Source organism: Mytilus edulis, chromosome 7 (genome assembly GCF_963676685.1).
Source record: "Mytilus edulis chromosome 7, xbMytEdul2.2, whole genome shotgun sequence".
Taxonomy (NCBI): domain Eukaryota; kingdom Metazoa; phylum Mollusca; class Bivalvia; order Mytilida; family Mytilidae; genus Mytilus; species Mytilus edulis.
The window spans coordinates 8,423,211-8,488,118 of NC_092350.1; the positions used below are offsets into that span (position 1 = coordinate 8,423,211).

At 32.4% G+C, this 64,908-nt stretch overlaps 3 protein-coding genes and 1 long non-coding RNA gene across 4 annotated transcripts; all 4 read left to right on the plus strand.

Moving 5' to 3' along the window:
• Nucleotides 1–18,933: 18,933 nt before the first annotated feature.
• On the plus strand, nucleotides 18,934–22,833 carry LOC139482928 (uncharacterized). Its single transcript, XM_071266955.1, has 6 exons — nucleotides 18,934–18,957; nucleotides 19,275–19,549; nucleotides 20,344–20,467; nucleotides 20,957–21,175; nucleotides 21,845–22,001; nucleotides 22,544–22,833. Exons 1-6 carry the CDS (start codon nucleotides 18,934–18,936, stop codon nucleotides 22,831–22,833), a joined length of 1,089 nt encoding a protein of 362 aa, XP_071123056.1.
• Nucleotides 22,834–24,578: 1,745 nt separating this feature from the next.
• LOC139529856 (uncharacterized) lies at nucleotides 24,579–25,716 on the plus strand. Its single transcript, XR_011665908.1, has 3 exons — nucleotides 24,579–24,771; nucleotides 25,077–25,206; nucleotides 25,633–25,716. It is a non-coding gene; the product is annotated as an uncharacterized lncRNA (long non-coding RNA).
• A 750-nt stretch (nucleotides 25,717–26,466) lies between these two features.
• Nucleotides 26,467–37,743, plus strand: LOC139482929 (uncharacterized). The gene is made up of 15 exons (XM_071266956.1): nucleotides 26,467–26,589; nucleotides 27,078–27,307; nucleotides 27,875–28,033; nucleotides 28,973–29,159; nucleotides 30,280–30,534; nucleotides 32,081–32,301; nucleotides 33,055–33,160; nucleotides 33,942–34,058; nucleotides 34,223–34,358; nucleotides 34,770–34,950; nucleotides 35,355–35,631; nucleotides 35,940–36,126; nucleotides 36,413–36,627; nucleotides 37,038–37,270; nucleotides 37,519–37,743. Exons 1-15 carry the CDS (start codon nucleotides 26,520–26,522, stop codon nucleotides 37,741–37,743), a joined length of 2,799 nt encoding a protein of 932 aa, XP_071123057.1. The 5' UTR covers nucleotides 26,467–26,519.
• Nucleotides 37,744–38,714: 971 nt separating this feature from the next.
• On the plus strand, nucleotides 38,715–59,476 carry LOC139529857 (uncharacterized). Its single transcript, XM_071325796.1, has 15 exons — nucleotides 38,715–38,888; nucleotides 39,204–39,350; nucleotides 39,721–39,889; nucleotides 40,381–40,525; nucleotides 41,066–41,187; nucleotides 41,654–41,796; nucleotides 43,666–43,813; nucleotides 46,280–46,483; nucleotides 53,338–53,544; nucleotides 54,203–54,979; nucleotides 55,627–55,839; nucleotides 57,073–57,168; nucleotides 57,448–57,779; nucleotides 58,283–58,490; nucleotides 59,034–59,476. The coding sequence occupies exons 1-15, from the start codon at nucleotides 38,769–38,771 to the stop codon at nucleotides 59,309–59,311; spliced, it is 3,309 nt and encodes a 1,102-aa protein (XP_071181897.1). The 5' UTR covers nucleotides 38,715–38,768; the 3' UTR covers nucleotides 59,312–59,476.
• The last annotated feature ends 5,432 nt before the right edge of the window (nucleotides 59,477–64,908 follow it).

The following is a 64,908-nucleotide window of genomic DNA, read 5'->3' on the forward strand; positions in this document are numbered from 1 at the left end:
ATATAAGTTGAGTAATACCACATTTTAATGAATATTAGGGGAATACAGTCTGTTAATGGGTTGGACAATTTAAATCGTGTCAGTTAAGAGTTATTTAGCCACGACAATAGTCTTACTACCTTTAGTTTATATTTTCACATTGAAAAAAATGAGATGTACTTGTGACGAAAAAAATACAATACGGTGCAACAGTATCCTTATAGAAAGAGAACTTTTATTTTAATTTTATTTCTTTGCATTTCATTGAAGGGTGTGTCACTTCAATATAGCGTTATATGGACTGATTGGCCGCTCGAATTCGCACGAATTTATTATTTACGCCAAGTTATCAATCAGCCTTATTTTTTTTTGTCTGTTCAAAGTCTGTTACATCTATGAATCTGTCATGTGTTGCAATGCAGCTGGTTAAATTCCATGCGTTTTCTTTGAAATATTAAGGCTTTTCTACCTCCGGAATAGATTACCTTATGCCGGCGTCACACATTGGCGTATAGACCGGCGTGCACCAAACGTACAGAGAAAATTGACAAAGTCGGTATACGTTAGTTGCATGCCATAGGAACGCTTAGCAATAGTTCAAAGCGCGTTGCATAAGTTTTAGTACGTCGAAATACAAAGATAAAATTGAGAAAGGAAATGGGGAATGTTTCAAAGCGACAACAACCCGACCATAGAGCAGGCCAAGGCCACCAATGGGTCTTCAATGTAGAGAGAAACTCCCGCACCCGTAGGCGTCCTTCAGCTGGCCCCTTAAAAGATATGTATACTAGATCACACAAGACTAACAAAGGCCAGAGGCTCCTGACTTGGGACAGGCGCAAAATTGCGGCGGGGATAAACATGTTTATGAGATATCAACCCTCCCCCTATTCCTCTAGCCAATGAAGGAAAGTAAATACGCTTGATGAACGCTACAATCACAGGAATTTTGTATGCAGCATAAAAAAACATACAACATACGCCAACATACGTTTCTAGTACGCCCAATACACGCTTAAAGCTTAAAGCACACGTTACAAATATGATTGACAGGTTAAATGCATCCAAAATTACTAGCGTATTGGCAGCGTAAATGATGTTGAACACGCCAGTGCTATACGCTGATGTGTGACGCCGGTATTAGTTGTGTTTCCTCAATGCTTTTCAACTTCGTATTTTATTTGGCCTTTTAAACATTTTTTTCGTCACTGATGAGTTTTTCGTAGACGAAACGCGTGTCTGGCGTAAATATAAGGCGTAAATATAAAATTTCAATCCTGGTATCTATGAGGAGTTTATTTCCGGTATGTATTGTCTTTTGAAATTAATATTACTTTGATATTACACTTTTTGAAACCATTTCTATCAATTTTCAGATTCCATTGTCTAAACTTATGTTTCATTTTTCATGTGTTGTTTCCATATATTCTAGCCACTAATCTTGAGTCTATCCCTTTATTCAGATAACACCCCATATAGCAATTAAATTATGCTTGTAATGTCATTCATAACTCTTAACAGACCAATTAACAGACCGAGTTTTATACATCCGACCCATTAACAGACCACATTTTTATTAAAAATTGATTTATGTCACCAAAATACAGTTTTTCGTGTAGATTTTTTACATATTGATGTTAATATGGTAAACAAACATAATGCCTGTCTTTTTTCGATGTTCAAAATATTGCATGCAAGTAAACTCAACCAACTTGTCATTTTTGTGTACATTTTGTGTGTGTAAAATGTGTATAAATTTACTGATGAGTAACTCGCCTTTTCATTTTATAGATCGTTTATTGAAGCTAGAAAAAAAATAATTACACCACTGGATTCAGTACTCCAAATTGTTTTGTCAGACATGAATAGTTTTTATGATGTAAATATAATTAAAATGTTATACAATGAAACATACTGACCTTGCAATGATTTTCTCGATAACACCTGATTAACAGACTTTAGCCAACCCGATTAACAGACCAACCGCCGATATAGCCGCATACTCAATATAGATTAACCGACCAAACTCTCGGTTAGCCGAGTGTCGGCCGTGTAAAAGATGTCCCGAAAACTGTAAATATAACCTTTTCGCACCTGGCCTATTCACTCTTTCTATATCAAAATCAGTTAAAATAAAACATCCAAAACTTTATTTCAGCTTTCTTCTTTCATTTTCACCACATAAAAACTCAGAAATGTATGAGTAAAGGAAAGAAAAAAAAACTTTAATTAAAGGGAACTATATTCGTTAAAATATAAAACAACACGTTTAATAATTTATTGCGTCCGAAGCGCTTTTCTGGATTTACCTTCATCAGGAACGCTCAAAGCCAAACATTTGAAATCCGAAGATGTATAAGTACCGAAAATCGTTGAAGAGCTATATGTTAAAAATATCTAAAATAAATAGCAAAATTCATCTAAAGCCAACTTTGCCTGAGGGAGTTGAAACCTTAGTTTCATAATAATTTCAAAATTTATAAACGGACAATTTTAGTAAAGTTTGTTTAATCATGTCAGTACTTAATTGTGGCATGGAGCCAGTAAATGTTAAGTTAAGAGAAAATGCTAGCAGTGTGTCATTCATCTTAAGTAGTAAATGTATAAAGTCTGTCTAATACGATTTCGGCAGAAGGAGTGTATGAGGTTTCTTTTTTTTGTATACTTACATAAAAGTTTATGAAAAATATTTATGAATATCAGTCAGTATAGTAAATAAAAAGTATCCTGGTAAGGTCAGTTCTTTGAACGAGGTATTCGTTTGTAGTTTTTTTTATATAGAGAAACAAATAATTATGACTATCCGTCTTATACGTGACATATTTCAAACTCTTGCACTAGATACAGGAAAAGGGGCTTATAATGAATCTCCCCAGATCATTGGAATTCTAGTGTAATGATCAAAATGGTCTGTGTAAAAATATCTTATATGCGGAATTACGTGAAGGAAAGAACATTGATTTAAATTCCGTAATTTTTTTTTCGATTATTTTTATTGTTATAAATTTGCAAATAAAACTTTATACATGTAACTGCAATGATGTCTCAATGTTGCGGGATAATAATAACATCAGAATACGTTTGTGTTTCCTCTTTTTATACAGTGGTGGAATATGTGGTCGGAACGTATATGCAAAGCGGAAAACATCTGTAAGATGTTATTTATGGGGATGGTTTACCTGTACAGAATACAAGTAAGCACGTATTACACCATCATTAGTTGGACCATACGAGTTTCTGGCTTAACTTTCATGCGGTACGCTGAAGAATGCATATTCATTAAAAAGGAAACAACTTCATGTTGCAGAAAAAAGTAAAATCACAAAAATACTGAACTTAGAGGAAAATCAATTCGGAAAGTCCATAATCACATGGCAAAATCAAATAACAAAACGCATCAAAAACGAATGGACAATAACTGTCATATTCCTGACTTGGTACAGGCATTTTCAAATGTTGAAAATGGTGGATTAAACCTGGTTTTATAGCGCTAACCCTCTCACTTTGATGACAGTCTCATCAAATTCCGTTATATTTACATTGATGCGTTAACTAAACAGACACAATAAATAAAATATTCAGAATATGGGTATATCAGTCATCATCGTATAACAATTTTAAAAGGAACAATTTAACAGAACAAAAAAACATCTCTCTACAAACACATTCATTGATTTGTGTGTCAGACGTCATCAAATTTTATACGTCACATAGATTTGTCGTTCAATGTGCATATACACAGTTTTAAAATTTACCTAGGCAATGTTAGCATACAGGGTTAAAAAATCAAAAGTATGTAAGAATAAATTTCAGAAAAAGACCGAGATTTAAACTAGTCCAAAAGTTATATATATAATTTATAAGAATCTACAAATAGTTAATTCCACTACGCGATTGAATGATTTTGACATAAAATACCACAATATCATACTGACGGGATCTTTTAAAGTACAGAGTCACGTTATAAGAACCAAAGAAACACAAAAAGTCGCATATACAAAACACACCACCAAAAATGAAAGACAATACAAACACAATGACGAGATGTATAAGTACCGAGCCACGTCAAACGAAGATTACATAAAACTATTCAACAGTAAAAGTAATATTAATAATAGAACAAAGACAAATGAAAGAACTATAAAACACGTTGTTAAGATGATAAACAACATCAATACGCAGAATCTATACATCAAGACCATCGTGTATTATTTGTGAAGTTGATACGGAATATTTATCAACAAGGTCTTGGTACCTTCCGATGAACTTTTTTAGAAAAAGGATGAGACGTTCTTTGACATACCCCTGGTTCATCAACTTTCTACTCAGACACTGAAGACGTTTTACAAAGTCTGAGTAGGAGCTGCAAGCTCTTGAATATCGAATTTAGTGCGTCCGTGCTTCATACAAAACGTACTTCGGTCAACACCTTTTAAACCTCAATAAATTTCTAGATTTCTAGATGATGTTATTATCACTTTCAGGACTGTACAGGTATCCAGAAGACACTGTTGTAAAGGGTGGACACATTTCCATTTGGGCTGTAGATACGGTAATACAATTACCAAATACAACCACCTTTTCCACTTTAAAGTAGATACAATAATACAATTATCTTCACGATATAGTGCACGTGTAGATAGATTAATACAAACACCACTACAATCACCTCAATCCAATATACTTTAGTAGGTTGTATGAATAAAAATACGTCTATGCTTATTGTCAATGATACAATAACTAGTCAGTTATGTTGCTACGATGTAATTATTTTCATTTTTAACATTTGAGCGTATTACCCATTGGAGTCAAACTCTGTCCGTTGACTCAAGTCCAATAGGTACATGTATGCATAATTTTCATCTAAACGCCTATTAAGTTTTTTGTTACCTTCGTCACTATAGGCAAAAGTAGGGCTAATAACCGCTTAACTTCGCCCGTCAGTCCGTCTGTCCGTCCAAAATACTTTTCCGTAAACTGTAGTCATGTTTGTTTTTGCTTCAAAAAATTGAATGATTTTACTACTGTTTTTTTTCCCGCTTCATAACGTTGAGTTTTAGTGGGTAACCAAGTTTTACATCTATCTAGAGGTCATTTCCTGTTTTCCGATAAATTGAAATTTTACAAAACACTTGCAAAAGGAAAACGTTTGTCGAACTTTTCTTGTCATTTATGAAAAGGAAGATTTCATATTTGGACTGAAGCTTCATAGTTGGTTAATGCACAAGTAACATGTTTCGTCAAGGAAATGGATTATCCCTCAATTAACTGCAAGAACAACTTCCACAGTTTGTAATGACTTGTTTGTTTTTAATTTTGATGCAGCTTTACATTTTTCAACTAACTTGAATAGCTGTTTGCTGAAATGTGAGATATGATTTATAAAATGGTACCTTATACTATTTTCGATTTCAGCAATTTGTGGCGGAAAGACAAACCTGAACAAAGCTTGTAAACTAACATATACTGATGATAAGATAATATATCGTGGAGGCCAAGTGGAAACTTTTAGTAACGGGATATGTATAGCACCAAACAGCTGTGCCAACTGTAATGATGGATTCTACAATGATACGATTGGTCATTGCTCAAGTTAGTTACGTTTATTAGTTTTGAGTGGGTATTTCTCATTAAGTTGGTTAACTTGAAGGGTTTTAGCTAACTTGAGAAGATTCAAATAGTCATTGCTCTAGTTTGTTAAATCAATTAGATTTGAAAAATTAATTGCTCAAATTCGTTTTCTTAAATTTGAATGAAAAGTGCCCACATTGGCTTAGTTTATTGCAATTAATTACAGATTAGTAATAAATCAAAATATTAAACAATCGCTATTTATCTTTTTTTATCATAGTTCATGCCTTTCTCTGCCTTTTTAATGTCCTCAAATCGTAATCGTGGATTAGGTTTTTCGAAAGGTGTGGACATGGCGCGGCAAAACTATTAGCCAAACCTAAGTAGCTGTAATCTAATGAACAGGTCTGCATTTTACTTTGCAACAGAATATCGTTATTATTACCTACATATGAAAAAGAAGATGTGGTATGATTGCCAATGAGACAACTGTCCACAAGAGACCAAAATGACGCAGACATTAACAACTATAGGTCACCGTACGGCCTTCAACAATGATAAAAGCCCATACCACATAGTGTCAGCTATAAAAGGTCCCGATAAGACAATGTAAAACAATTCAAACGAGATAACTAACGGCCTTATTTATATAAAAAAAATGAACGAAAAACAAATATGTAACACATAAACAAACGACAACCACTGAATTACAGGCTTCTGATTTTGGACAGGCACATACATAAATAATGTGGCGGGGTTACATGTACCTAGTGGTTACTAACAAGCTTTATGTACACAAATATAAAATAAATCAAACCAGAGTACTTAGATAGATGTGTATAATAGCAGTGTTGCAACTACCAGCACGAGAACAAAGGACTAAGATGTACACATCCATGATAGATTACTGTCCTGCGTTTAAAAAGTAAAAAGAAAATTGAAACGGTATCGTAAGCTTTAAAATATTCTGGAATGTTGAAATACCAAATATTTCAAAAGAAAAACAAATACTTTCATTTATAATGCGTAGCCTTAAAGATGCACTGAGAAATAAAAACATCAGACGGACTATTACTTCCATGGACGGACGTACAATTTAAACCACGGAATATCAGGCACCTGCTACAATTTAGCAGGTAACCTGGGATTTTGTTTGAATAATAATCACATTCAATTTGTACATTAAACATGTAATCATTATAGTATAGTATTTGATTCGATGTGATTTTAGTTTGCCCTAAAATAGACCATTGTAAACATAGAAGGTGCACCGCAGTGTCTGATAATCACTGTGAGTATTGTGACGGAGAAATAAAGAAGAAGCTTTATTGGAGAGCGTATACAAGACACAAGGATTCACTTGGGAACGAAGACAATTTTATGAAAAACTGCATACGTAAGATAAACTGGAAATACACGCAATTTACCAGCAATTTGTTATACTTTATATTTTGTTTTTGTACTAACACTAACTGTTCATTATCGGTAGTTTTAAATTGTTATTCGTATTGTACTTTCTTGTGTGACATCATGACATTGGGGTTTTAAATCTATCTGTTCGTGTATATTTTCTTGAAAGAACTAATTTGGTTTACTTTTTTACCGGGTGAAAAAAACAAGGTTATTTTTCAAAAAATCTTGTCGCTAAAGATACAAACATAAATATATATTGAAATACAAGAATGGTTTCTTCGAACATTGCACGTTATTCTTCGATAAGAATAAAAAAAAAGTGCAATGTCACTTTAATGATAGCTGGCAAAAAAACCAGACACAAAACGAATGTGATACACTAGAGCAAACGATAAACCCCGAATTGTATAAGTCATAGGACTATTTACTACAAAAGACTACAAAGTTAGGCGGATTTATGGCGGCTTGTCAATTTCAATTAAAGCAATTAGTGAGTGATAAAATTGAGAATGGAAATGGGGAATGTGTCAAAGAGAGAACAACCCGCCCAAATAAAAAACAACAGCAGAGGGTCACCAACAGGTCTTCAATGTAGCGAGAAATACCCGCACCCGGAGGCGTCCTTCAGCTGGCCCCTAAACAAATATATACTAGTCCAGTGATAATGAACACCATACTAATTTCCAAATTGTACACAAGAAACTAAAATTAAAATAATACAAGACTAACAAAGGCCAGAGGCTCCTGACTTGGGACAGGCGCAAAAATGCGGCGGGGTTAAACATGTTTGTGAGATCTCAACCCTCCCCCTATACCTCTAACCAATGTAGTAAAGTAAACGCATAACAATACGCACATTAAAATTCAGTTCAAGAGAAATCCGAGTCTGATGTCAGAAGATGTAACCAAAGAAAATAAACAAAATGACAATAATACATAAATAACAACAGACTACTAGCAGTTAACTGACATGCCAGCTCCAGACTTCAACTAAACTGACTGAAAGATTATGATTTCATCATATGAACATCAGGCACAATCCTTCCCGTTAGGGGTTTAGTATCATACCATCATAACATATATGAGAAGAACATAACCTGTGTCATGCCAACAACTGTTTTTAGAATAAATGTGTTTAGTTCCGATGCAAAGACCTTATCAGTGACTCAATATTAACGCCAAAATATGCAATCTTTAATGACTTGACAACAGTATCGTAATTATATCCCTTCTTAATAAGTCTATTCAAAGGTTTTGTAAGTTTCTGAGGTGAATACTGACACCTTTGTGCTTTATAAAGAATATTACCATAAAAAATTGGATGTGAAATACCTGAACGTATTAGAAGTCTGCATGTTGAGCTATATTTACGAATGATGTCTTTATACCGATGATAAAATTTAGTAAATGTTTTGACTAGTTTGTGATATCGAAAACCCTGGTGTAATAATTTTTCAGTAATACATAAATTTCTCTCGTTAAAATCTAAAACATTGTTGAGTCTAGTGGAGATGGTTCGCGTTTAATGAATAACTAATTCTGCTCCCAAAACAAAATATCTCAGATTTTGTATAACACTACAGAAATAATGGAGTGCAAAAGTGCAATGTCACTTTAATAATAGCTGGCAAAAAAAACCCAGACACAAAACGAATGAGATAAACTTGAGCAAAACAATAAACCCCGAATTGAGTAAGTTTAAGTTATAGGACTGTTTACTATAAAAAGCAGGGCGGATTCATGGTGATTTGTCAATTTTTATTTAAACAATTAGTGAGTGAATATAAAAAAGAAGATGTGGTATGATTGCTAATGAGACAACTGTCCACAAGAGACCAAAATGACACAGAAATTAACAACTATAGGTCACCGTACGGCCTTCAACAATGAGCAAAGCCCATACCGCATAGTCAGCTATAAAAGGCCCCGATATGACAATGTAAAACAATTCAAACAAGAAAACTAACGGCCTTATTTATATAAAAAAAAATGAACGAAAAACAAATATGTAACACATAAATAAACGACAACCACTGAAAAGCAGACTCCTGAGTCTAGTGGAAATAATTCGTGTTAAATGAATAACTAGTTCTGATCCCAAAACAAAGTATCTCAAATTACAAGAAACTTCTGTATGATCAAAACACACGGTAAAACATTTTTTTTAGTTTAACGAAATAAGCACAAGCAGTTGTTTTTGAATAACAAAATGATGTTATTATTATTACTGCTATATATATTTATATTAAAGAGGCTTGCTCATGGCGAAAGGACAGTACACGATGTTATCCTGGAAGGTGTGACAACGAAATTGCTGCTTCGTGTGAATGTAATGACGGTTTTGGGGGCAAACACTGTCAAACCAGTAAGTATAGGTTTACACAACAGTTCAGTTTAAGCGATATATACACTCAACTCAGTTTTTTTAAAGTCTCCTAGGATTTTAAAAAGTGAAGTTGCCAGTTCTTAGCGGATACAAAATATTAAAACGTTTAAAGAAATTTCGATCCCAAACTGCTTTCACAAGAAACGTTCTAACTCAAACATTCGATTTCCAGGAATATATCCATACGTTTAAAGAAAAAGAGTTAAGCGACGGAAAGGGACACAAACAAGAACAACAGGCAAATTCAACGCCGGTAAAATTTGCCATAGTGTTGAAAATGTCTTCATTTTGATCTGCATTTGAAGTCACTGTTTAATTTTATTTCAGTTTTAAGAGATACAACTATTGCATTTGCGTCAGCGAAGTTCAAAAGTGCAAATCCTACAGATGATCCGATAGAAACACCAGAAGACCCAAATGACCCAATACCACGGGACACAAAATGGACGAATAAAGTTTTGATTAACCAAGCTATTTTACAAGTGACATCAAATTTTAAAGTAAATATGACTGCATATCCACCAAGCAAAACTGGAGATGAACACTTCATTACAGAGTTTAAATATGGCATTACAAAAGGACTAATGAAGTTAACACTGATAAGAGGTAGTTTTTATCAATAGTTCACATTATATCTTAAATGTTCATTCGGAACATGCATGGAAAATAAATGAACCTTTAAATAAGCAAACAATATTCAATAAAAATATCAAGAGGTTTATATTTGAAGGCAAGTTACATGGTCTTCTGTATTAAAAAATCACAATGTACAACATTACTTCTCTGTAATTTGGAACCATTGAAGACAGTTCTTTGATCACGACGCTCATTTTCTTTAGTTTTCATAATGGAGCGATTCAAAACATATACTAGTAGGTTGGAACAGCAGTTCACCAGAAAACAAAAATACCAAAGAAAGACAAATTAGTTCACAAAACATCACATTAAAAACTACGTAGTATTGAAATACACAACATAGTTCAACCAGGATATAAAGGCCAGTATTTGACCTAAAACACAAGATTTGTTTAACTATCGATAGTTAAGTTTTAGATTTGAAAATATAACTGTCTCAAGTGGATATATAGCGTATCAAATTCGATGCAGTGGTAGATTATCTCTCTTTCTCTCTCTATATATGCATTGTTAGATGTCATATGTGCTTTACACATGGCAAATAATTCACATTGTAGAAGGCAATACAACAATTGATCCCATTATCTTACCATGTCGTGTAGACAAAGAGCTGCCAACCAATGATATATATCCTTGTATAGAACCAAATGTACAGTTTACGGATTGGAACGAGCATTTACCATTCCAACATGAAGACATGTACGTAGAATCTAGCTTAATATTCTTACATCTTTAAAAAAAATCACCATTGAAATATGTGTCATATTATAATACAAAATAAGACCAAAGACAGGATAATAATACTATGATTTTCAAATTATTCCAAAGGATTCAAGTTGGCATGTTTTTGTTTTGGAATTAGAAAAAAAAATGAAACTGAGTTAATCATTATAAATATATTTGAAAAATATGTTAGAATTGGGTGATTTCAAATGATGCCAACTAAATGATGCATGGAATCCCCGATGACCGCCTAGTGTTAGTCTAGGCCTAGGCTGACACAATATTCTCAATACAGTAAGCGGACTTAATTCTGGTTCGAATATTTATATTTGAATTGATTCAGAAGCTTGCAACATCAAAAAATATTTCAACAGGATTGCTGGTCAACCCGGTGTCCGCATGGTCTTTGATATTGCGCTTTACATGATTTCGTCATATCAGTAATGTGCATACATAGAGTCGGTCTAAATACTGGTTAAGACTTCCGAAGGGACTGAACAATTGAAATTGATAAGTTCAAGCATACTTGTAGCTCCAATTTCATGATTAACTATATGCAGCCAATTTCCTTTATACACATTCACTTCATCAGATATCATCGGTTTCATTCTATAAAAAGGAAATTTTATAAGAATGAAATAATAAAAAAAATTGTTCAGCATCCTTGATAGTCTGTTCAGTTCAATTAGACTATGCCTCATAATATAAATCTTTTAGCTTTTTAAAAACGACATGTGCAAATTCAACGGACATCTAGAGAACTGTCAAAACAGAGGTTTTTTTTAGCTATTTTTGTGATACTCATTACACAGAATCTTTAAGGTGAAGCCATTTGTAAAGAGGATTTAAGTATGCATGTGTCTACATCATATCATTCGATGTTTGCTTCTATGAATTAACCATAGGGAAGCCAACAGTCTTAGTTGCAAAGATACACTGGACTGCACACTTTCGTAGTACTTCGATTGATTTAATGTTTTATATTCTTTATAAAACCTAATGATGACCTAAACATGTCACCCTCCTTTTGCCAGTTGTTTGTTATTCGTTTGATTTGAATTATCATTTGATTTTAGCTTTGGATTAGGGACTTTCCGTTTTGAACTTTCCTCGGAGTTCAGTGTTTTTGTGATTTTACTTTTTTTTCATATATCTTTTATATATATATATCATATATTTTTGTATAATATATTTTTAAATCGCCAATAAATACTGTCAACAGACAAAAGACGTTAACAACTTCTCGACAACAATAAACACAACCGTATAACAAGCTCATAAAGATATCTTTTATTGCAAATTATGTTTTAGAGTTATATTTTCTCTTCAAATATTGAATGGTGGATACCTGAAGTATATTGATAGAGACACTTATCCGAATCCTGAATATGCTTCCCATATCAGAGTAGAGTTGAATGGAAGAAATGTTACTCGGGAATTCATAATCCAATGGGATATAGATGAACCTTATCATCAATGTGTTCAAGAAAATGGATCGAAATGTACCTCTCCTCCTATTTCTGTAGACGATGTTACAAACAAGGTAAATCATTATGTTACAGTCAAAGACATGCATACTATTATCCTTTGGTAAAAACGAAATATCTCGATAAGCTTGGGGCGTGTTTTAAAACAGGAAGACGATCCAATGAGTTAGTGATGGTTCGTTTTAAGGATAAAACGAGACTGAATCGTAATTAGTTATCTTTTGTTTTACGAACCATACTGAGTTATGATACTACTATGGGTTTTTGACTGATTGTGCTACCGATGAGGGTCTTTCATATTCGCTTAATCATCGCATATCTTGTTTGTTGTACTGATGATTGTTCAAGACAATCTTATAGGTGAGCCCAAATTATTAACTGATTATGAATTATTTTGTTGAATAATGCATCAGCTATACCATTAAAGAATTAAGTTGATTCAATGGTTTGTGCTGCGTCGCCGATGGCAGAAGCATGCATACCAACCGCTCGACTCTGTTCGTCTGTCTGTCCGTGGTCTGCTTATTTAATATTTGGTCAGCAATTTGATTATGTTGAAATTTAGAGTGTAATTAGCAGTATATATATCTAAAGCCACTTTCTGTTTTAGTTTGAAATTTTACAACCCTGGCTTATTATACAAAGATAATTTTCGTCGACGTTTTCCTTGCTTCTTTGACGTGAAGTTATCTCAACTTTTGGTCTGAAGCTTGATGTGGAGCAGCATCTACTTACTATTTCGGAAATCACCCATAGTTTTTTTGTGGTGTTAGTGTTGCTTAGTGTTTAGTTTTCTATGTTGTGCTTTGTGTACTATTGTTTGTCTGTTGGTTCTTTTCTTTTTTAGTCATGGCGTTGCCACTTTATTTTTGACATGAGTTTGAAGGTCATTTAGCATATTGCGCCTCTTTTTGATAATGTTGAGGCTTAGCGAGTAAGTAATTTTTACATCTGCCGCGTATTTATTATTACAATCATTACATTTTTAGATTAGAAACTTAAACGGTAACTGCTGCTTACACTGTTTAAGGAACATATTTACCATAATGGTATTTTGCAAGTTTTTTCTCGATTTCTGTAATTTGCAATGCCTCGAGCTCTATATATGCCAAAGGTTATTATAATTGATTCCAACTATATGATATATGTGTATCAAAATTGACACAAACTTTCTATTATATTCAACGGCATATAAATAATCTTTTTTTGTACTATTTGTATTAGAAGCATAGTGACTTTGATATTTTTTTCAGTCAGTTATACATATTGATTGGAACTCATGGTTTGATGATCTTTCAACAATAGATTCGTATTCTTACGAAGTGTTCGAGTTAGAACATAATGGAATAGCCTTTTCTGAAAGAACAAAGATAACAGAAGATGCATATATATCTAAAATACACGAAAAGGTATATCAACATCACATTTGCAATTTTGTTTTTGTAGCAACCATACAATCTTGATGAATACCAAAACAAGATTTGATTGTAATTTGAGCTAAACCATTAAAAAGACGGCCATCTATTGTAATTTTGTATTGTTAAATAAAAGGATTCCTCTTCACTCTAGCTGTTCAAATCTATGATATCAAATTTTCCTATAATGTATGATATAATATCTTCTTGCATTTTTCTCTGTATAAAGGGAGGAACATAGATTTATCTCACTCCTCTATTATCGACCGTTTTGGAAAATTTCATCAATTATTACATCACTTTGTGTTAGTAATTTCTTTTTTAAAATTAATGGAACTGATCACTTTAAAGTACTGTATTTTGTCGTTTGCTATTATCACCTTTCACATGAACATTTTCAGAGTAATTTTACTGTTACCGCCCAAGGAATGTATTCAGTAGTATTTACAGCAATCGACAAAGCAGGGAACGAAAAATCATGTAGAACACTGTTTCTTTATGACGACTCGTCTATTGTTGAAGTAATCACAGAAAAATATATCATAGTCAAGCAGTCGTCAAAGAGTTCCAATAATGTTTGGGTTGATGTTGATGACCCAATAATTCATGTTCAGTGGCCTGGTAAATTTAAGAATGAACGACACCATGCTCACATGTGGCTAGACAATGTTTTACCCAGACTTCGAGTGGATTCCGAATATGATGACCATTACGGTAAAAGACAAACAACAAGAGTTCCGAACGTACAAGGCAAGTTACAAATGTATTGATTTCTTAATAAAGAAAATTAAATTATAAACTTATTACTATCATAGATACAATTGCTTTACAACAGAATGGGTCAATAAAATTGAGAATGGAAATGGGGAATGTGTCAAAGAGACAACAACCCGACCAAATAAAAAACAACAGCAGAGGGTCACCAACAGGTCTTCAATGTAGCGAGAAATTCCCGCACCCGGAGGCGTCCTTCAGCTGGCCCCTAAACAAATATATACTAGTCCAGTGATAATGAACGCCATACTAATTTCCAAATTGTACACAAGAAACTAAAATTAAAATAATACAAGACTAACAAAGGCCAGAGGCTCCTGACTTGGGACAGGCGCAAAAATGCGGCGGGGTTAAACATGTTTGTGAGATCTCAACCCTCCCCCTATACCTCTAACCAATGTAGTAAAGTAAACGCATAACAATACGCACATTAAAATTCAGTTCAAGAGAAATCCGAGTCTGATGTCAGAAGATGTAACCAAAGAAAATAAACAAAATGACAATAAGACATAAATAACAACAGACTACTAGCAGTTAACTGACATTCTAGCTCCAGACTTCAATTAAACTGACTGAAAGATTATGATTTCATCATATGAACATCAGGCACAATCCTTCCCGTTAGGGGTTTAGTATCATACCATCATAACATATATGAGAAGAACATAACCCGTGTCATGCCAACAACTGTTTTTAAAAATAATGTGTTTTGTTCCGATGCAAAGACCTTATCAGGGAATCAATATTAACGCCAAAATATGCAATCTTTAATGACTTGACAACAGTATCGTAATTATATCCCTTCTTAATAAGTCTATTCAAAGGTTTTGTAAGTTTCTGAGGTGAATACTGACACCTTTGTGCTTTATAAAGAATATTACCATACAAAATTGGATGTGAAATACCTGAACGTATTAGAAGTCTGCATGTTGAGCTATATTTACGAATGATGTCTTTATACCGATGATAAAATTTAGTAAATGTTTTGACTAGTTTGTGATATCGAAAACCCTGGTGTAATAATTTTTCAGTAATACATAAATTTTTCTCGTTAAAATCTAAAACATTGTTACATACACGAGCGAATCGTACAAGTTGAGATATATAAACACCGTAAGATGGTGACAAGGGAACGTCACCATCTAAAAACGGATAATTAACGATAGAAAATGAAAAATCATCCCTTTTATCATAAATTTTAGTATTCAGCTTTCCATTAGTGATATAGATATCAAGATCGAGAAAAGGGCAGTGGTCATTGTTAGTATTAGCTTTATTTAAAGTAAGTTCAACAGGATAAATTTCATTAATATACATACTGAAGTCGTCATTATTGAGAGCCAAAATATCATCCAAATATCTAAAAGTATTATTAAATTTGTTTATCAGATGTTGTTTCGATGGGTCTTTGCTTATTTTTGTCATAAATTGTAACTCATAACAATACAAAAACAGGTCCGCAATAAGTGGTGCACAGTTAGTCCCCATTGGAATTCCGATAATCTGACGATATACGGAATCCCCAAAGCGAACAAAAATGTTATCTAGTAAAAATTCAAGGGCATATATAGTATCAAAGCATGCCCAATTAACATAGTTTTTTTGTTTATTGCTACTAAAAAATGACCTAATAGAGTTTGAACATATTTATTCACATTCTGATTTTTTGAATGCCCATTTAATTAGGTGTGTGAATTTTTTCTTAATGAGAATGTGAGGCAATGTGGTATACAGGGTAGAAAAATCAAAACTTTGAACAGATTCAAAATCACCAATATAAGCATGCAATTTATCAAGTACTTCCAACGAGTTCTTGACACTCCAAAAGTAATTTATTCCACTATTTTCGAAGGCCTTATTTGAACAATTTATTATCAGGTTTTTAATTGTACCAAGTGTGCTGGTAAGAAGAATAGACAATTTAGTAGTTGAACAACCATATCTATCATCACACTCATCCATGGCATTATTATATCTATGGTACTATATATAACTATGATAATATTACAACCTTTTTGTTTTGTTTTCAGGGATTGTAAGATTTGAAACGGAATTTACGGTGTATTCTCCAAATGCATCCCAGTATAGCGATTTCAACGCAACAAAAAATGTACTTGACGAATCAGCATCTTTATCTGTTACATGGAATGATGGTGATATGCTCATTGTGACAGTCCGGGCCTTTGACATATTTGAAAATTACGAAGAGGATACAGTTACAGTTTATAAAGATGCTAGTCCTCCAGAAATCCGAAACTTATGGTTAACGAGAGGGGACAGAGTAAATATATCAGTGCACAGTATAGAAGATTTTTCGAAAATGATGTATGTTATAATGCAGTTTACAATTTTTTCGATACAATGATTCACCTGTCTTCTAGCATGGTTTTTTGACGGGTAGTCTTTTATTATCAACTTGTCTAATTTCCGTTGAAAGGAACAAACCTATGTTTATGTAACGAGGAGGGCGAATGATTGTTTTCGTAATCTTGTGTTTATTGTTTTTGTTTTTTGTTTGGTTAATGGTATACAACATCTTGAGAGGGGAGGTGGGAGATATGACTTTGGATATTTTAAATGTTTCTATTTTGTGTTTGTGTTTGTGTTTGTGTATGTGGTTTTTTTTTTTGTTTTGTTTCTTTTTATTGATACCTTTTGGTATCATGACCAGCAGTTATTTAGTCGTGAATGTTATATAACTAGTGTTTACTAAATACACCATTACACATTTAAAACTAGGCGCATTGGTAGTCCCATGTCACAGAAAAAGATTAAGAAAATAAATTCATCGTTGTCCATTCAGTACAAATTGAATTATAAATTAATGACATTTTGATGAAAATTGAAAATTTCAAGCAGCAATGATTTGAAAAATAAATATTCAATTTTTAGAGACAATGTCTAAATATATATATTCAGAATTGAATGGGAAGCATATGATTATCACAGCGGTTTATACAGTTTAAGTTGGAGATTGTACGATAACTTCACTGGGATTAATATTACTCATGGCCACGATGATTTACATACGCAAGGTGATTTCGAGGTAATTTTAAACTTACAAATGTAAAATTTTCAATAAGAATTAAACCCTTGAATTGTTTTTGTTCTGATATGTCGTGATTCGAACAAATAGAAATAAAAAAAATCATAAAAATAGCAATGTAATAGCTTTTAATCGTCTATAATATTGTCAATACATTAAGCAGACGGATACGATGACAATAGCGTAACCAAAATAATGCATTGGGATATAATATTACATTAAACAGTGTCTTGTAAATCGTTTAAATTTTTTTCTTCAGAATTTAACGATATGTGAAGAAACATATCACAACACAACCGGAGGTCCGACATGCTACTGTACCATTTTCCATGGTTGTTTTCATAAAACATTTCATGTAAAGCCTGCAATAGTAAAAGGAGCTGGACTTGATCCTTTCCTGTCAAATGGTGTACACGATTCGGATTATTTTATTGAAGTTTCCGTCGTCAATAAAGCGAAGTTAAGAACTGTTGTTGCTCACAAGGTAATTAATAAATACATGTTTTGGCATCATTCATGGTGAGCATCTGATTTTTACTTATTTAGGGAAAGTACTTAATGAAATTTTACATCAATCAAACAGAGTTTTTAGCTTCGATGAAAAAAACGTTAAGTTATTGTCATATTAATACAAAGGTTAATCTCCGATCATTTTAAAAGATACGAAGTTAAGTAAAAAAAAAAATGACATTCTATATTCATTGTGACGTTTAGTGTTTACCTGGGTCAAGCATCAGCATTCTTTAAAGTGTAACATTTAAGAAGGTTCAAATATATTTGGTAGTGGTATGTTATAAGTATATAATTCCAATCTCAAACAAGATCATGATACTGACCACTGAACACTTAGTTTAAATTCTGAGTGTATAAGTTGCATATTGCCTATTGGTAGGAGTTACAGTGATATTTGCACAACTTGTTGGAATTTTGATCCTCAATGCCCTTCAACTTTGTACTTGTTTGACTTTATAACTATTTTGATCAGAGCGTCACTGATGAGTCTTATGTAGACGAAACGCGCGTCTGGCGTATTTAATTATAATCCTGGTACCTTTGATAACTATTTACAGTGATATTTCTCAATATATTTCAGATAACAATCGATATTTCTCCTCCACATGAAGGATCCGTACATGACGGATTAAAAGGTGACCCAGAAGTTGATTATCAACAACACTTTCATCTGCATGCACACTGGGAAGGATTTTTCGATCGGGAGAGTGGTGTTGAATCTTACTTGTATACTTTTAACAATCGCTGTGTCACAAGAGAAGAATTTACAAATATCAGCATGGTACGCCGTTAAATACATTTGTCATGTATACAAAAAAGGACATACGAGAGTTGTTTTCATGGTTTAAAGGCAAATCTTTAATGACAATAAATAAAATACAATGAAAAGTCTTCACTATAGAATCAAAAACCATTAATTAAAGAAACACGCTCACGCTCTTGAAAAAAATTAAATACATACCCAGTAGTCAACAAACAAAAAACTATAAAATGATCATTACGATTCTCAATAAAGTGTGTCCTTCCCACACAGTGCCAGCCGACTAATAGTTTATGACCAATAAAATTCCTTTGAAAACCTTATTAAGTTCAAGTTAAATCGTCAATTTCGGTATATTAACATTGTTTATATGTTTATTCATGTACAAAATACACGTTCATTGTAATTTGGATCTACACAAGGAAATTCCTGTACCAAGTCATGATTATGACAGTTGTTTTCCATTCGTAATTTGTTTTTGAGTTGTTGATTTTAACATTTCATAACGGACTTTTCGTTTTAAATTTCCCGTGGATTTCAGTATTTTTGTTATCTTACTTTCTACATACAGGTTAATCTCACATACAACACATATGTCAGCTTTGTCGCTTCTGAGGAAGGCACATACTATGCATCAGTTGTTGCAGTGAACAGAGCAAACGAAAATTCAAACGTCGTATGTTCCGATGGTGTAACGATCACAACTGATGTTCCATATGTGACTGAATTTTCTGTAGAAGGAGCTAAATCAAGACCAAGATTAGTGAAAGATGAAAATGGAACGATTTGGTTATTAAGTGACAAGCTGACGAGACATTTTATTCAAAATAAAACAGACAACTGCAAGTATGTGATACTGTGAAATATAGTTTCATTTACACGCAGTGTATTTTTACTATCAAATGACCGTGATATGCAAAATACAGCATTTCAATCATGATCAGAGGTATATACTTGCAATTATAATACAACATATGAAAAGAAACAAATTAGCTAATGTTCTATTATAAGTGTAACCGTCTTTCTCGCTTAAAATCTTTAACCTATGTCAACCTTTTAAATCGTTGCCTAGAAGTCTAGATCGATGGTGGTTGCTTTAGAGACACCAAGAAAAAACCAAACAGATATATAAATAGAAGATGTGGCAATGAGACAACTGTCCACAAGAGTACATTCCATATTTATATTTCTGAAGAGTCCGTCAAATGCTATTCTACACATAATGATAAAAGCCGATATCAATTCGATAAAGTATAAAATAAATAAATTGATATTCCAATTATCAAACACATGTGTGTCGACATCGGTAGATCGATTATCATGCCCTTGTGTTTAGTGTATAAAATACTCGTCCAAGATATTCGTAACTATTTTATTAATGTGCAATAAAAATCTCAAACTGTCAGATTCATAACATCATCATTGAGAGTATAAAATGTAACAGATAATTTCAATGAACTGTTTTCAGTTCGTTTCTGTGTGTGTTATAGTTTAATGTTGTGTCGTCATTCTCTTATATTTAATGCGTTTCCCTCGGTTTTGGTTTGTGACCCGGATTTGTTTTTTTCTATCGATTTATGAGTTTTGAACATCGGTATACTACTGTTGCATTTATTTATCTCTAGCTTTTCACTTTTCAGAATATTTTCAATGCCAAATGTAACAGTATTTCCTGAAGGAAGCATTACAAATACAATACCAGATAGAATTTGTCATTTTTCAACACAATACGATATAATTGCACTCGTAGCTAAACATTCACAGGTTCGTTTACTAATGAAAGAGACATCAAATTATATAATATGGTTTACTTTGCTTTTTAAAGTTTAATATAACACATTAAACAAACACCATTTTTACACTACAGTGTTCGTTCGATTAAAACGCCATCTCTAAGCTTTACAAACACTAAAATTCACATTAGCTAAATATGTTTATTTGCAGTATTAATTTAATATATTTTTTCAAAAGAAGCTACGTATATACATTTTAGCTATTATGTCTGTTTATTTTGTTTACACATTGTTTTCGATATAATGTAATTGTATGCAACTGCCATACAAATGAGTGGTTCAGCTACTTATACAACCAGGTTTAATCAACTATTTTCTACAATGCCTGTACCAAGTCAGCAATATGGCAATTGTTATTCATTCGTTTGATGTGTTGAGCTTTTGATTTTGCCATTTGATTAGAGACTTTTCGTTTTGATCTTCCTCAGAGTTCGTTATTTTTGTAATTTTATTTTTTCAGTTGAAGATGACATGGAAATCAGCCGTCAATGCTCAATTTGTTTATGATTATCAAATTGGACTGTCGTCAACTGCAAACAGTGTTGCACCGGATATTGTATATTTTCGTTCATCAAAACACCATAAACATTTTCGACTGAATCATCCCAATGTTCCAGATGGAAAGGAATTTCATATTATTATGAAGACAATCAGCAAATCAGGTGTTGTAGGGATTCAGGTAACTTTTAATTACTCCAACTAATTGATTATAGCATATCTAGTAAAAGTTTTCATGTTATCTATGTTTTGTCTTAAAAGAATTATAGCACGACTCTTTTGTACATCATTAGACTTTGTATCTCCAAATTGACAGATTGCACGTATTGCACTTTATCATAGATTGTCATTCATTCCAACACAAAAGAGAGATCTTTTCTTTGTTCCTTTTGATTTCGAAAAATTACACAAAGTGTGTGTAAATGTTTATTAGAAATATTGTTAGTTTTTCTGATAGCAGGACAAATATTTTTGAATCGGTCTTAAAATTAAATTAGCTGGAAATCTGCAAAATCTCTCAAATCACCAAAATATCTTATTTAAATATATCTTTGTCATTTCAATATCTGTATTTTTAATGTTGTTGCCTATTGAATGAAAGAAACTTTAGGTATGAAGGTTATTTCTATCAAATATGCCTTTATTATAACGTCATACGTACAAAACGTTCCACATAGATTTTCGCACCAAATATATGGAAAATATTGTCTCGTCATAGGTGTACATGTATAAGTCAAACTTTTTGAAGATAGTTTTGTGAATTTATACTTTTCGGCAAGGTACACATAAACTACCTATTTAGCTTTCTACCTAATATACATTTTTTTTTTAACAAAACCTGAAATTGTAGAGCATAGGACCATTTATTATTGATACAACCAAACCACAGTTTACCGGAGAAAGGATTGATATTACACTTAGAGGAAATGTTCTTGTCGCCAATTGGTCAGGAGATAGTTTTACAGATCAAGAGGATCCTTATCCTTTACAATTTCAATATGCCTTTGGTGAGAATTGTTTGATAATTGCAAGTTTTGCATAGTTTAGAGTGGGTTGCAAGTTGCTACATGAACATTAAATATAGTAAACAATACAACTTGTTGAGATTATCATTTTAAAACGTCGTTTCGGTTGATTCATCGCCTTTACAATAACAATAGCCATATGATTTTGTGATTCTTCAAACAAATCCTGAATTATCGTCAATTTTTTTTAAAATACATGATTAAGAGATAGAAGCAATTCAAACTATGTTCCTTAAATAAGATTTTAGTGTCATGTCAGTAATATAATACTACTTTGTCGAAATAAAATCAAAACAACATCTACAGATAATCAAAAAACGTACATATTACTAGAGAAAATTAAAATGATAAAGATCCATACAATAACTTCAAAAGATCAGAATGATGAAATACTGTGACAATGTAACAACAGATAAGGTAAATCGTTATATGCATTTTTTTTAAATGGCCATGGCTAACAGTTAGGAAATCATTATTATTAATGACAGTGCCAATTTTAAACAAAATCCGATTTTGTATTACAGGTCATCAGCAATATAAGTATGATTTACAGCATTTTCATAATTTACAATATGGCGGACCGTGCAAAATGACCATTCCGCCTACTTGTACAGTTCTACCAATATCGAAGCTAAAATGGTCTCTACATGGACATCATGAATATTATTTTACAATCAAGGCTACCAATGTTGTTGGTCTATCAGTACTACAATCTTCTGTTGCATACAATCACAACGTTCAACGTCCATCTGAGGGAATTGTCTTTGATATATCGTCACAATATATGTCATCGAGACATACAATAGTAAGTTAATATCTAACCGTGTTGTTTTGTAGATTTATTCAGTTTTAAAACATAACAGAACTAGACACGGCATTCATGACATTGAGACTTTTAAGACATGTTAATTGTTAAAAAAAAGCGCTTCAATTCAAGCTTTTAAACTGCGCGGACAAAAAACCGAATTAAATATTATAGTCAATATAATATTTCGCACAAAAATCATTTCAGTAAATAAAGAAATAAAGGGATGTTGTGTGATTGTTATGGATGAAAGCATATTAAGAAAGCAATTACCAGGTAATGCGTTTCGATATACATATCGTAGTTATGAATAGTAAGGATAGAACGTTTAATGACTTAAACCATACAAATTTAACGCTCTTGTTAACAGAAATTATACCTTATGTTTCAGAATGATTTGCCTTTATTTCAACAACTATTTCTTTAATTTGATTAAATGAGACGATGTGTTATCGGCTACCAAATAAAGGCAACAGTAGTATACCGCTGTTCAAAACTCATAAATCCATGGACAAAAAACAAAATCGGGGTAACAAACCAAAACCGAGCGAAACGCATTAAATATAAGAGGAGAACAACGACACAACATCGAAACGCAACACACACAGAAACAGACCAATCATCAGACAAAACACCACGAGAATAACAAATGTAACATGAAAACCAAATACATGAATTTGGGATAGACAAGTACCGTGCCACGTCTTATCTCAATATCTCAAAAATAAGAGAAAACACAAACGACTCAACGTTAAAATGCAACACAAAGAGAAACGAACAATATATAACAATGACCATCTTCCTGACTTGGTACAGGACACTTTTAAAGGGGAATAAAAGTGGTGGGTTGAACCTGGTTTTAAGGCATGCCAAACCTCGCACTTTAATGGCAAAGTTAAATATAACATTGAAATGACAACATAATATTACAGGACTACAATACAAATAAATAGGAGAACATATTAGACACAGAAAAACATGATTAATAGATAACAAAAAGCATCAGGTTTAAAATTCAATACGCCAAAAACGCGCCTTGCCCACACAAGACTCACCAGTGACGCCCAGATATAAAAGATCGAAAGTGAAAAAAGTACAAAGTTGTACAGCACTGAAGATCAAAAGTTGAAAAGGTTTCGCAAAATACGGCATTGTTTTTATGCCCGGGATAAGAACATTCTAATTATATAGAACAATTCATGCTATTGCAAACAGTAAATTTTATCAAATGAATATGAAAGAGATATACACAAGGAAACTAAAGTATTAACTAATTACAGAAAACTAAACCTGAATACATAACGCCTATATATAAAAGATCGAACGTGAAAAAGGTACAAAGTTGTACAGCACTGAAGATTAAAAGTTGAAAAGGTTTTGACAAATACGGCATTGTTTTTATGCACGGGATAAGAACATCCTTATTATATAGAATACTTAATGCTATTGCAAACAGTAAATGTTAACAAATGAATATGAAAGAGATATACATAATGAAACTGAAATATTAACCAAAACAAGTATACAAATATTTAAGAGCGAATATTTGCCGCAGCTTACATTGATAAAAACGTTTTTGTTTTTTTTGCCTCTTCAAACCTTTAAATAAATGATGATTTCAGTCGCCTATTTATTAGCATTTATTTTTAACGTACTACAAATGTAACAAACATGAAACTTGACAGTTACTGCAAACTTGTATTTAAATCTTAATGCATTTGAATATTTCTTGTATACTTTGTAAAGGACATAGAGGATATCGATTTCACTGTTGATACAGCTTCATTTGCAGTATCATGGACAGGATTTATACATCCCTATGAAAATGTTAGCATAGATGTTTGCCTAGGTACAATTCCAGGAATTTGTGATGTCGTTCCTTGGCAATCCACAAATTATTTAGCTACCAAACATCTATTTTCTGGATTATCCCTGATGTTTTTTAAGGTAATATATATTAGGTATAACTTCCTTTTTATAATTTTACAAAGTTTGTGCTGAAGTTAGAGTTAGGGTATTTTCCCTTTTTTGTGTTTCTTTTGATCCTTGCAAAACAGATTCACTTAATACCTTACAAAACTGTACTTATGCCTAAAAGAATTGTTAAACAATTCAAACAGGAACACTGAAATGATTAGAAAAGATGCAATATGAATGCAAACTTTTAATATATTTCCATATAGAGACAAGAAATGTTAAATGTTCACCCTTTTGACACAAGGACTACACTTAGCTTATTTCTTTGTTGTTAGATTTACTATGCAACGGTAAAAGCAAGCACAACTGTAGGGAGTGTAAATGTTACTTCAGACGGAGTCAGAGTTTTAGACATAAAAACTAAATTGAAAGAGATAGTAGTAAGAGATGGTAATAATTGTACAGGTAAGATTTTTGAAGTTTTTTAGTGAACAACATGAAACTTTTTTTCGGTAGGTTTTTTATGAAGCCGTGCGGTTGCCTATATACTTGCATACAACCACCTCATTTGATGTTGTCTCATTGACAATCATACCCATCTTATTATTGTCATATAAGTACTGAATATGTTTAGTTTATACTATGATATAGCTTTTCGTTTTTCAAACTGATTATTGATAAATTCATGTTTCATAAACCTCTTAAATTGCGCCGTAAGGCTACTCATGGGTTTCCGTTTTATTACAAATTCACCTTTAACTGAGAACTGCAAAGGCAAACAAATTCTAAAATTTCATAGTTATTTATTATAGTTAAAAAATAATATCTGGAGTAAAATACTTGTACAGTCAACCATGCTGTAAATTATCATAAACGAACTATATATTTTAGGACGAAATGTGCTCAAATCAAGCCACCATTATAAGGTAAATAGTCACACTGTTTACAATGTCATATAGACTGAGTATGTTTGTTTTTATTTGGGTGGACAACTTTATATATGTGATTGCAACGTTGATGGTCTTTAATTGAGCAAAAAGTTAAGAGCGTCGGCAGTATCTCAATTTGCAACCATCAACCCGTAAATTGATGCCTCGTAATCTTTAAACGAAAAACTGATAAAAGCTAAATTTATGCATGAACTGTCAAAGGCGCTTCTGTAGAAAATGACTTGTAAATAATCACCTGTAAATGCTGAAAGATATATATCTCAATGATTGCAAAGGATAACTTTTAAAATTAACATGAAGTAATTCAAGTTGTCGGTCTTTTCACTTGTTTGTCATAATTGATTCAAGTTTGAGAAAAGTAAACATCTATCAAATAATATTTTCGTCAAACAAATCATTTCTATGTAGATACTGAAAAACTTTAGAGAAATGCATTATAGTTAGTTGTCATCTTCTCTGCCATATGATGTCTGGTGGAGAGTCTTCTTATTAACACATATACCTCATCTATTTTTATACGTTTTTATGATAATTTTGGCGAATCATTATATGACTTTACAAACTTTATATTTATGGCGGTATTACACGCGCAGTAAGAGATACCATGTCAACGCAACTGATTTCTTTTCTTTCAAAGTTTTGATTATTTTACAAGGTGAAAGTGATTGCTACCTGATTTGTATGTTCAAAATGAGTTCAGTTCATCTGATTTAGATACTGGGAACTACTGTTACCTGTAATAATTTCATTTTATAGGATACTAGACCATTATGTGTCGAGGACGTTGACTATCAAACATCGGGAACGACATTTAGTGCATACTGGAGTATGCCTACGAAGTATCATAGTTACTTTCATGATTCGTATATGGCCATTGAAGAACGATGGCAAGTCGGAGGTAAGTTTTATCTTGAAAGTAAAACAAATAATCAGATAGACAAATGGCGCAAAACAATTCCATTACTTGACTGGTGTATAAACCAACATATACCACCTCCAATAAAACTGCACTGTTATTCTATTGTTGTATTTAAACAGTATCAAAACATAATAATGATTTTTGTTGGTTTTTTTTAAATTGGGTACTTTACCTTCCTGCTTTAGATTGGATTGCCATATACATATATACCTGATTAAAGTACGAAAGCTGTTTCACCTTTCCATTTCATACCGGAATAACAGTCTTCTTGATTTTTTTAATTTGGGAATTGAAATCGGGAATTTGTCAAAGAAAAAACAAACCGACCAAAGAACAGAAAGCTGCCGAAGGCCTCCAATTGGTTTTCAACACATCGAGATAATTCCGCATCCGGGACGTGCTTCAGCTGGGTGACCCCTACATAAATATTTTTCGGATAGGTAAACGTTGTATTGTTTTTTTTGTAGATTATTGGGAGAACTTTCATGACTACATTTACGTCGGTACGAATCAGTATACTACTATTGGACAGTTGGATATGAAGGCTGGACGTTTTTACAGAGCTGTTGTAAAACTATGTGCAGAAGAGAAATGTTTTCCAAATGTAACCAGTAATGTAATAGCTGTTATATATAATTCCCCGGTCACAGGAGAACTGTCTGTGAACTTGATACATGGTTCTAATAATACAAACTTGGTAATTAGTTTTGAATTAAAAAATAATCCTGAAATTAAATAGAATGTGTACAACGAAAGTTGCAATGTGAAGAATGTTTAGTTCTTAACACTTTACTGAACATTAAAGACTTAATGAAAGCTAATTGAAAGTTGGTATATTTTACGATTGTAAACACAATAATCTTGTTGCATGTTATTCTTACCAACGTTTCAGACTAGTTGTGGACTTGGGAATTTACAATAATCTTTTTCTTGTTTAAAAAATGACGAGTTTTTTTTTTCAGTGATCGATTTTTTTCTAAAAATGTTGAACTTCATGAATTTGGTTGCATGAAAAAAAAAGTTTGAGGTTTTGACACTTCAGATGTTTTCATAAAAGAAGCCGGCAACATTCAATAGCGTAAAGTTCAACATTTACCTAATCATTTATCGGTTTGACTGGTAGAACGCGACTCTATTTCTCTACGTAGCAAGGCATCTTTGAACGATCAATTATAAAATAAACATATAATCTTTCTAGAAATAAAAAGGTGTGCTTTCGACATTGACTATTGTCGACTTTACACTTGTGGTTTCTTTTTTTTAGTTGAGAATCAAATTTGACAAGTTTTATGATCCTGATATAGTGGACAGGAATGAAGCAATATCAGTTATAGGACTCTATGAGTGGACAATAGGGGATAATTTGGGAATGCATACTAAATGGAATGAAGTTTTGATGAGTACAGTTTCAAACCTTACGCAGGTAAGAGTGTAATTAACAACACATTTCAAATGCCAATTGTAAGTTTAAAAGAGGGACGAAAGATACCAAAGGGACAGTCAAACTCATAAATCTAAAACAAACTGACAACGCCATGGCTAAAAATGAAAAATACAAACAGAAAAACAATAGTATAGTACACATGACACAACATAGAAAACTAAAGAATAAACAACACGAACCCCACCAAAAACTAGGGGTGATCTCAGGTGCTCCGGAAGGGTAAGCAGATCCTGCTCCACATGAGGCACCCGTCGTGTTGCTTATGTGATTTCAGATCCGGTAAATAGTGTAATTCGGTAGGTCACATTCATGAAAGGGAAGGGGATTGTAGTTACGACTTAAGGAACATGTCCGATATCATTTGTGAAACGGTTATTCCATAACGGTCAACTAACTCGTGATGGCGTCCGTAAGATTTCCGAAGGGATGATTTCAACTTCACCATTTGGAACTCTTGGTTTAATAGCTTCCTTGTGAGCAGTAACCCTCTATCAAGAAAATCATGATAGGAAATGCAAGCACGGGAATATCGTATCAATTGGGAGATATATACCCCGTATGCAGGTGCTGCTGGGATGTTGCTACTTATAAATGGAAAGTTCACAATTGGAAAGCTGAAATCTTCTCTTTTGTCGTAAAGTTTTGTTTTCAATCGACCCTCATTGTCAATTTCTAGATGTAAGTCAAGATATGAAGCCGACTTAACTGTATCTGTAGTAGCCTTTATCTTTAAAGTAATGGAGTTACCATCATTGTTTAAGGTAAAGTTACGTTTTTCTGTTGTTTGAGATTGTATCATACGTTTTACAAAATGAATAAACAGATATTTACGTAATTTGATATATGTTTGACCAATTCAATTATGTCATCGTTCATTTTGTTAACATCGTACACTTCCATTCTTTTTTATTTCCACAGATAAGTTTTGACGCTCCTTTTAATGGCAGTATTGACTTTTCAAAATGTCGTAAGATATTTATAAGAGGATACAACAAAGCTGGAATATGGTCTGTAATTTCTAAGGAAATAAAACAGTGCAATGATAAGGCCTTAATTGTTCCAAATATTGTAATAGATGCAGTAGGGGAACCAGAATTATATTTGGGTAGGTAGCATGCACAATAATATTATAAAAATATATAAAAGAACGTGCGGTATTATGTTTTGAAGCAAGTCTAGTTATATACAAACAAAATTAAGATGTAACATTTAATTCTCCAAAATCGTAAACACATAAATCAATTCATCACAAATAGTCACTTTCATTTAGATCAATTAATAAAATATTGCTCTTATCAGAGAGTGTGACAGTCTTTCTACACAAGACATTTGACTTATTGCTCCCTTTCCGAACGTCCAACAAAGTCAAATAGACGCCCCACTGATTTTACTACTGATCAGAAAAAACCCAAAAGTGACTATACTTCTATTCACCAGCAACCTAAGAAAGACCTTATTAGAGATACAAAACGGGATATGTTATTTTTCAGTTCTGTTGTACTGTATTACATGTATTTCTTCCTATAGAAACAAAAATAAAGAGGATGTATTCTGAATGATTCATCTTTGAATTGAATACAGAGTTAAACAAAATATCTGATTATGTTAATTTTGAAAAAAAAAAAATCCCATCATTTCTAAAACTTAACTTTTTGATATATTTTTTTTAAATATGCTTTGTCTTTTCTCGTATTGACATAATCCATTTAATCAACAACTTGTTTCCTATCCTAGCGAGAAAATGTGAAGCCTGCGATTCAAAATATATTTTTCTTTTTTTCATTATTGAAGTTTTCTGTAATCATGTTGTCGGGATCACGTATTTGTTTTACAGTGTTAAGATTTGTATATACATGATGGCGATAGTTACAAAAGGATTTTTATTTGAAGACGGGAGATGTGTTTCATTTGTTGTTACCACAATCCTGCCTTCCTTTCCTTGAATGAGACGTTTCAAATAGACTGATCATCTGGTTTGTTTTGACACGACACACACGTCAGGTGCAACATGTGGAACGTGATGTGTTATCCTTATGAAATCCATAAATTTATAGATTTAATTTAAAGAACAATAATAAAAAGCAGATTAATGTGTCATGATTTAAAAAAGAAACCTTTGTAACTGTATTTGCGTAAATCAACAACGGTTTTCTTTTTTATTTGATGGTATACTTTTACCCATTTTGAAATGTAAATGGAAATCGACCATAATGTTGATATTTCAGATGGTTCTATCCGTGATGGTTTTGGACAAGAAATCTACCTGGCGGAAAACGACAAATGGGAAGTACTAGATACGGATTACACCCCTTATGTGAATATCATATCTGCGTTGTGGCCTACACTTCGCCATAAGAATTATACGTGGGCTGTCCTAGATTCGGAAAACCTCTATAAGACAGGTTACTTAAAGAATAAAACGATGTTAAATTTAGTGGATCCGTGTTCTCATCCTTCAACTATTAAATGTGGTCACACAGGTACAGTTGTGGGTTGACTATATTATAAGGATTACTTTGGAATTATTTGCTAAAATTATGAATTTCTGTTTAATTACAGATTATTATTATATATATTTTGCAGTCCTTAGACAAGATTTAGAAAGTGTGGGAACACTTTGGAATGGCTTTTTTTGAATGGTATATTTAACAAAATCTTTCAAACGTGTTCGAATCAACAAAATATATATATTCAATGGAAATCATCTGATAATGTCATGTCAAGAAAAGAGTTTTGCATGGAATATAACAATATTTACTACTCGTTTTACATAATTGTTAAAATAACTAAATACGGACCGTTATAAACATAGTAAAATCAATTTCTCTATTAATTCTAAAATTGTAACTTGACAGTATGTTGTGAACTGCTTCAGCAATACTGATTAGTCAACTTAAGGTTAGATTCGATCAAATACACAATGGTACTTTAAATCAAATAAATGATGTCATTGAACGCAGTATGACACGACTCACATAAGAAAAGAAGCAGACATCTGTGAATGAGTCATTAATCGAAAGATATAATACACAAGCAAATAAAAACATGTATCCTGTGTATCACAATCGACCGTTTGAACTATAAAGGCAACATTAGTATACCGCTGTTCAAAACTAATAAATCCATGGACAAAAAACAATATCTGGGTAACAAACTAAAACTGAGGGAAACGCATTAAATATAAGAGGAGAACAACGACACAACATTAAAATGTAACACACACAGAAACGGACTAAGCATTAGACAAAATCCTATGAGAATAACAAATATAACATCAAAACCAAATACATGAATTTGGGATAGATAAGTACCGTGACACGTCTTATAGTAATGTGAATTCACACTAAAAAAAAAAGAAAAAACAAAAGACACAATGGAAACACAACGTTATAATGTAACACACACAGAAACGAACTATAATATAACAATGGCCATATTCCTGACTTGGTACAGGACATTTTTAAAGGAAAAAATGGTCGGTTGAACTTGGTTTTGTGGCATGCCAAACCTCCCTCTTTTATGGCCAAGTGAAATATAACATTAAAATGACAACACAACATTACAGGACTACAATATAAATAAATAGGAGAACATAATGGACAAAGAAACACACGAATAATAGCTAACAAAAGGCAACAAGTTAAAAATTTTAATACGCCAGAAGTGCATTTTATCCATACAAGACTTACTAGTGACGCCCAGGTACAAAAGTTTGAAAGCCGAAACAAGTACAAAGTTGAACAGCATCGAGGACCAAAAGTTCAAAAGAGTTGTGCCAAAAACGGCCAGGGTTTTCTGTTAGGTACTAGAACATCCCTATTATTTAGAATAATTTATACAATACTCAGTCGTATTTGTTCATTATGCATAACACACTCTCACTTTTCCTTAATATAAGGTAAAGAAAATACAAAACAAAACAAAGTAAAGATCACACAAAATGTCATTGATACATTCCATGTTTTCTATAAAGTTACGTGTATCATTTTGATCACGCTTACTTGAGTTTTCTCTTCTTTCTTCTAGATAAAACATACATCAATGTAAATTTCAAAACCAACGAAGAATTAGATCACGGCAAACGGTACATAGTGTGTATCCATGCTCCAAGAATAGTTCATAGATATGAAAAATGGAATGAAACATTCCCTGAGATCAGTGCATGTAGCGATGGCATTACAGTTGACATGACGCCTCCACGACCTGGTAATGCATGGATAGGTTTAGACTCTTCAGACAGGTATCAGGTAATTATATTTCAAAAAGGGAAAAAAAGACACTCAGACACTGCGAGTTCAAAAAAATAAAGACAACAGTAGTATTCTGCTGTTCTTAAGTTATAAATTGATTGAGAGAAAATAATAAATTCGTATCACGAACTCAAACCTAAGGAAACACATCATCAATAAGAGGAAAAAACACGAAACAACAGAAACACCGAAGTGCAACATAAACAAACGCCAACATTCATAGATTTGAGACCAACTGATATATGCCTTGACTTGGTACAGGATATTTCAATAAAAAGATTGTGGGTTCAACCTGGTTAATAAACCTTTCTCTTATATGGAAATTTTACCAAACACCTCTAAGATGACAACACTATCTGACATGAATGCAGTACAAACAAACACAAGAACACTCGGCACAGAGAAACGAATAAATAAATAATTTTTCAGTATAATTGGAATATGTGTTTACCGCAGAATAACAACGAACGTCTTCCATTAACGACAGCACATGAGTCAACAAATAGTCGTTAACGTATTTTTGTGACATTTATATATAGTCTCTGATTTAGAGGTTGAAATGTAATATATTATATTACCACTGATGAGGCTTATGGCATTATAAATAATAAGCCTGGTCTTTTTTATGAGTTTTTGTCAATCCGTTCCCCTAGATACATACATATATGTTTGACATAATTTTGTTTGTATTTGATATGTTAGATTTATCATATTTATACACTCATTTTTTTTTAATTAAAAAAAAAACAGACATCAACGTCAGATTTATATGTATCCTGGGATTCATTCATTGATGTGGAAGAATATGGTCAAGCTGTTCATAGTTCTGGGATAAAAGAATACCAAGTTGGATTAGGTATGCATAATGTCTTAACACTACTCTACAACAGGGCGCCTTATGTTGATTATTATTCGCATTTACTGGTTTTATTTTATAAATTGTGGCTTGAATGGAGAGTTGTCTCGTTGGCACTCATACCACATCTTCTTATATCTATGTATGTTCAATCCTCGAAATGTACATAGACCAGACGAATTTTCACGCTCAGTTACTATTATACTTTGTGTACATCCAATGATAAGGTTGTTTATACAGGTAATTACCATTTCGAGTGTTTAAGCCGTGTTTTTAGTTTTTTTATGCGATTTCAGTAAAAACTCTTTTTAATTGTCAGAAGATACTAATCAGGCAATTCATTAAAAACAAATTGTAGTATACCGCTGTTCAAATGCTATAGGTCGATTGAGAGAAAACAAAATCAGGTCACAAAAAAAAAACCCCGAAAGAAACTCATCAACTATAAGAGGATGAGATACAAAATTCGGGGAGACACGCACGAGTTTTAGCGAAAACAAGGAATACAATTAGATATATATATATATATATTATAAGCTACATTTAATTATTGTAAAACATCTGATTTAGCAATATAAAGTGCGACAAACACATGGTTTATCCATTTTTTGGGTGGTTGAGGTATGTATATGCAGCTGTAATGACACTCCAGGCTAGTACAAATTTCTGAAACTAGTAAATTGATAACTATGTGTTATGTGATACCTTTACATTTGATGTTATTTGGGTTACAGTCACATGTAAATTATTGTTTAATGCATACACTGTTGTTATTTTTAAGGTTCTACGAATGGTGGGACAGATGTAGCTGCGTATTTATCAGTAGGAATAGTCAATCACTTCACCTTCAATAATTTACGTTTACAGAACGGACATGAGTATTATGCAACAGTAAAGGGTATTTAGTTTTCATAACCTTTTAATATTGAGAGCAAACATGAAATATAAAAGTAAAAATAATAGCTAAAAGGGATTTACGGGATATAGCTGTCGAATTTGTTTTCTTCAGTTGGAAATATTATGCAAGTACTATTCATGAAAGTTTTATTAACGTTTTTACAGCAATTGATTTTTTGCGAAGAAGTGCTATTGTCAACACACTACCAGTTAAGATTGATAACACTGCTCCTCAAAAGTCTAGTGTGACCGTACACATACAAGGAAGACATTTGACAGATCTCAGCGCAATAAATGCTTGGTAACTTCATTGCTTTTTTCCAATTTTCTATTAGTAGCTTAGTTTGAAGAAATACCATTTGTACATACACATATTTGACTGAAATGACAAAATATGAAGACCTTAAATTTTTCAACGTTCCATATATCTAATAATAATAAAATACCTTTTGACCATTTTGTGCTGTTTTTAATTCTTTGAACTGTTCTGAACGTAGATATAATACTTATCAATACATTTGAGTAAATTGTAGTACTGAAATAATATTGTGATGTCATTATCATAAATTATGCTGAAAAATATAAACAAAATTGATAAACATTCCAGTATACTGTGTATAGTTGAAATACCACATGATAGGGTATACCTTTATATTTATTTCCGTAAACGTTATTTATAGTTATCAAAGGTATTAACCTTTTTTCTTTGTAGTTGGACAGATGTTTTCACGGACATGGAAAGTGGAATAGACCACTACCTCTGGGCAATAGGTTCTCATCCAGGAGATGACAATATCATTCCGTTTACTGCAACCACTTTGGATTGTGGAATCTCTGCTGAAGATACAAATATTGATATTCACGAGGGACATCAATACTTCATTACGGTCAAGGTTATTTTTCTTAAATTAATGTTTATAGTAGACTGAACTAAGATTCATAAAAACAAAAACATTTATATACAGCAAGAAGGTAAGAATAAAAGAAATATGTAACTATTTACAAAACTGTTCAATATACCATCATGACCATATAGTTCACCAATTTTGATGTGTAGAATTTATTGTTAATTAATTACAATATAGTAAAATGATATGCACAAAATGCCTCAACCACATATGTTTCAAGTTTTCAATATGAAAAATATGAAAAATATAGTAAATAAAAAAAAAACAATCCTGGTATCTATTATGAGTTTATATACATGTTATTTGTTGCAGCATAGTTTGCATATGATATTAATTTGTGTACAAATTTCATATGTTGTTTCAGATATTCTTTATATTTTACTCATCAGGCCGTTAATCGAGCCAAACTAATAGCTACGACCTCGTCATGGGCATTTATATTCGACATGTCACCACCAGTTGCTGGTTCTGTATACGATTCCAATCCTGATATTACAGAGGCTGAAATGAGCGATGTTGATTATCAAACAAATCTTCGTAAATTGTCAGTTTATTGGGATGGATTTTATGACTCACATTCCTTTATCAAGAATTATTATGTCAGTGTCGGGACCTGTTCAGGTTGTCAGGATGTACTTAGACATCAAGGAATTGGCATAGTAAATAGTAAGTAAAACATATATATTTAGGGTCAGATGTTACATTTGATAACCCTAATTTCAGTTTTGTTATTCTTGTTGGAACTTAATGTATAACGAACATCTGAAAAGAATCATGTTGATTTATTTAAATTGTAAGTCTAATTTAAAGCCCTGTTCGTTAGCCCTATGTTTTATGAAGTGCTTTTATGTGTCCTTTTGTGTTATGGTGCAATACACAATATACTTTGATTTGCAAGGAAATCTTTAAAATATCTCTCAGGGGTTGTAGGATAGAAAGATTAAAGATATTTTTATGTTCTTTTATTTCTTTAGATTTTACGCTTTGTCATATCCACCTGGGTCCTGGTATCCGATATTTTACAACAATAACAGCCTGTAATACAGCGGATTTGTGTACATCTGTGACAACAGATGGTATTATTGTGGATAACAGTCCACCAACAAAAGGTGCCGTCATTGATGGGGTTGATATCTTTGATTTGGAATACCAATCATTACGGTTTGTGAAGATTACATCTGTTTAAATTTCACGCTTAGTCTCTTTTCTCGCATTATACAACTAGTTTCTTTTTTCTTGATATTAGAATAATTACATGAAATAAAATTAGACGCTATATTTACGAAGACGGTGTTCACATTTCATCTGCATCAAAACTTCTAACAGCACTTTAAAAGTTAAAAAAAAACAACCTTCATATGTAAGCATTTAGATATAAACTATATTTATATTTAATTGAGGTAAAACTAAATGGAGGTTTTGTTATATTCATTAATATATTTACTAGGAATTATATTTCTACCAAATGGTATGGGTTTTCTGATTCCCAGTCAGGACTTGAAAGTTTCGCATGGAGAGTAGGAACACAACCAGGATATGATGATATCATCAAGACTGTACATTTACCGGTAACCAATCTCTTAGTAGAACCAAATTTACAGCGAAATACTTTACCACTGGGAGAGCGAATTTACATCACTATCACAGCTTATAACAAAGCAGGTAAATGTGATTAAATAACACGTTGATTTAAAAAAAAAATTTGGTTATACTTACTGCTACTATAATCTTTGTAGCATTGTGTTTGTTTACGATTACAATAATGAAAAAACACCATTAACAATATCTTCATTGCTTTAATCATATGGACCTTGAACTGTCATATGTTTTATGTTGTAAGAAATAAATGTATAACAATAACATTTATCATAAACAGCACCTATGATAATCCCTTGTTTAGTGGAACAGTACAGTCTTACGTTGTGATGTTTTGAATGTTGGTTGTGGTTTTTCATTTGGATTTTGCCATGACTTAGTCTGGTCTCTTGGCTATGAGTTTAAAAATCTTTTTGGTACCATTCATTATTTTGTTTTATCATATTAAAAACATATAATGGTTTGATACATTTCAGGTTTAAGTGTGGAATCAACATCAAATGGATTTTTGATCGATGATTCTTTGCCAGTGATTAACAAGAAACCCTTTCTGTCAAGAGATTTAGGATCTATAGTTGGTGAAAGCATAATTTTTAGGAGCACGTTAAAGGTCAAATGGGAAGTTGATGACAGAGAGTCGTTCATTCAAAGACAATATTTATCTTTGACCTCACACGAAGGTGGGGAATTTAACTCTACGTCAATTGAGGTAAGTTCATGATTTTTTTCAGTTTAATTTTAATTTCTAAAACGAGGCTTATATATCAGTATTTAGTCATGAATGGATTGTCATTTTGACAAAGGAAAGAATGATTTGCATAGAAAAACTCGACATATAACTCACACTCTTCAAATAACATACTAGTAGTGTTTTTAATTTATTTAAAACAATTACATTTTCTTGCTATTTGGGGATGTACCAAATAAAGAGAGTTTTAACAAAGATAAATATTTCAGATTTGTGGAATGGTAAGAGAATATACGTTCGCACGACTTGATCTTCACGATGGGAGCAAATACACGATAAAATTAATCGCGTGTAATGGTGCCAAACTGTGTGTTGAGTCTGAGTCCTCAGAGGTAATGGTTGACAGTTCTCCACCTACGCCTGGTAAGGCACTCATTATTTCTAAACAATTCCATTTCACCTCTATGAAAACATTTTACCTGATGATAACTTAAGTTTTTATTTGTATTGAATGAATGTAATATAAGATATATATTATAGTGTTATTAACTTGATGTTTCGGTATTGGCCCTGTTATAGATTAGAGGTTAGCTGTATTCGAATCCAGACTCCAAGAGTTTTTAAATGATTTTAGTTCTTCACTTAAACTAAGCATAGTCAGGTGTAATTTCTGATTTCTCATTCAACAAGTACGTAATCTTATTATATTATCATATTATCTAGCAAACATAAATCATACAGTTTAATAGAATCGGTTGATCAATGGAGATGAAACAGTAAAAATAAAGTTGTACTCGAAATGGCTGAAAAATATTTCCGTTTCAAGACGTTACAAAAACACCGAACATCGTTTAAACTTTTTTTATGATATCAAGTTCAAAATATGAATACAAATGTATTTTATGCATAAAGAAACGTTCATAAAACTGCTAAGTAAGCTAGTGTCTGAAAATTTAAACCGGAAGTCTGTCCCGTCTTAACTCATCCAACACGGGGCCAATACTGCTTTTTCCGTATTGGTCCTGTCCGAAAACCAACATAACTCCGGATGTATATCGATAGGACAATGTTAATAGTATTCCACATGCTGATTTATCCATATTAGGGCTGATTTTCTCAAATCATTGAATAATAGTGAGTACAATATGATGTCTTTATCGGGTATATTCATACAATAATTGTTGTGTGTATATGTTGATTTATCATACTATACTCAAGTTCAATAATTCAGTTCATCAGTTTTCATTACAATTTTCAAATATTCTTTTTCTTTTTATGTTCATTTTTCCGGTTTCTTTTACAAACATATTGTATTTGTTGTAACAACTAAGGTATTTTGTATTATAAAACATATCTGAAACTGTCTGAAGACGTTAGTAAGATATCATCACCTTAAGTCTAATACAATACATATCTTGCTGTAATAAATAAACGATTAACATAATATTTTTTTTCCAAAGGAATGTTTGCCATCAATACTGACCATGCTGCAAATCTTCATCGTCATGTACATGGATGGATGTCATGGTCTCAGTATAAACTGTGGTTATCATGGCTCGGATTTACAGATTTACATACAGGAATTGACAGCTATTATGTATCAGTTGGCAGTCAATATATGTTAAATGATTTAAATAAGGTAGAAAAAAATATCAAAAATTCAGTTTATGTTATAATTTATTCATACAAATTAAAACTATAACCAATTCCTGTTTTGTATTTTGGTACAACTTCTTAAACTTAATCTACAATATGTACATAGCGTCTTAGCGTAATTGGAGTTGTCATCTCGTAGACAAATGCATGCATACCATATCTCCAAGATTTGACATTCAAAATACTCATTTTTTTGTCTGAATGTCGTAAGTGTTAACAATAATTTCTTAGAAATAACCTTCTTGTACAGGTAGTATTATATCTTTTAACAAAGGCATCTTTAACCTTTATGCTACAGGATGTTTTTGGTTCACCAGCTAAATTTCAGCACAATTCATCCGAATTCGATAAAGGAGATGAAGGTTTTGTTCAGACTTTTGCAGTTGAAACAAAGAACTTGGGACAGTTTGACAATGTTTTTATCAGTGTTTGGTCTATTAACAAGGTACAACTAACACTACTGAATACTAAATAAATATTTTATGTTGACTGTCCTTATTTCTAATGAAGTCTTTATGTAATATGTTTTTGTTTTCTATATTTTAATCTCGAATTATATGTCTTGTGCAACAATTTCGAATTGCAAAATGTTTGAATTGAACAATATAATCGAAAATAAAACTTTGCCTCCCTGATAATCGCCATTTCAAGGATTCTTTTTTTTTTTATCAAAATCTGAAATGCAATACTATTGAATTATTCTTCCAGTTTTTTTTTTTTTAACTTTTGACATGTTTTGTTTTTGGTATATCGTAGTTGTATTTGATTAAAATGTATACACCATTATATATTCTTGTTAATCGAATTTATTTTAGGTTGGTCTTCAAAGTCCAATGATACATTCGAAATTTCAATTGGTTCCTGGTGGATCTTTAGACTTGGCCAGACGGTGTTCAGCCCTTACTTGTCTTGGACACTGTGTGTGTGCTGCACAGGGACAGCGATGCCCATTGAACGGAACAGCATGCAACATTGAAACTTTAGGTAAAACTTTGTTACTTGTATTAGGTAACTTTGTTTTGAATAATGTTATCAAAATTGACCATTTCGCTTGACCTTAATACGTATAACTGGAAATTTTGCATAAATATCATACGCAAATGTTGATAATGTTGATAAGGCGGACAATATAACAACAAAGGGTTAGGCATTTTTCATCTGTATAACATGTATAATATTAATATTCTCTTAAGGTTTCGAAATTTTGATTTTGATTTTGCGTTTAAGTTTGTTACTTTGTTTCCTAGCATCCTCTTTTTAACAAACCTCGTGAAAAACAAGTGTTTAATAGGCCAACAAAATATCAAATTGAATATCAATGCGGACACCAATTTTGCAAATGCAGCTTATGTTAATTTTTCTTAAATTGAGTTTATATATTCTTCTGTCGTTACACTTACCCTTTCCTCTCGTTTATATACATACAATATATTCATAGTGTGTCCTCTACTACGTTTGTTTGGTATAATTTACAGGAAATAAGAACAGCATACTTGGGGTGTATGATTTAACAAACGTAGGTCCTAAATCTAACATTGATGATAAATCGTATACCCCTTCAAATGATGCGATTGCATCAAAATGGAAAATCGTTCAAGCACAAGGATTACCGCCACTTTGGTGAGTAAATATACATGTAAATATCAATGCTATGGAATATTATAACGTTCTCAACTTGAGATATGGTAAATAGCTGGGTTTTTGATAGTCGGACTGCATAAATCGCAAAATACAAGATGATATTTAATTGCACTTCAGGAAAATCTCAACCAAACAAAATAAATCGCTTAACAGAAATTTTAAAACTAATATAAACATAATAACAATACAAAACTTCCATGATATTTTTCGATTGCGCTATATAATAATGAAACGATATTTGTTATTTTTGTTAGTGAAAATACGTGGTAGAAATTCTTAAAGGTATAGTAAGACACTTTGATTTGAGTTTTTAGAGTGAGTAATTTACATAAAGTTAATTCACCCTTTTATTCAACAAGTTGTCATTTCTTTAAAGTAAAAGTGTTCATAGCAAAATATGGTACAAGCTTATTAGCAAGTTTTGAATTTGTTTTAATTTTGTTTCACTACAAATCAAATCATGCATGTTGTTACCTTTGTTGTCCTTTCTCTATTATATCACTCAAATTAATTTGCAAGGTTTGAATGGTCAGCAGGATTGTCGACAGGAGATACACCACAAGGAATATTCGACAATCTAAACGATAAAGTCTGGCACCATGCAGGACAAAATTATCAGGTCATATTAAATCTTAAAAGAGGTATGTATGGTTATATTTATACAGGACTAAAACACATTCAAATACCGTTTCGATTGATAGGTGAAAGTTACGACATTACTATGCTAGATTGATTGTAAAAGAATAAATTTAAAAAATAAAGTGTGTACATACAGCTACTTGAGAGAACAAATCAACACAAATACGTAAAACAGAACTTTTACAAGTAGTTACAGATTCATAGATGTAAAACAGTGTTATGTAATTTTGTTGAAAAACGTTGAATATTTCCCAAAAAAAACCAGTTTCAGGTATACGTTACATGTTGGGCGTAAATTTCTTATGGGAACTATTTTTATTCATCTGACATCTTTATTGCACAATATAATATTTTCGTCATGTTCGTATGTTTGTGTTAGGAAGTTGCTTGTTTTGTAATTTTAGTTTTACAGAATTGGATTAACAAACATTGATCATTAATTTTGCTTATAAATTGATATCTATGTAGGAAAGTTTCTTAAAGAATATCCAGTGTCATATTCAATGTTTATTCGTGCATGGTATGATGAGAATACGTATGCACAATTTAAAACAGACGGCGTTCAAGTAATGTCTAAACCTCCTTCAACTAGGACGATTCGTGGAACAGCAGTAAGTAGGCATATGCATACACAAGTCCTTTTCAGAATATGCTAGATATTGTAACATGCTAGTTTACTCTTCGAAGATAGTATAAATAAAGGCAACAGTAATATATCGCTGTTCGAAATTCATAAATCGATTGAGAAAAAAAAAACAAATCCGGGTTACAAACTAAAACTGAAGCAAATACACTCATCAAAGATACCAGGACTAAATTTTATATATACGACAGACGCGCGGTTCGTCTACAAAAGACTCATCAGTGACGCTCGAATCCAAAAAAGTTAAAAATACCAAAATAAAGTACGAAGTTGAAGAGCATTGAGATAAAAAATTCCTAAAAGTGTTGCCAAATACAGCTAAGGTAATCTATGCCTGAGGTAGAAAAGCCTTAGTATTTCAAAAAATTAAAAATTTTATAAACAGTAAATTTATAAATATAACAATATCAATGATAATTCATGTCAGCACAAAAAGTGCGGACTACTGGGCTTGTGATACCCTCGGGAAAATAAATCTCCACCAGCAGTGGCATCGACCCAGTGGTTGTAAATAAACTCATCAAAGATAACAGGACTAAATTTTATATATACGCCAGACGCGCGTTTCGTCTACAAAAGACTCATCAGTGACGCTCGAATCCAAAAAAGTAAAAAATGCCAAATAAAGTACGAAGTTGAAGAGCATTGAGATCCAAAATTCCTAAAAGTGTTGCCAAATACAGCTAAGGTAATCTATGTCTGAGGTAGAAAAGCCTTAGTATTTCAAAAAATTAAAAAGTTTGTCAACAGTTAATTTATAAATATAACAATATTTATAAATATAACAATATCAATGATAATTCATGTCGGCACAACAAGTGCGGACTACTGGGCTTCAAACGCATCAAATAAGATAGGTGTCATAACCACAGAAGATATGAATTGTTCAAATAATACATCACTGAGCAACACAATGTACCTTCTTTGAACAATAGAAATTCAACATAGATTACACTTCGTCAATATTTGTTTACAAATTCTAATAGTACTTGTCTTTTGTGCGCTTTTGAGATTTGTTTGCATCTTTACTTACTGTTCATCGAATAACAATGCAGGATTTTTTTACTTTATATTTCTAATGAAAGTACATTTTCGCAAAACATATTGTGGAATCATTTCTTGTCGGATTTTTATCAATTTGGTACCGTAAGAAGCGGAATTGTAGATAATCGATGGGTTTTCAAACTATAAGAAGTTTCTTAGCTACAATCTTATCAAAGAGCAAGGGTCCTGAAAGAGATGTGGTCGAGACATATACTCAAGTTTGAAGGTCCATTGGAAATCTGTTGACCGTGTTTTGCCACGCCATTTTATGACGAAATTCGTGTTCACATTAAGAATGGCACATGTACCCTTAGCTTCTATCTCACAAACAAGTAGCATGATATGAAAAAATATCACTAATTAAATCATAAGAAAAATACACAAAGTAGCGATAACTCATTACATCTAATTTTATTACGGTGGGTTTTGCTGATGATATAAATGTACAGAAATTTCTATGTTTATAAATTGTAGACACGGTTGTGTCTTTTAGCATCCAGTTTGTTCAAACCCAACAATACATGGCTGCAAAATAAAAATGTATACAACCTGTAAATGATATAAAACATATAGTCAAAATTATTGAATAATATATTCGAAAAACCAACTACGAGGAAGAATTGTTGCACATGTGACATATGACAAAACAAAAGAATATTTATCTATATTTAGGAGTGTTAGATTAAGTATGTTTTACCCCTCAGTTAAATGTTATGTTGATGACTGACATATGATTCAACTATTTTTAAATGACAATGATAGCTTAACAATAAGATTTTTTTTTCATTTTTAGGTTGTTGAGCAAATACCAGGAGGTTGGAAGAAAGACATCGATTATATAAAACCAGGAGCTCCTTTTACTATCAATTGGAGTAATGTGTTTAAGGATGCATCGAAAGTAATAGAATATTTTAAAGTGTATATTAGTACTTACCCAGGAGGTGAGCATATTGTTTTTAAGAGAATCACTTATGGAGTTCAGGAATTCTAATGTTTTTTAATTCAGAGGCATCCAAAGTAATGTAATATTTTAAAGTGTATATTAGTACTTACACAGGAGGTAAGTATATTGTTTTTATTGGAGTAACAGTCATTGAATAACAGTCATTTGTTTATGAATTCTTATTTTCTCTAATTCAGATCGAAGATAATAATTTTTGTTAACCAGTTTTTTCTCATATAAAAATTATATGTTAATAACTGGACATTTTTTATTATTTTTATATTCATAGTCTTGTGATACCAGTTGCTTCTTAAGATTTGTCTCGTGTTCCTTGAGGAGAAAGGAGTTTCGCAGTTTTACTTTGTCGTCTATCCCTCTATCCTTCTGCCCGTCCGTCCGTCATTCTGTCTAACTGTCTGTCTGTCTTTCTTTCCTTCTACATGTCCGTTCACAATTTTTGTAAACAACTCAAAAAGTGTAGGTATGAGACCAATAATAATTTGCTGTGCATATTATGTAGATGTGCATTTTATATTTTGTTGAAATCAGCTCATCATTTGAGAAATGTTATAAGACAACAAGATGTTTGAAATGATAAATAGGTTTACTAAGTGATTGCCAAAGTTTAATAACTCTAAATGTTTAAGTGATCATTTGACCTATTGACGTGTGCTTGATTTTTGTTGTCTAACTTCCATTGGAAATTATCAAATACATGTGTTGGACGGTATTTAATAAACAAAAACAAAAACGATGTATAAGTGTCTACTAGGACCACAAAGAAAGTTGTTCCCTCAGATTTTACGTCCCTATTCCGATTCGTTCTTATGTTGTACTGTTACACAACTGTCCAGGTTAAGGAAGGGTTAAGATCCCGCGTATATGTTTAACACCGCCACATTCTGTACAGGTGGAAACCCGGTTGAAATAGAACAAAAGAATCGTAGCTCTTTGTTAGAGAAGGCGATAAATGCTTACTGTAATGTTTACTATAGTGACAAACATTTTAAAAGTTAATATTTTCAAATAAAATGACAATTTTCTTCTCAATTACGAAGTGTTTTATTTCAAAAACACCATTTGCATAAGTTTTCAATGTATTTAGTACATAGTTAAGCAGAACAATTAGATAGCAAGTCGACGACATGGGTATCTTTCAAGTTGGATGTATAAAATGCATAACCTCCGATTTTTTTAAATTTTTTTACCACCGACAGAAAACATATAAATCTATTAGTTCAGTAATTTTCGTGTCTGCCCTTCCATTATGTTACTCAAGAAATAATTCCAAAAAATGGGTAACAATTGTATCGAAAAGAGAAAATCGAGTGCACCTTTTTATGTTAGGGCGTGTTTGAGTTGAATATTTTGTCTTGATATCGCACAAAGCAGGAATATATCATACATCGTCTCGCTTTAGATTCTATCATTTTTACATATCAAAGCTACAGGTTGACTTTATAACATAAAAACATCACAGTACTAAAAGATGAAATATATTGGCCAAGTGAAATACCTAACTAATGAATCACAAAAACAGAGAAGGTGTGTTCGTATAGCTATTTTTTTAGTAAAAGTACTCGACGACAGTCTTGCAAGTTGGATGACGAAAATGCATATCTTCGAAATATTATTGTTTTGTGTGTGACAACTAGGGTTTATAGTCTCTAACCACTAAAAAATTCTAGTCTGCCCTTCCACGAAAATTTAATTAGAATTTTTTTTAAATATTTATGAATTTTTGAAAATTCCACCTGACAACCGATCTGACAATAATTTTAAGTTGAATCAATGCAGACAAGATAATTAACTGATGCTCATTAACTTGTAGATACATTTGTCTTTTAAAATACAGCTAACATATAAGGATCGTAATGGTGCAATGTAGATAAATTTATCGGTTTCCAAGAGCAAAATTGACAGCGCGTCATCCCTACAATGGCTTCCATTTCTACGATTGTGAAAATGAACTGGCGTAATGGGGAGATAATTTTGACGAAGTAGAATCCTGACTGTGTATGTATGTGCCTGTCCCAAGTCAAGAGTCTGTACCGCAGTGGTTGCCGTTTGTTGATGTGTTACTTATTTGTTGTTTAGTTCGTTGTTTGTACATAATTTAGGCCGTTACTTTTCTCGTTTGATTTGTTTTACATTTGTCATTTCGTGGTCTTTTAAACCTGACTATGTGGTATGGGCTTTGCTCACTGTTGAAGGCCGTACAATAACCTATAGTTATTAATTTCTATGTCAGTTGGTCTCCTGTGGAGAGTTGTCTCATTGGCAATCATGCCACATCTTCTTTTAATATTAACTGTTCATTAATACATACCACACAATCTGATGGACGCCCTACTAATAGAAGGGTTTCCGTCGGAACGTGAGAAGTCAACGATGACCATTATTCTATAACACTGTCAATCCTTGTTGTTACCGTAACTTTTATAGCCATTTTTTTATATTTCAGGACACGACATACATGAAGTCAATAAATATCTTCCTGGTCGTGTAGTCGCCTTAAATATAAGTCGGATATCCTTTACTCCTGGAAAAATATATTATTGTAATGTTATTGGATACAGTCACTCAGGAATTCATAAAACGCAATCATCTGACGGTATAATGACAGATTCAGTACCGCCAGTTCCTGGTACTATCTATGATGGGATAGGTAATAGTTGTCCTAATATATCATGTATATTATTGCTTCATATAAAATACATATGCTAAGATACTGATGGTTATATCGACAGAGATACAATGAATGCTGTATGTTTTAGAACTATCTCATGGCAGCCGTATATATTTTATATATGGTTCAAACATAAATATGGAAAATGTAACACAAAATATGTTTTTAAAATTTCTGGCCACCGTTTCACAAAGCCTTCGTAAGTCTACGTGTCATCGTAAGTCCATCGTAAATAAATCGTAGGATTTACAGCCGTTTCACAAAGCCGTCGTAAGTTAAGATTATCGTAAATAATGTGTAAATCCTAGCGTAACTTACTACAACTATACCCAGTCGTAACTCCATCGTAGCTTTTCTACGAAAATGAATAATTCCATCTAACATGACTGCAGCGTTCTTTATTCTTGATCAAGATGCCTCAAATGTTAGAAGACGACGAGGAGAATTTTCAATATTATAGAACTACACTTAATTAAAGTCTTTCTTCGTTTGATTATATGTATATGCAAGCAACTTACATAATGCAAATCCTAGGTATAAATCACTTTTTACTCATTTTATTTCCTATCGGCGTCCGTCTTTACAATTTAATAAATAGGCTTTCTATCACGTCCGCGTTCTTAAATCTATTTATAATTATATCACTACAGGCACAGTGGTAATCGATAAAACATTTAAAGACGGATATTTTATTCACATTTAAAGAGAAGACAACCAATGAACATAAAATCTGATTTGGAATTATAGTTTCGTGGTCAATGGAATTTTTGTAACTATTTATATATACATGTTATGCCTTTCTAGTGACTATTTGGGGATCGAATTTAATGTGGATGGTATATATACCAAAATTGAGGGGTAGGTGGTAAGCTGCAGGTCAAGTAGACTTTTTTTAGATGCGACATGTCTTCAAAAATTAATACAGTAGAAAAAAAATTGGAAGGCGGAGGGCTAGTTAAAGATTGAAAAGTGAAGCATTTTTTTTCCTGTTTACTTTATATTTTTTACTTTAGGGACATCGGCACAGGCAGCTGTTTCTATCCGTGGGAAGGTCGACTTTCCATATGTTATACATAGATAGAAGCAAGTGACTGTGTACATCTCTCCTTGGTCCATCTTCCTTCGAGCATATTATTGAGGGAAAGAATTACATAATAGTTCTTGAAAAACTGGTCATTATCGTGATATATGGACTGCCCACAGGACAGTGGTATTGACTAAGATAGTGATAATGACTGAGACGAAGGCGAGGTCATAATCGCTGTCTCAGTCAATACAACTGTCCTAAGGGCAATAATAACTATTATGTTTATTTCATTGAGGAACCATGTTTTTGAAATTTCTCATAAATTCAAAACGTCCAAAGCAAACTCCAGTCGTTGTACGATTTGTATTGCAAAGAGTGAAGATCAGTCGTATTAATACTGCCATTCATTTTAGTGCAATTTTTCAGTATATAAATATTAAATCAAGTTCTCTATAATTTTATAATTTGCCAAAAAACATATGGTTAACAATTCAACAACTTAAATATAATATTGCATACAGGAAAATGTTTTCTTAAAGGGACATCTCTCTAAACAGAGAAACTACGCCCCACCGGTCATTAACAGCGAAAACACGCCCCACCGGTCATTAACAGAGAAACAACGCCCCAACGGTCATTAACAGACATAAACCACGCCACATCGGTCATTATCATAAAAAAAGTCTGATAACGAACGGTTTTCTGGTCCGTCTTGTTCTATTAATGACCGATGAAATTTATTACTGAAGAATAATGAATGTCATGTGGTCCCTTTTTATTCAATAAGAGAAGCTTATTCTCAACCGATATGAAATAAAGACAATTATTCCATACACAATAACCGTTTATGTATACAAAACTGTTGGAGATGTAGGTAATGCGTAAATAAGACAGCAAACAAATGACAAAGACATGCTAAGGACATCTAGAGGGCAACATATAGTATAGTGTTCAACAATATTAGATAGGTGTCTATGTTCCAGACCATATGAGTATTTGGATCGTACGCAGTACGTCCGGACCGTATCCGTACTTTTTCAAAATACGCACACGGTCGGACTGTATTTATTTGAAATAACCCGATATATGAGAGAATATAAAGAAAAGTTGATTAACAAAATAACTGAACTCTGCCTTTTCTGCATACCAAATATTGAACTGGTCCTTATCAGAACTGGTTCATTGATTTTAGCCATTCACATACTGTTCATTCACAAGCATCGGTATTATCCTCCAAAATCACGATCTTGCCCGAGTTGACAAATCTTGACTTCCCATGTCGTCCACTATTGCAGACAAATTTATCTTTACATTCTTCTCCTACATTAAGCTAGTTTCACACTGCCGATCAGATCAACTCGATCAAGCCCGATCAAAACAAATTACGGGAGACTCAATCGTAACTGATGTTCGGGATAGTCTACCCTACTCGTCATCGATCTGACTATCTACCCGAGAGTTTTTGACATGTCAAAAACAATCGAGTAAGGACCGAGAAGCACGTCACTCGAGAAGAGATCGAGAATTCGTCGAGTAACGGTCGAATTGATCGGGAAAGGATTGTGTAAAGATCGAGTTTGGACGGGATACAACAAAATTTCCGATCGGTACTCGATCATTTCGACCTTTGCTCGACTAATGTCCGATCATTTCCAGATTAACTCGACCAATGTCCGATCGATTCCAGATCACTGCGACTTCTATATCTATTTTACCCCAGACCAACTCGACCAATACCCAATCCCTTCGCGACAACATTCGACCACTCTTCGATCTCTACTCGCCCATACATGAGAACACATGACTGCTACACGATTCCCTAAACGTTTGTGCAGATGTGATTAACTCTCATAACTCTGTCTTTGCAAAAATACATTGACAACATCATATTTAACTGTACAAAAAATCCTCTATGTACAGTACGTGTCTTTACTTTTGCAAGGAGAGGTAACATTTTAAAAGAGAGGCAAAAAACACCAAAGGAACAATCAAACTAAAAGGTCGAAAACAAAGTGACACAGCCATAGCAAAAAACGAAAGCCGACGAGAAGACAAACAGCAGTCCACATAACATAGAAAACTAAAAACTTAGCAACACATAACCCAACAAAAACCTGGGATCAAATCAGGTGTTCCGGAAGGGAAGAATATCCTGCAATGTTGGCACCGGCTGATTTTTCAAATATGAAAGTAATTGTGCAATAATATTCATTATTAGACTGCTGACGACTAAGTTATCTTTCGAAGTTGGTTTATAGGAACATAGATCAAGATTATATTTACCTGCTTTATGGGCTATTTTCTGTTTTGTCTGTCCGTATTTTTCGTTTGTCCAGAAATGTTTGTACTAGTATAAACAAAGAAGATGAAGTACAATTGCCAACGAGACGGCTCTTCACAGAACATCAAATGACATAGAAATGATTGATAACAACAATAGGTCAAATTACTGTCAATTTTTTTTCATTCGAACCTTTTTTACGTAATTTCACACAAAAAGGAGACAAATATGTTTTTTTATTTGGAGCGAATTTCGTTCTTACACTAACGATACAAACAGTTCAGCGAGCACACGTTTTGGTCATTTGTTTCTAACATACTTTTGCAAAGTTTGCATAAACTTTGACAAACTATACACACTCGATGCTAATGCGTCTTCTGTTTGTTGTTTGTCGTTTTGTCAGTTCAAACGATGCATTTCTTTCTTACTTTAACATTAAATCAATTATCTTATAAGTCGATTTGAAAAGCTCACTAGAGCTTGTGTTATGTAGTTTATTGAATATCGACTCTAAATAAAACTTTGAATTGAATCTAAACGTGTTCTTTTATTGTCTAAAATTACTCAAAAAAAGACCAATACAACTACCATTACATATCAGTGTCCACTATGAGGAAGTTTTTGTAAGCATTGGGTTCCTCTTTGTTAAGTTAGTGCAAGTCTCTCATACTGCCCACATGTGGTCGGCATGCCAGCCACTGCCTCACTTAGATTTCTCGGCGCCCGTTGCTGTCTACACCTGCTTGTTCGTCTTCTTTTCACTCTCCAAGCTCCGTTACAGCTATTTACCTGTCTCTCTGAGCTCTTACCACCTTGCCCACAAATCCAATTGCTTTATTTCTATATAGATATTCTAAATGTATGATTTTATTCGGACCTTCTACGAATATAACCAAATATACGGAAAATGTGCCCATAGGACACTGATAATACCCCTGCTAGCATTATAAAGGGTCATTACTCATGAACGGCCACCCAAATTTGCATTTGAACTGTGTTTTATGGAAATAATCATTGTGTATACGGCGTTTCATAAAATTTGGTTGAGGCAAAATGAAAAATGAGAACGGAAACTAATATTGTTTGGACGTACGCACATACGTACGGACGGACAAGGGTAACACGTAATGCGACGGGGAATAAAAGTTTCGGACGTTTTTATACTAAAATTGTGCATACTCGACCAATTCCCGATTATCCGTACGACCCATATACGATCAGGTCGATCTGGTCTTGTCGAGATCAGACTGAGATCGTGAAAAAATTGATTTGGTCTAGCTAGTCGAGTAAAGATCGTGTAAAGATCGTGAATTGATCGGAATTATCGAATAGGTATTTATTTTGTTGTCGGGATAGAGTCCTGATGGAGTCGTGAATTGTCGAGTTAAGGTCGTGCACAGTCGGATGGCGGTCGGGTAGAAGTCGTAAACAGGTCCGATCAAGAATTTGGTTGAGCTTGGTCGTGGAAATTTGGGCAATCGGGTTCATCGAGATGATCTGATCGGCAGTGTGAACCTTTCTTTATGTCAGAAATTATTACAACACTGATAACACAGTTCGTGATAGATCTAGAGTTCAGAACAAAATAACCTCTTTCAAAAAAAAAGCTAGATGCAATAACAAAAGGCCGTAAACAACTAAAAGAGCTATTCTCTATTTATCAATTACGCTTAAAACCGAATATTTGGAACCGAGGATGCAAAAAGAACAGAAACAGTTGAAAAGCTATCTGACCAAAAGGGCGCTCCCGGGCGCATTTTAGTAGGACCAATAATAAATAACAAAATAAGTCGAAGGTCAGCTTTGCCTGATGGTGTTAAAATCTTAGTTTCTTCATAATGTCAAAATTTATGGACAATTAACATGATTAAAAGGTGATATCAGAATCAAAACGTCGCTTTCGTCGGAATGATTCCTAAGTCTTCAGTTTCATGTTTGTAAGATCCACAATTCTTTCCAATCTAAAAACAAGTTGAACAATTTATTGCTAAGGTCTAGAAGACGAATGCTGAGGACGGATGACATTGTTTGGGTTTTTTTTTTTTTTTTTTTTTTTTTTTAACGGGGACGGTTAACAAGTTTTTTTACTACGCATAAATGTCAAATAATTATACGTTGATATTTCTCCAAAAACTATTGATTGATTGGATTTTTCTTCTATATTAATTTTGTTGGACGTTTGACAGTTGGGCTATGAATGATAAACTTTAGTTTTGGTGATCAAATTTTACTCTATCAAATTCCAGATTACTCTTAATGCTGGATAACTAATGCTGCTGTATATGTTATAAAATTAATGCCCATCTTCGAATTCTAAGTACTATTACCTCCTATCGCAAAAGGGATAAATAATTGAAATATAAGAATAAACATCTTACTGAATAGATAAGAATGGCAAAAGAAGTACAGAACAAAGAATTAAATACAACCCCCCCCCTCCCCCCCCCCCCCCCCCAACCCCCCAATCCACCAGACCCTTACTGTGACAGATAGTTTTGTTTAATACATTTAACTGTTTTTGTCTTCAAAAAGAGTACATATATTTGTTCAAAGTCTTTTTAATATATGTAATGGACAATATATACCATGTCCTCTCAACCGCCGTAGTAATTTAATTTCAATGAAAGAAAGTATTTGAAAGCCTCCCTCCCCGTGCAAAATGTATACTAAACTCGTCAGGCAAAATAATTTTCAGGAATACTTGCATAATTCTTTAATCGTACTAAATTCTGTATTAAGTTTATATCTATAATAAAAGTGTCTGATCTTGATTGTTGAAAAGGGACTCAAATTCTTTACTTGCATTAATATTGATATAAACAAATCGTCCTAATTCGCCATCCGTACGTAATAATTATTTAAAATGTTAACTTGGCATGCCATACTCGTAAAAAGTGCGGACGTGAAAGAAAACACTCTTCTTGGTTTACGATACACTTACGATGATACACAGGACGTAACTTTCGACCAACTTAGTAGTCCTTTACGATGCCTTTGTGAAACACACGTAACGTGAACGTAGAACCACACGTAAACAGATCGTAAACTGATACGATGATCGTAAGTTAAGAAGGCTTTGTGAAACGGTGGCCAGGTCTTTTAAATAAAGATATGAAAGATTTAAGAAAATAAGATTTAATGAATCACGAGTAAACAATATCATATTATTAGAGATTAAGCGTAGTTACTAAATAAAGTCAACAAAATTTAAACCGGCTATTTGGTTATCATGCTATCCTACAATCAATTATCAAATTATTAATCAAATATCGATGTGATGGGTTTTAGTACTCTGTCTTCTGAAAAATAACGTAAATGAAAAACTTGCTATTACAAAAATTTACATTATTTTGTAATGATGTTAATCTATGTAATTAACGAAATCTTTTTTAGATAATCTCTTACTTATTTCCTTGGTGCATGTGTGTCACATTTCGATATTTTGAAAAACAAACTTTGGATGGAGAATTGTCTCATTGGCACTCACACCACATCTTTCTATATCTATTTATCTCACAATTGCAGGTTTATATGATATTGACTACACAACTAGTTCTGATTCAGTGGGTGGATCATGGCATGGATTTTCTGATGCCGACTCCGGCATTTCAAATTTCATGTGGTGTGTTATGACACAGGACTCGTCTGAACCGTGTGATATAAGAAAGTGGGAAAGTATAGGAATCCATCATTCAATGTCAAGGCCAGTAAATATCTCACATCAAAATATAGGTAAAAAACATTTATTACATTAGTTGCAATGAATTACATATATTTTCAAGTGAAATAATCGTGCTTAGTTCACTCCTCTGACGTCATACAAGAATAGGCCTGTCATGAAGTCGGCTCACAGCAAATTGTGAATGCTTAGAAAAAAATATAATTTCTTACAGTTTCTACTTTAATTTTAGATAAAAAGCCATTTGCCAATGTAATAAAAAGAATACAAATATCTAAAAATATTCAACTCGCGATCGTGAACGAACAACACTGATACGTAACTCATGCGCAACGTGCATTCGTGAATTAATGTGTTGTTCGGTCACTCGTTGAATATTTTTCTCTGTTTGAATTGTTCGATTAGTTGTTTCTATAGTTAGCTTGATATCACTAATTTTAGAAAAGTATTTTTATACAATTATAATATTTACATATACAAGCTTAAATTGAATTCAATTTCTTAATTGTATTTTCTTATTTTCTTATTTTCTTATCTGTGAAATTTACGATTTTTATTTTTGATATTAACTTTTTTGGTCTTCGCTAAGAAGGTGTGTGCAACTTTAATGATTATAAAACGGCACAATTGTGAAATTTGTTAATAAATTCCTGACTATTGCAAATCAAATTGGTATTGCTTTATTTAGAAAAATACTTCTTTTTATCATAGGGAAATTAATTAAAAACCTTGTATATGCTGTGGATTTGAACGGACAAAAGTCAGAAACTAAATCATCTAATGGTTTCATAATTGATAAAACTAGTCCAGAACTTGCATCAATGGAGCACTTAGATCAGAATCTAGCACACAATCCATCATTTGAAGATGTATATGGTGAAGCTATTGACTGGAAAAATATTACGAATACAAATTTTTGCGATGGTACAGAAAGTATAAAACCGAATTTTTGGAACATTACAATTGACAGTTGCATAGGTGTCTTGAAATCTGATAGGAATATAGCTTTTGACGGCCGATCATTCATTTATGTTAAAGGAGAAATTTCACAGATTCTAAATCTAGAAACCAATCACTTGTATCGAGTTACATTTGTATCGGCACACCCACCAGTGCTAGGAGCAGTTTTAGCAAACAAAGAAGGATACATACAACTTAATCATCAAACCCATGTGTTTATAGTTTATACAAAAAGAGACCAGGACAGTACAGTATCGACAGACACAATCTGGCATCGTCACACTTTTTACTTTTGGTCAGTGACAAATAAAGCTATTTTACGTCTTGGAAGCATGGCCGGAAATACTGGTATACTTATAGATAGTATTGAAGTTCAACAGGTTATGTTACATACTGACGATTATGCTGAGCCATCTGGTAAACGAGTGCATGCTCATTTCATAGCCTTAAACCAATGGTCATCAATTCATGCGTCATGGGGCTTTGTAGATGCTGAGAGTCCAATAATTGACTATATGTGGGCTATAGGTAAACGTATTGATTTGCTATTTAGTTTTTGTTTTCTTTGCAGCTAAATTCAAGACATATAGATACACATACTCATGTTGAACAAACGTTTAGGAGAACTGAAAAATATTATCTGTTATCAAATAATGTTCATTTAAACATATTTGTTACTTAACTTACCAATCAACAGGGTACTGTGCCCATTCTGTAAACTAATTTTACATTTCATCTGTAAAATATTAAAACAATGTTACATATACTTGTACAAGGACGTGGATTTTAAACTTGCTACATTTTATTTTATAGTGCGACTCATCTCATAGAAGAAACCTTTTATTAAAACACTTAGTCTCTTACAATTCAGTCATTAAAGTCTAACTATAGGGGTGCTATAGTTTATATTAATTGCATTAATCAAAAAGCTAGATTTTTTAGCTATATTATCGATTCTTGATAATACAAATGTTTTCTGTATGCTCCAATGCTCCAACGTGAAAGCGAGCTCTGAAATATAATATAAACACATGTTTAAAAAGGATCTGCGCAACTATTTGATAGACAAACAAAGAGTCTTTCATGATATATGTATCAGTTTTGTATATGTTTACACTTTTTAAATTGGTTTATTCCTGTATGTAGGATACAAATTCGCTTTATTTTCGTGATAGGTTATTCAGAAGGTAGTACAGAGATACAATCATATACCAGTGTAGGTCTAAACAATTTTGCCTACAACTACAATGTGACTTTGGCTCATACGTCTTTAATTCACATAACAGTTATAGCTACTAACGCCGCCGGATTGACACGCAAGGCGCACGCTGAAGACTTCCTTGTTGATCTTACACCACCAATTATAATGTTCGTCAATGATGGCATTGGTATGTTTTAATTCGTGTTAATTATAGGATTAGATAAATAAAAATTGTTATCATCATTTTTAAGACATTGTTCTAAAAGAGGGACGAAAGATACCAAAGGGACAGTCAAACTCATAAATCTAAAACAAACTGACAACGCCATGGCTAAAAATAAAAAAGACAAACAGAAAAACAATAGTACACACGACACAACATAGAAAACTAAAGAATAAACAACACGAACCCCACCAAAAACTAGGGGTGATTCTAAATGATGACTTTAATTCCACATGTTTTTCCTAGGTTTGATTTTAAACATATTCTAGATTGACATAGTATGTGTTGTTGGCGTGCTTTATTACACAACTCATTAGTTCCGTGACTTGTAAATATGCACGAATGAATGTCAGATTTGTGCAAGAGTAATTTGCCAGTGCTCAAACTGTACCCTATAAACTGTCAATAGATATAGCAAGATGTGGTATGAGTGCCAAATGAGACATCTCTCCATCAAAATTACAATTATAAAAGTATAGCATTATAGGTCAATGTACTGTCTTCAACACGGAGCTTAGGCTCAAACCGAACAAGAACCTATATAAAGAGCGCCAAAAATTACTAGTGTAAAACCATTCAAACTGAAAAACCAACGGTATAATCTATATGAAAAAAAAAAACGAAAAACGAAAAACAATTAGGAACCACATAACAGACGACAACCACTGAACATCAGATTCCTGACTTCGGACAGGTGCAAACAATTGTAGCGGGATTAAACGTTTTAATGGTACCAAACCTTCTCCCTTTTCTGAAACAATAATATAACATCACAACATAGAACAAAAATGTCAATTGGAATGACTTAACTCAATCAAAAAACGTAGTGACACAAATAAACACACAATGAACGAATACATTTGATCTGTGATACAACGTAAATACATGATAGTAAATAAAAATAAGTGAAGAATAATTGAAATTAAAGTTTAAAACCGCCGTGTTCTTAATGTGCAGGTGCTGGAACAGTATTTAAGGAAGACATTTCCCCAAAAAATGAAAAATATAGGATATACACCATAGACATGGAATTTTAAGAAGGCCTTTACAGATTTGTACAACTAACGATGAAAAGTTTTTATAACAGTAAAATGCGTCTGTTGCGATTTAAAAAAAAATTGTATATTAAACGGCTACGTAAATGACTTACCGAACGTTTTATTATCTTTATTGCATTTTTTATATTTGTATTTAAAGGAGTTGATTTAGATGCTCAAACAACAGAGGAAATATCAGCTAATTGGGAAGTTAAGGATCAAGAATCGGGAATAGAGATTTGTGAATATGCTGTCGGTATGTTTATACTGATGCGATCAACGGTTTTCTCTATTAACAACACATATCTGTAAATAATCTTTGCTATGCATTTCCTTGACATATGCCGACAACTAGGCAATCTCAGTGTTTGTGATGATTCACGTGTGGCATTAGATAGATGTCCCAATGAGTTTGAAAATTACTATTTGTAAAACTTAAATCTTTATTTTACTTTTTAATGTAGTAAAGCTAACTGTGCCATATCAAATTGGAATTAGTCCTTGATGGTTTTATGTTTAAATTAAACTTTTGTAGGCTATCAACCATATGGTAACGAAATCCAGACATTTAAAAAGATTCCAAGGAAAACAAATTCTATTTCAAAACTGTTTCCCTCTGATGTGCTAGCTATGCAAACGATTCATGTCACTATAAGATGTAGAAACAGAGCAGGACTACAATCGACTCTCTCTACGGATGGGGTTAAGATTTCGAATCTGCCACCTGATATCCTACATGCTGAAGTTACAATTCTGCCCCACTCTGTGACAGAATACAACTGTTTTGCACATTACCAGAGTGACATTTCTTCGGTTCGGGTACGATGGACTGGGTTTGAGGATATTGCAGGCTTAGATTCATACACGGTGATTATATATTAAATTATAATTACAACATTTAAAGGTTTAAACAAGGTTGGTCAAATAGCTTTTCAGCTGTGTTAATTCTCATATATCCTTGGCTTCTACCGATTCGGCTTTGTCCGTTAACGTTCCTGTTGAAGGTAAATTCAGAAGAAAACTTTGGACTCATATTAAATGTTGTTTGGTTGTTTTTAAAATGTCCATGTCGGTCATTTAAAAGTTATTTACGCACAATTGCGTCTATAAAAAGGCAAAATACATTTTAATGTAATGGTTTTTACCTATAATTGTTTGTTATAAAGTATAGGTGATATCATAAAAAACCCAAATATTGGAAACCAAACAAACATTCATGGAAAGCAATGCATTTTCCTAAATTTGGGTCACACTTTAATTATTAGTATATAGTTTATAAAATGTATCAGCCTATTAAAATTTGTCTAAAAGGTGTTTTGCGTCTTAACAATCCATAAAGATTTAAAAATTCAGTATCCTTTAATTTTCAGTTAAATTTTCAAAACAGTGACAGAAGCCTGGAGATATCTAAGTCCGTTATTTACGAGAACCAAGATGTGATGTATTGTGTCTTTGATGGTTTGAAACTGACTGAAGGAAACTATACAGTTCGTATCAGAGCTGTAAATAGAATGTATTTGAGAAGTGGCACTGTTCACAACAAAGTCGGAGTCTCTGCTTTGCCATCTAGTCTTACAGGTAATCTTACAGCTAAGGAAAACAACGTATAGAGAACTATAATGTTAAACACATTTTTTGTATCAATTTTTTTGTGAACGTTATTGATATTATGTTACCATGCGAAACATATTAGAATAATGGTAAAACTATCACATATTTAACTACACATTGATTTTGAGAGATTCCGAAATTAGAAGCCAACTCTCGCATCAATGATTTGAACGAGTGTGAACCTGTGTATCACAACTGTGTTTTCAGGCTGTTGATCTAATGAGTTCACAAAAGACCTATTCATTTATCAATAAAATTGAAAAAGTGTGTAATGAATTGCATATTTAACTATTTTTCATCTTATCAATTTCAATAGAAAAATAACTGTTCTAATCATACTTCAAGTTTTAGGGATAATGAACCCCTACTATAACTCACCATTTTGTTTAATAAAATACTATGACATGTCTGAAAGTTTAAGGAGTCGTATATTCGAAGTGATTTAACAAACACTCATTTTTTTAGCACATTAAGAGACATTCATTTATAACAGTAATGTGTGTTTTGTAGGCACACCACGTCTAGAACACTTTATTACAAATAGTACCGTCACAGTTTCTTGGACGAATCATTTTGAATCTCAGCAACCAATATACTACGAGGTTTCAGCAGGAACGCAGTTTGGTGGAGCAGACATTATACAATGGCAGGAAACTAAGAATACATTTATTAAATTTGACATTCCTCCGAAAATAAGATTTACAAAAGGGTTGATGATTTATCTTACCGTTAGTGGAATATCTGCAAATGGAATGGCCGAAGTCATCAATGCTGCTGTTCAAATTTGAAACTTTATGTAATGTGACAAGTTTATGTATGTAACTTTAGACAAATGACATACTGATGCTTTTTAAATTCATGACTCTGTGGATTTTTAAATTGTGATTTCAGTTGATTATATTATAAGACTTCAATTTTTAAACAAGAATTTACTGAATAAAAAATTAAAATAGTAGCTTTCTGACTAGTAAAATATTATGTTTTCTCCACATTGCAAAGAAATATAGGCGTTATTCCACGTTATGAAAATAATGATTTATAATAGTTATTGTCATCTGTTCTTTTCACTCATACTTACCTGAATATTTAAAACCTAGCTCCATATATATACTTATCCTACCCCCTATAAATTTATAGAGATATGATTGGTTAAAGGACTACATGTGGTGACTATGTATATTTGATATAGGGTATCCTAAAAAATATAAGGTTAGTTACCATGCATGGTTAGTTACAATATTGGGTTAGTAAGGAGTTACTTCCCTTACAAAAGAAAAAAGATGGCACAACCCTTTATAAAAACAAAATGGTGTTAAAAAAAATCTGAAAGGATTCAACAGACGGAAGAAATTCATTATGAAAGGTTGAAATAAATTCAAAAAACATAAATAAAGCTAATACATTTTTATTGTTTGCATTGAATAATTACTTTTCTTTTGAAACAAAAAAGAAATCTTGAAGCAGACGAAGAAATTAATACATTTAATGAACGATTGAATAAATTCATCAAACAGATTTAAAGTTGAAAAGTTGTTATATGGAGCATTGTTTTCTGTATAGACAAATGGAAGAAAGATCTTAATACTAAGTATGGAAGACTTAATCACTTTAATAGGCCACTAGTCAAAGTACCACTTGTGAAGATAGTCGGTAGAATAAATTCTTTACCAGGTGTTCTAGTGACCCAATACGCTCTCACCCATATGGAATTTACTGACCCCATATATATCGTATTAGGCGACTAACACACCATGTAACTGATAATATATTTATCAATTCAAAAACAAAATCAGCAAACATATACAAAAGACATGAAGGCACGTAACATTTTACCACACAGCTACTCTTGAAGCTTCGTCTCTTCCGGATTCGTATAAGAAAAGCAAAATCACAAATAATACTGAAATCCAAGTAAAATTCAAAACGGAAATTCGGAATCAAACATAAAAACTAAATTCCAAAACACACCAAACGAATGTACAACAACTGTCACTTTCCTAACCTGGCACATGCATTTTGCCATGTAGAAAAAGGCGGACCAAACCTGTCCTCATAGCTAGCTCAATCTCTCACTTGTGTGACAGTCGTATAAAATTCCTTTACATTGGCAACGATATAAGAACAAATCAAATACACATAATAAAAACTGTAAGAATTAGAAATTATTCGAAAAAATGTCTCGTTTAAAAGCGCTGTACAACCATTATAAATTCAGATTATTCAACAACATAAATATAGCTGATCTAATATAAATAATACATAAGAACAACAATATAACATGTATAATATCAAAAGACACTTCAACAACTCAAAATATCCAGAAAATCACAAACATTATACAAATTCACATCAAACTTGCCAAATCATTTGCTGAAGAAAAAGAACCAATTAATGTACTTGATGAATGATTAATATAAATAATTGAACTATTTGACGGATATGAGTTTTATGAATTTTAAACAGCGGTATACTACTGTTGCCTTTATATATCTATATTTTGAAGTCTATCAATTGGTATTTGCACGTAGTAGTATTTAGATATCATAGAAACATATTTTTTTTCGTTTTCAAATTTAAAGAAAATTGCGTTGATTTTAAATTTGTCGCTTTGATGTCATCCCGAAAAATAATCGAACGATTGATTTTATTGAACAGCAGATGTGATGAAAGAAGGCGTTTTACTTCGTTCGAACACTGCACAGTTTGTTATTCTAATCTTGTATAAGCGTACGGATATCCCAGTATTTAACTTAAAATATATTGTTCATAAGTACTTAATCCCCTACTTAGATTTATTACAGGCTTTTTGACACTGGTAAAACAAATGTATTTGGTATCAAATATGCTTTAATCCTAAACATTCTCAATTTAAAAGAGACAAGTGAAAAGAACACTTTTATACCTATTGATTTTGTACACAACAGGGTCAAAATGTAAAAGTTGTTACATCCTACTTTAATTCGAACTTTGAAGGAGCAACTGAGATCCCCTCCAGTTTTTGTTTGAGTTCGAGTCGCTCATTCTTTAGTTGCTATGTTGTATTATTTTTACTGCCTGATGTTCATTGTTCCTTTTTTTGTCAAGTCATTATAACTTTGTATGTGACTTACAATAACATATATTAGTTTTAAAGAAAGGCCTCAAACGACATTACAAGTTTTACATGTCTTTGTAAAATTTGCATCGACGGTCTTCGTTAACTTTGCACATGGCATGAATAAAGTTTTATCCTGTCCAGTACGATAGACAACATTTCACAGAACATTTCATTGCATTTAAGAAAAAAACATCACTAGAAGTTAACCAATAAAACGTTAACTCAATTTTACCTATATACAAGCTTTAGTAACCTTGTAATCTCAAGTTTCCAAAATATTCTATACAAAACCCAAATAAAAAAATAATGGTGCTTTGAAATGCCCAAAGTATCTTTTAATGACCCAAAAATGTTTTTCTGCAATGTCATGTAGAACTCATTGCCTACAATTGTAAATATTATGGTTGTATTAAACCTATAGTAGTTTATAAGGTCTGTTTATCTTTTCTCAAGGAATTTGATGCGATTGATATACAAGTGAGAGGTTTAGCTAGCTATAAAACCAGATTCAATCCATCATTTTTTACACAAGCAATGCAAATGCCTGTACCAAGTGTGAAATATGATTGATGTTATCCATTCATTCCATATGACGAAATCATTATCTTTCAATCAGTTTAATTGAAGTCTGGAGCTGGCATGCCAGTTAGCTGTTAGTAGTCTGTTGTTATTTATGTATTATTGTCATTTTGTTTATTTTCTTTGGTTATATCTTCTGACATCAGACTCTCTTGAACTGAATTTTAATGTGAGTATTGTTATGCGTTTACTTTTCTACATTGGCTAGAGGTATAGGGGGAGGGTTGAGATCTCATAAACATGTTTAACCCCGCCGCATTTTTTCGCCTGTCCCAAGTCAGGAGCCTCTGGCTTTTGTTCGTCTTGTATTATTTTATTTTAGTTTCTTGTGTACAATTTGAAGTTTAGTATGGCGTTAATTATCACTGAACAAGTATATATCTGTTTAGGGGCCAGCTGACGGACGCCTCCGGGTGCGGGAATTTCTCGCTACGATGACCTGTTGGTGACCTTCTGCTGTTGTTGTTTCTATGGTCGGGTTGTTGTCTCTTTGACACATTCCCCATTTCCATTCTCAATTTTATTTGATGTGTAAGAGCTTTTGACTTTGCCATTTAACTACAAACTATCCGTTATGATTTTTCTTCGGCGGTCAGCATTTTGTGATTTTACTTTTTTTTCGTCGTTTGACTGAGGTTTTTTCATTTTTTACTACTGTGGTGTCCGTTTATCTTGTGGTATTATTTCGTTTACTTGTACATATGCTCCCATTTTTTAATGTCCTTATTATACTGTTTTCCTAGAGTCACGAAATCAATGTTGAATTAGTTGTAACAAAGCCGACTGCATATTGAATCATCACTGTTTTGTATATGTATATACGCCTTTCTGAATTGGAATGCAATACTATATATTGTGATGGCGGTGTCCGTCATGCTTCCAACTGTTGCATCATATTTGTTTTTACATATGTTATGTACTGTTCTACGTCTAAATACTTATTTCTTTCAATGATTGTTTGGGCTTAGTTTGGCATGACATTTACATTTTGTAATATTCTAACAGTATACTGGTCCCATTTTCAGCTCGTTCTTCTAATTTAAAACAAAATAATTGTGGGTATTAAAAAAAGGTATAAAATTTGCTTCCATCTAATGAATAAATGAATAAATGAAAATTAAATGTTCATTCGAAACCAAAAGAGTGCTAATGACTAAATAAGTTGACATAAGTTTCACTAATGTGAACATATATGTCAGGAGGACAGCGAAACGTCAATGTATGTTTAAATTTATTTGCATCTAAAAAGAAGAGGAAAAATTTCTGAGTTAATTATCAATCTTTCGATCGTTTATGGGTGGATTTAACATGCATGATTGAAATTCAAAAGTAAGAAATCAATGAATGAGGTTGTTAAATTTAATATATACCTTTTAATGTTTCTTTTAGGAAATATTTGTTTTGTTTTATTGTTATTAAGATAGTTTTTGTACTTGTACATTCTGTCTTTTTTACTGTGTGGTTTTTCTATTTGCCTTTTTATGTTTCTTTGTTACATAAATGACGTGGCTCTGTGCTTATATATTCCATCATTGTGTTATTGTACTAGGGTAAATTTGTGTATTCTTGTCTTTAATCTTTGCTAATATGCTTGGTCTATATGCCATTGTGTGCTTCTTTGGTACATATTTGAATGTTTTAGTGATTAAGATTATAACACAATGTTGACCGCTGTATTTTTGACAGTTTTACCTATTATGTCTGTTTGTTTTGTTCACGCATCGCTGTAAATATGTGAGAGGTTTCATTTGCTTAAAGTCAGGTTCAATCCACCATTTTCTACATGAGAAATAGCATATACCAAGTCAGGAATATGACAGTTGTTATCCATTCGTTTGATGTGTTTGAGTTTTTGATTTTTTAATTTAATAAGGGACTTTCCGTTTTGAATTTTCCTCGCAGTTTTTTTTTTTTTTGTGATTTTACTTCATAAGTATCGAATGAATCCAATGTATGCATATATATGTAAAATTCATTGCTAGCATTTTCAAATATTTTTCATATTTTTTTTAAAATTTAAATTGATGTTATTTACCATTTTTACAACATTTAAGTCTATAAATTATAAATAACTGATTATCTTGTAGAAATTCATTGCTTATTATTCATATAGTAGTGATATTATTTCATCATATTTTAATCCTGAATAAAGAATTGATATGAAAGATTAAAACTTCAGTTCTCGGTCTCATAATTTAAAACGGTCAACATGTATTTGGCGACTGTTAAATGCAGAACAAGGTGTAATGTATTATTCTGTCATTGGAATAACACTTGAAAACTTAAATTAAATCACTTTAAAATTATAACTATTTGATATAGTTTGATATGGTGATACCTTCTAAACTGAACAAACAACTTTAAATACACAAACATCCAAAACTTTAACAAGTCAAACGATTGAAACAGTGCTTGCATTTTCGTTTTTGTAACTGATAACAACTGTTTGTTGTACAAAAGATATAAGTTCAAAGAGCTATATCTTTAAGTACAGATTTGTTTTTAAAAGTATTAATTCATAAGCTTAAATGTAGACCAAATTCGTATAAAAAAAGCATATTGTTTTTAGCACCGAGATCAAAAGTACTATACGGACATTCATCTCTATATTTTGAAGTTTGCATTGTACAATCTCTTTACAATAAAGATAAGAAGATTTGGTAATCGTGCCAACGAGACATACAAGTCACAATGTATAAAAAGTAAAAA

Excerpts from the sequence above, each read along its gene's own strand:
- LOC139482928 (XM_071266955.1), top strand. The coding sequence starts at position 18,934 with ATGATCATTACGATTCTCAATAAA. Across the intron at positions 18,958-19,274 it reads TCATTACGATTCTCAATAAA|GTTAATCTCACATACAACAC; the intron begins GTGTGTCCTTCC and ends TTCTACATACAG. Across the intron at positions 21,176-21,844 it reads CAGGTGTTGTAGGGATTCAG|AGCATAGGACCATTTATTAT; the intron begins GTAACTTTTAAT and ends CTGAAATTGTAG.
- LOC139482929 (XM_071266956.1), top strand. The coding sequence starts at position 26,520 with ATGCCTACGAAGTATCATAGTTACTTTCATGATTCGTATATGGCCATT. Across the intron at positions 28,034-28,972 it reads CAGTTTCAAACCTTACGCAG|ATAAGTTTTGACGCTCCTTT; the intron begins GTAAGAGTGTAA and ends TTATTTCCACAG. Across the intron at positions 34,359-34,769 it reads CTCAGCGCAATAAATGCTTG|TTGGACAGATGTTTTCACGG; the intron begins GTAACTTCATTG and ends TTTTCTTTGTAG.
- LOC139529857 (XM_071325796.1), top strand. The coding sequence starts at position 38,769 with ATGTCATGGTCTCAGTATAAACTGTGGTTATCATGGCTCGGATTTACA. Across the intron at positions 39,351-39,720 it reads GTGTTTGGTCTATTAACAAG|GTTGGTCTTCAAAGTCCAAT; the intron begins GTACAACTAACA and ends AATTTATTTTAG. Across the intron at positions 46,484-53,337 it reads TACTATCTATGATGGGATAG|GTTTATATGATATTGACTAC; the intron begins GTAATAGTTGTC and ends TCACAATTGCAG.